General features: G+C 42.5%; 2 protein-coding genes across 7 annotated transcripts; both read right to left on the minus strand.

Annotated features, from left to right (window-relative positions):
• Positions 1–2,253: 2,253 nt before the first annotated feature.
• LOC131192559 (zinc-binding protein A33-like) lies at positions 2,254–19,147 on the minus strand. 3 transcript variants are annotated; one of them, XM_058171788.1, is made up of 7 exons: positions 18,970–19,147; positions 15,978–16,458; positions 12,314–12,409; positions 10,684–10,917; positions 6,400–6,419; positions 4,829–5,130; positions 2,254–4,322 (listed from the first exon to the last, which is right to left on the minus strand). In XM_058171788.1, the coding sequence occupies exons 2-7, from the start codon at positions 16,395–16,397 to the stop codon at positions 3,793–3,795; spliced, it is 1,602 nt and encodes a 533-aa protein (XP_058027771.1). In that variant the 5' UTR covers positions 16,398–16,458; positions 18,970–19,147; the 3' UTR covers positions 2,254–3,792. The 3 variants fall into 3 exon arrangements, with proteins under 3 accessions (XP_058027771.1, XP_058027770.1, XP_058027772.1); XM_058171787.1 differs by having other exon boundaries at positions 18,989–19,146; XM_058171789.1 differs by having other exon boundaries at positions 15,978–16,454; positions 18,847–18,977.
• Positions 19,148–30,350: 11,203 nt separating this feature from the next.
• LOC131191435 (E3 ubiquitin-protein ligase TRIM39-like) lies at positions 30,351–50,731 on the minus strand. Of its 4 annotated transcripts, XM_058169566.1 has the most exons (9): positions 50,670–50,731; positions 44,023–44,071; positions 42,490–42,964; positions 38,907–39,002; positions 35,476–35,709; positions 34,643–34,665; positions 32,191–32,459; positions 31,756–32,040; positions 30,351–31,210 (listed from the first exon to the last, which is right to left on the minus strand). In XM_058169566.1, exons 3-9 carry the CDS (start codon positions 42,907–42,909, stop codon positions 30,681–30,683), a joined length of 1,857 nt encoding a protein of 618 aa, XP_058025549.1. In that variant the 5' UTR covers positions 42,910–42,964; positions 44,023–44,071; positions 50,670–50,731; the 3' UTR covers positions 30,351–30,680. The 4 variants fall into 4 exon arrangements, with proteins under 4 accessions (XP_058025549.1, XP_058025550.1, XP_058025547.1 ...); XM_058169567.1 differs by lacking the exon at positions 44,023–44,071 and having other exon boundaries at positions 31,756–32,025; positions 50,670–50,711; XM_058169564.1 differs by lacking the exon at positions 44,023–44,071 and having other exon boundaries at positions 50,670–50,711.
• Between the last annotated feature and the right edge of the window lie 4,841 nt (positions 50,732–55,572).

The following is a 55,572-nucleotide window of genomic DNA, read 5'->3' on the forward strand; positions in this document are numbered from 1 at the left end:
CCAAATAACCACATCCAAAGCTTTTCGTCTCCCAACCCCCTCCCCATTACATAAAATAACTTTCTAATTATTCAAAGGCAATCTGATATTTCTTAATCTGATATCTATTTTGTAGATAATCAATCCATTTTCCATTCAATTAAATATCTTTCCTGTATTGTCTTTTAAAACGCTGAGATTTTAGCCATCTCAGCCAAATTAATAACTTTCAATATCCATTCTTCTATTGTAGGTATCTCTTCTTTCTTCCAGTATTGTCCAATCAACAGTCTTGCTGCTGTTATTAAGTTCAAAATCAATTTAGTCTCAATCCCTATCAGTTGTGTTTTCATTAATATACAGTATAGTGATTAAAGCGATAAGAACATTACTGGACTTTTTGTGAGAAACCAAAATTAAAAGTTGATCTGGGCTTTGATGTTTGAATAAGGGATTATGGAAATAATGTAGACCAATGTTAATCTTAGAGTAAGAGTTTGATATATTTCTTTAGTTATATCTGTACCAAAGAAGGTTGGAAGTCATTCTTTTTCAGTTTTCCTTCTTCTCCTTTCTTTCTTTCTTACACTTTCCCTCTTTTTCTTTTCTGAGCCTTTTCTTTTTTCAGATCTGTTTTTTTTATTTCTTTATCCCTTTGCTTTGTATTTTTTTTTTGATGTATGGAGGATCAAATACTCAGCCATTATAATTCTACATTCCTTATTTGCAGAAATCATATCAAAATTTAGAATGCAATCCACTGGGAGCCGTCTCATATAAGCCAGGCTCCGAGTCCCTCTAACCAAAAAGTGTTTATCGATAGAAGAGAATATTTGTAGCTCAGGGTTGAACTGTGGGGTCCTTGATGATCTCTGACCTTGATGGTTTTCCTGCAGATGTTTCATTACCAAACTAGGTAACATCATCAGTACTAGAAGGAACTACAATCCATGGGACACTTATCGATCAGTCTTACAAACAGTAATCCGATTGTTGTAGACAAATTATATAAGTACAAAAAGACAGAAAAAGGATTTGTAAAAAAAACCAACGACCAACCCCTATGAGGCTTGTTGTTAGTTGCGAAGTCGTGTCCGAACCATCGTGACCCCATGGACAACGTTCCTCTAGGCCTTCCTGTCCTCTACCATCCTCTGGAGTCCATTTAAATTCATGCCTACTGCTTCAATGACTTCATCTAGCCACCTCATTCTCCGTTGTCCCTTTCTTCTTTTGCCCTCAATCTTTTCCAGCATTAGGGTCTTTTCCAGTGAGTCCTTCCTTCTCATTAGGTGGCAAAAGTATTTGAGTTTCATCTTCAGGATCTGGCCTTCTAAAGAGCAGTCAGGGTTGATCTCCTCTAGGACTGACCGGTTTGATCAATGGAGTCTTCTCCAGCACCAGAGTTCAAAGACCTCAGTTCTTTGGCGCTCACCCTTCCTTATGGTCCAACTTTCACAGCCATACATTGCAACTGGGAAAATCATAGCCTTGACTATAAGCACTTTTGTTGGCAGGGTGATGTCTCTGCTTTTTAGTAAGCTGTCTAGATTTGCCTATGAGGCTATAAAGCTTATATTGAGTGTCATACTTGCTAAAGCCCTGCTAGGGTTTGTTAGATTATGACAATTATGTGTTAAAAAGAAATTGGGGGGGGAAGGGGAAAAAAAAAGAAGCAAAAGATTACAGAATATACCGTGTTATGGACACCTATACAATTATTGATTGCAACTAACGTTAAACAAAGAAGCATGATCCATTAATGGGATGGAGAGCTGTGATGGACATATAAAATCATGATTGACAGGCTTAGCTGTAAGGCATCTTTAATACTGATAGACCTGAACACATGATGCTAAAGCCGATAAAGCTCCTAGGACACCTCACTTTTTTTTTTTATCCAGACAAATAAAAATATTGATCAGATTATTCCTTTATAGACTGATTGACTCATCAGGGTGGCATCCAACACTGAAGGAAGGTGTAGTAGCAAAAAGCTAAGGAACCTCTGTTTTAAAGGCTTACAGAGATCCCTGTTTGGCAAATAGGGATTTTTCCCCCCCCAAAGTTTTGGTTATCCCTTCTTTTAGGAGAGTGTCATGCAGGCGCCCTCGCACAAAAAGAAAGAAGGGCATCCCCCCCAAGGATGCGTCCGAGAATGTATGGAGCAGAATTGCTGTCACTTGCCCCGCTTCGCGCTTGAGAGAGATACGGATTCTCGTGGGCTCCTCAGTCACAAACAGGTCAAAGCATGCTGGCGGAGAGATGGCTCTGTATATTTTATTTATTTATTTATTTCGTCAAGCATGTATTTTATGGCAGATACAAGTGTAAACATAATTACAAACACATGTAAAGCGTATGAATAAAAGAAAACACTAGGACAGGGACAGTAGGCACGCCGGTGCACTTATGCACGCCCCTTACAGACCTCTTAGGAATGGGGTGAGGTCTATAGTAGACAGTCTAAGGCGGGGTCACCAATCTTTTGGACCTCAGAGACCACTAAATACATAATTTTAAATCCTGCGGACCACTAATATGATCTGCCTAATGACCGGCTGGGTGGGCGTGGCTAGGAGCTCATGTGACTGGGTGGGTGTGGCCAACTCAATGTCATTCACATGGAGGGTTGCCTCGCCAGCCTCTACTCGCCCCTCCCCTTCCAGCCACTCCTTGCCTCCCTGCCCAGGCTCCTTAGGGCCCCAATAGGAAGCAGTTGTTGGAGCTAAGCAGCCATCACAAGAAAGAGTTGGCAAAACAGCTGGCTCAGTTCAAATTGGATCTGACCAAGAAAAAGGCTCAACAGAAGCACTTCACTGAGGGCAGAGGGAAGACCTGCGGGAGTACAAAGCAAAGTACCAGCGCCTGCAGGCTCAGCGGGCTGAGATGGTCAGCCAGTTGCAGGCCATGAGGCAGCCCCACTGGAACAAGGCCCTCCGGCTCATTGTCACCAGTGGCAATTTCCTCCAGCCTTCACCCAAAGCCCCACACCAGGAGGCTGAAGCAGACCCTGAGTCGGAATTTCTGCCCCCCTCCAACCCACACAAAAAGACCCCGAAGGGGAAGACTCTCTGCAGCAACAAAAATGTTCATTACACGTATCCAGCCCAGGGGCCATAGTTTGAGGATCCCTGATTCAGTGCAATATAAAAAATGCAAATAATTTTTCTGCGGACCACCAAAATATTCTCGTGGACCATCAGCGGTCCACGGACCACAAATTTGTGACCACTGGTCTAAGGTAAAAGTTTTGGAGATTTGGGGAAGAAACCACAGAGTCAGATAGTGCATTCCAGGCATTGACAACTCTATTACTGAAGTCGTAATATTAATATTACTAATTACGTAATATTAATGAATATCTCCCTGAATTTCAAAAATTCCCAGTGCCTGGTCTCATCAACATCTGTTAAGTTCATTGGCTTTCGGGCAACCCCTAAAGCCCATATTGCTGTACCTCCTGGCTCCCAGTTGAGAACCTCTGACAACCAAGGACATAAGAATATTTTTTAAATGCTGAACTTGAGCTAAGATCTCAAAGCGCCAGGTCCCACATCAAAGATTTTGTATATTAAAAAACCCCTAAATCTAACATTAACGATAAAGATCAGATTGAAAGCTACACTTACAGAACTCTCTGCGCCTAGAACAACAATCATGGACCACAATAGTCAGGTGAGACCCTTTTCAAATCTTTGAGTGATTGTTTGTAAAGAGGGATTAGCATGGACTTTCTTTTAAAATAGCCATCTCAATGTTTTCAATTTTCAGTAGGCTGTTCTTTGCAATGCTACACCTTGAGCTAAGATCTCAAAGCTCCAGACCGCACACCCAGAGGGGGTAGTTGCTTCGAGGGCTGAGAAAGGGCAGCATGGAAATACGCTTGGAAAGGGCAGTTTGGAAGGTGTAGAGGTGGGACCTGCTGCTGCTGTTGTAAAAAGAGAGCTGCCCCCCTTCAAAGTCCAGGTAGACCCCAACTTTTTCCATCTGCCCGCAGACCGAGAGGGGCGTACGGGGCTCACTCAGAGCTTGGTACTGTCCCGCCTTCAGCTCAATAGCCCACACCCCTTCCTTGGGCAGAAAGTTCAGCTGCTTCTTGCGCTCCACAGACTTTTTGGCCATCCCCACTATCCAACTGGGGCTGTCCCCAACATCGATCTCCCAGTAGAAGCGCCCAGTGGTAATGCCCTTCCGTCCCACCACACACCGGGTGGAAGTGAAGCGCTCCGGCTTTTCTTGCCAGAACGGTCGTTCAGGACTGAACTTGACCCCGGTGCCTTCTTCCACAAGGACCAAGCTGGGATGAGCTGAGTTGCAATCCAAAGTGATCCTTTTAGGGACTGGAGAGGAAAGATGGAAAGAATTCAGAATGAATAAGAGCGGACTTGTGCAGCGGGGTATTGCAGGAATATAAAGAAGTCCAGGGAAAAATTAGATACAAATGAATGTAATATTAGCCAGCTGTTACTAAAGCTACTGCCATCCTCAACATGTCTGAAGCTTCCTTTTTTTCTTTTAGCCCAAACTACCTTACGGTGTAATTCTATATAATAGGATTAAAAGGAGGCCATCAAAGAACACAGTGGGTTGACACCATCAAAACTGACACCAGCCAGAGCATAGAAGAACTCAAAGAAGCAGTGCAAGATTGGAAGATGTGGAGAGACCTGGCCCACAGAACCACCAAGAGTTGGGACATGACTGAATGGATAATATCATCATCATCATCATCATCACATTACAGGGTTATTGCTGTGGAGTACATAGCCTTGAACTTCCACAAAAAAATAGGGGATAAAAGTAATAAACCAATAACCAATACATTTGGTCTAAAACCTCAACTCACCTGGATGTAGCCCATCCAGGAGCTCTTTCCAGGCGTAGAATTGCAGAGGTCCTTTAAACACGCCCAGGTTCAAGTCTACAGCCACCACTTCATCTTCCTCCTCTTCCTCTTCTGTCTCTTGTTCTTCCTCATCTTCTTCTTCTTCTTCCTCCTCCTCCTCCTCTTCTTCTTCCTCCTCAACTTCTTCACCAGTCTCATTCTCAGACTCATCTGTGTCTTCACCGCTGGCCCCCAGCCCATCTTCTCCTATCTGTTCATCATCTAGTTTGGGTTTGTTCAGAGCTCCTTGTTCTTTACAGATCCTGAAGGAGAAGAGCATCCCAAGGATCAGCCATTTTAGAGTAAGCTGCCCCAACAGCAATAGCACATAGATTTATATACCACTTCACAGCACTTTACAGTGGTTTTACAGAGTCAGCACATTGACCCCAATAATTTGGGTCCTCATTTTACTCACTTCAGAAGGATGGAAGGCTGAGTCACCCTTGAGCCTGGTGAGATTCGAACTGCCAAATTGCAGTCAGTTGGCAGTCAGCAGAAGTAGCCTGCAATATTGCATTCTAACCACTGCGCCACCATGGCTCTATTTATCTATCTAGGGCTTCCTGTAGGCAGGGGTGAAATGTAAAATTTGTTACTACCGGTTTTGTAAGCGTAGCTTGATGGGGAGTAATGTGACTGGGTAGGCGTGGCCAACTTTTCTTTTTAACTTTTAAAATCATTTTTTTACAGCCTCTTCGACAGAAGAGGTTATAGAAAAAAATGTTTTTAAAGGATTCTGACAATCCCAGCTGAGTTGCCTGATCACCAGAACCCTTTAAAAGCATTTTTTTACAACTTTTTCGGCTGAAGAGGTTGAGAAAAAATGCTTTTAAAAGGTTCAGACGATCCCAGCTGAGCTGCGCGATCATCAGAGACGTTTTCTTTACTTTAAAAGCATTTTTTGGCCGAAAAAAATGCTTTTAAGTTAAAAAAAACACAAAACTCTGATGATCGCATGGCTCAACTTGGCATGGGGGGTAGGCAGCGATTTTTGCTACCGGTTCTCTGAACCACCCGCTGCCATCGCTACCGGATCAGGCAATCCGGTCCGAACCAGGAGCATTTCCCCCCCTGCCTATAGGGTCAAGCCTTCCTTGTTGGTTCCCGCTTTTCTTCCTTTCATATATTTATTATATAGGTAGTCTTGGACTTAACAACCATTCATGGAGAGACCTAAGTTACAATACTGAAAAGAGTGGTTGACAACCAGTCCTCACAATTACAGCTATTGGTCGTGATCAGGATGCAGGTGCTTGACAACCAGACTGTGAGAGTTGCCGTGTTGTGGGGGGGAGGGTCACGTGATGGCCATTTGCAACTTTCCAAGCTGGCTTGGAGCAAGCAAAGTCAATAGGGAAAGCTGGATTCGTTTAACGACTGCAGGGATTCACTTAACGGTGGCAAAAAAAAGGTTGGGGGCAACATTTAACAACCACCTTGTTTATCAAAGGAAATGTTGATCCTAACTTTGGCTGTAATTCGATGTATAAGAAAAGAGAAACACTACTTACCTCTCTAACACTACTTACCTCTCTAACTCTTTTGCCTCCTGTGGGAGGAGAGGAGGGAGAGAAGGAAGGAAGGAAGGAAGGAAGGAAGGAAGGAAGGAAGGAAGGAAGGAAGGAAGGAAGGAAGGAAGGAAGGAAAGAAAGAAAGAAAGAAAGAAAGAAAGAAAGAAAGAAAGAAAGAAAGAAAATGTGAGATAACAGTGAAAATAATTATTTTCTTTTCACCCACTTTCCTGCCAAAGCTTTCTGCATTTTAATGGTGCACAACAGATTCTGATCTCTGTGGACTTCTGGCTTGGCTCCGCTTCGTTGAAAAAGCAGTCTTGTTTAGACTGCTAACCTCGTAGTCTGTAGAGCTGTCAGGACATCGTAAATCACGTCCGACAGCTCAGGCAAAGAGGAAGAGATGAGCATTCAGGCTGAAGTTGAGACACCCAAAAAAGCCACAGGCTTGAGGGGAGAGCTCCTTCCATAGCCTGAAAAGCTCCGGACTTGGGGGGCCCCTGCCTTGGCAGGAAAAAAACATCGCGTCCAGTCTCCACGGCACAAATTGATTTATGACGGATTGTAACATGGACGGAGCAGAAACTGGAGTTCTAGCATTTGTTTGTAAGAAGACTGTAAGCACCTGAGGATATATTTGTTGCGAAGATAGGAGAGAAGAAAGCAAATGGCGTTTTGTGGAATGTGTGTACTGGAAACGAAAGTTAAAGAAATGCTTACTAACAGCTAGTGTGGAACTAGAAGATATATAGGAAGATACTGACTAAATGGAAGAAATGAAAATTTTATGATTTATATTTTTTTCTTCTTCTTTGGGATTATAGTGATTTAGAAGAAAAGTTTTTTGAATTTTTCTTTTTTAACTCTTTTTGGTCCGTTATTAGGTTATATTTTTAAAAAATGGCTTTTAAGCAAATAGTACCAAAAGTCACTAAAAATTTTGAAATTTCTTCAGTTTCAAAAATTAGAATAGAATAGAATAGAATTTTTATTGGCCAAGTGTGATTGGACACACAAGGAATTTGTCTTGGTGCATATGCTCTCAGTGTACATAAAAGAAAAGATACGTTCATCAAGGTACAACATTTACAACACAATTGATGGTCAATATATCAATATAAATCATAAGGATTGCCAGCAACAAGTTATAGTCATACAGTCTTAAATGGAAAGAGATTGATGATGGGAACTATGAGAAGATTAATTAAAAGAAGAAATCAAAAAGGAATTAAGAAATTCTTTACAGGAGTTTTTGGAGAGTCGCTTTTTAGAAATAGATCAAAAATTTGATGAAATAGAGAAAGAGATGTTGGATTTTAAGGAAGTGGTGGAAGAGCAGAAGAGGGAAATGAAAATGGTAAAGGATGCAATTGCGCAAATATTAAGCTCTTGTATTCAGATGGAAGATAATTTTGAAGAAATTAATAAAGCTAATTTAGAGTTGCAAAGGAAAATAGAGGAAATTCAAAAAAATCAAAACAATTGGAACTTAGATAATAAGATGGAAGATATACAGGCAAAGGTAGATAGGGCAGATGAAGAAAGAGTAATATTACAATATAGATTAATGGAATATGCTATAAGGGTGAGGGGGTTGAAGCAAAGTAGGAAAGAAAATTTAAAAGAGATTTTTACGAAAGCCTTTGCTCAGATAAAGGGTGTGGAGCCAGAAGATTTTGAGATTAATATTGAAAGAATTTATCGTGTTAATTCTTGGTGGACAAGACAAAATAGAGTACCGAGGGATGTGGTTATTTATTTTACAACTAAAAAGATTAGGTATGAAATTTTGCAAGCCTTTTATAAAAATAAATTTCAAATATTGGGACAAGATATAAAAATGATGAAGGAAATTCCTCCTAAAATGTTAAGAAAGAGAAGAGAATTTGCTTTTTTAGTGGATGAGTTTAAGAAACATCAGATATATTTTAGATGGGAAGTTCCAATGGGTTTGTCAGTGAATTTTAGAGGCAGAAAGTATTTTCTTAATTCAGTTATGAAAGCAAGACATTTTTATATTAATGTTTTAAAGAGTGGGAATCCTTTGTTGTTAGATGCTAAGTTAACTGGTTTGGAAATGATGGAAAATAGAATAGGAGAGGGGAGGAATGTTTAAGATGTGAATATGATGATTATGGTTAATTTTTGGAATTGATTTGTTTAGGATATAAATTATAGGATTTTTGTTATTTGCTATTTGTATGGTATAAATCTATGGGATGATATTATTTAATTGTGAAGGATGGAAAGTAAAATTTATGAATTTAGATAATGTTGTGGATGTAATGATTTTAATTGTTTACTGTTATATTGTGGATGTAGTTTAAATGATTATTTGTTTTAATTGACACGTTTATAGACAGTAAAAGTTATGAAGTTAAGCTGGAAATATTGTATTTGAGAGATTTTATTCGAAATGATATTTGATTGATGGAGTAGTATTGGAAGATTGGACATTAATATTATGACAATTGAAGAAATATATAAGTGATGAGAATTTGAATTTGAGAAGTTGGATTGTAATTTAAGAAATGGACTTATGAAATTTGAAGGAATATACAAGTGGGGGGAAAAATTGAATTTTAGAAGAGGGACTAATTTTTAAAATGGACTGTAAGAAGAACGGACATTAAATGTTATGGCAATTGAAGAAATATATAAGTGATGAAAATTTGAATTCAAGAAGATAGACTGTAATTTAAGAAATGGACTTATGAAATTTGAAGGAATATATAAGTGGAAAAAATTTGAAATGGAGAAGATGGATTAATTTTAAAAATGGATTGTAAGAAGAAGTAATATGTGAAGTTGGTACTGCTTCTTTTCTTTTTTCCTTTTTATTATTCTTTCCTATCTCTTTATTTTTATTGTGAGGGGATTTAAAGTTTTAAATTTTTGAAGGAGGGAAGTTATGTATATTTTGTATACTTTAGCTTGTGATTGTTGGTCATAATACCCGGTATTTGCTCTGGGAAGTCCGGGGGGGGGGAGGGGGGGAAAGTGGGGGGGGAAATGATACATGGATTGATTATTAATGTACAGTAATGTTTGAAGATATGAAATTAAAATTTAAAATGATACTGGGGCTGCCCGACTGCCATTTCAGAAAGAAAAGGAGAGAGGAGTAGAAGGAGGGAAGAAAGTAGGTAGGAAAGAGTTGAGAAGGAGGAGGGGAATAAGAAGGTTAGATAGGGCGGAAGAAGGGAGGAGTGAAGAAGGAAGAGAGGAAGTAGTAAAGTGAAGGAGATGAAGGATGTGAAAGTAGTAGAGGGTAGAGAGGGAGGTTGTGAAGAAAGGAAGTGGCAGTCGGGCAGGCCTGAATCAGTAATAAATAAAAATTAATGATTAATGATGGATAATAGTTTGTACATAAATATGATGTTGGAAAATAGAAATAAAAATTATTTTAAAAAAAAAGATTCTGATCTCTGTGGATCATGTCCTAGTTTATTATCAGAAAAAAAATCCTGGTGAAATACTATCACAACAAATATAGAAGAAACTAAAACTGAGGACTGTAGAGTCAGAGTGCTTAATATGCCACTGAAAACTCAAGGTGATGAAAGCACACGTACTGATCAATCTCTCTTTTATATGAACAAACCCTATGGAATCTAGCAATTGTTACAGGAAATTAGTTCTTACTTATTTGCTTAAGAAAATCGATTTGGCCACCCAACTGACTCTCAGTGATTCTGGGTAGTTTACAAAGATTTTTTTTAAAAACCCACAGAGATTTTGTCAGTCGTGACAAACCCTAACTGAACAAATCACAGTGTGAGAAGTTTTATATCCAAATATATTTTATTCATTATACTGTTTCCATCTTCCCTTAAAATATTAACAGAATCCACAATGGTCTGAGAATCAGTGTCTCCAACTTAATTAAATTAGCAAAGTTCCTAAAACCCCAAAATAAGTTACCCAAGCCTAATCCATCTATCAAAGGATAAGGTCTGTAAGCACAAATAGAGATAATTAAATTAAGTCTCCCAGCAGAACTGTATGTTCACAAAAACACACACACACACACCCCTCAGCATGTAAACACTTCTAAATCCCGGACAAACTCCTTATATAAAAGTTTGCTGTACCCCAGTTCTCTACAGCCTGCCCCTAAAAGCAAATCACTTTGTTTTTAGGAATAAGTATTTCTTCTTTCCTCATTTTTATTTATTCTTGTGCAACCCCCAACTCAAGTTGGAAGCCTGAATTATTCTTCTGACAATGGTTTGGTGCAATCTATGCGCCCAGAAATTTTCTTCTTCTCAAGAAAACCCCACAGCCCACGATCCCCCTTACCTTAAGGAAACTAAAATGGTCTTTGCATTCAAGGCTGGCCTGTACACGACACAGAATTTCTGAACCTGAAGCCATCTTGCAGTCCAGTTCCTTTAACTTGGTTTCCATCTGAGCCAAGTTCTTTTCTGTCTGGTTCTCTAAGGCCTGTTTTATAGCCAGCTCTCTGTCATTCAGCAGCTGGTGCATCTTCATAAACTCTTCAGAGATATGATCAGACAAGGATTTGGAGCAGGTCTGGAAAAACAGAGAGGGGGCACAGCAAAAGGTTGTGGTTTGGTCAAACACAAAATGATCACCTGTCCACACTGGGGTTGGTTTTGGGGTAGACTCCTGAGAATACCTTGGATAGCCATGAAAAAATAAATCAATGAACCATCAAACAAATCAACTTATTTGAGTTCTTATTTGAAGCACTAATGATTCAAAACTTCCTACTTTGGGCATGTGATGCAGAGTCCTAACCTTCTGAAGGAGACTCTTAATACTAGGAAAGATGGAAAGAAAAAGAAGATGAGGAAGAACAAAAGCAAAGATAGTTGACATATCAACTATGGGGGCACCATTAGAAGATCTGAAAATCCAGGTTAGGGATAAATCGTCATGGAGAAACTCCATTTTGCAAAGAGTTGTAAACTACTTGATAGCATCTAATTTATTTTATGTATTTATTAAACTTATATGCCAGCCATTTCACTGTCAGGTAACTCAATCAATCAATGCCACTATGATGATTACCTAAGCAACACCAGCCCTAAACCCCCAAAAGTTTAAGCTTAAACTGTCTACTGTTGACGTCACCCCATTCCTAAGAGGTCTGTAAGGGACGTGCATAAGGGCACCTGTGTGCCTACCGTCCCTGTCCTAATATTCCTTTTTACTTACTCTTTTCATGAATCCAAATTATGTCTGTACTTTTACCTATTATCTTATATATGATTGACAAATAAATAAATAAAAATTATAATGTAGTGACAGCACACATATATGCACAGTTGTACATACATACACACACACAAAGAGAATTCTGTGGGGTCCCTGCTGTTCTCTGAGCCTGATAGTTTTTCTTTTAGACATTTCATTACCAAACTAGATAATATCATCAGTGTTACAACGGAGTGTAAACCACATTCCGTTCCAGAACTGAGGATGTTACCTAGTTAAGTAGCGAAACATCTGCAAGAAAACAACCAAGCTCAGAAAGCACCAAAGACCCCACCATTCAACCCTGAGCTACAAATATTCCCTTCTATCCATACACAAAGTTCTAATTGTAAGTGTCTTTTGTGGTAGCTTAGAGCACCACATTGCTTCTACATGATTAAAATTAAGTTGAGAATCCCAGGGGAAGAGGGAACAGAATGGAATATCCTGAAAAATGCATGGTTGGCAACTTTGGCAACTTGAATGCCACACTATACCATATTTATTTATTTATTGTTGAGCTGAATGTGAATCAAACAAGCAGGTAGCTTTTCTTTTCCTTAGACTGAATTGCAGGAGCTTGGATTAAATGCTGACTGTGAAACACCTGATATTAAATCAATGAGCCCCAAATAATAGCATTGACAGAAATAGTTGCTGAAGAGAGAAAAGATACACTCAGTTTAGCATTAAACATCCCCAGCTGCACCTTTAACTCGATAATGTTCTTCTGCTGGTGGCACTGGCTACTTTTCAACCGCCTGAGACCTTCCTCAAGAGGTTCCAGAGATGCCTTCAGCTGGTCCTAAAAGGAAGAGAAAATTCAGATCCACTTAAAATGAACACCAGCATTTTATTGATCCCAGGACAATTTTATACCTCCAGCCAGATTCCGTCAAACCTCTGTCCCCCAACCAGCCCTAATTAGCATTTAACTTGTTTGTTAAGAGCAATGATCTACCCCAATACATTAGACATTGGTAAAATGGTAAAATACAATGAAATTTTGGATAACGGAGGAAGATTAAAATCCAACCAAGAACTAAAGGAACAGGGAATAATTGTAGATTGGTGGCCGTATCTCCAACTACAATCGAGATACAAAAAAGATTTAGAGGAATTTGAATTTGAACCGAATTTAACGCAATTAGATAAATTATTAACAGGCCCGGAAGAGAAATTACTATCTAAAATATATAATTATTTATAACATTTTGATTTGGAAGAAGAAATTGTAAAGGGACCAATGATAGCATGGGCTAAAAATATTGGACACAACATTGAGTTAGAAGATTGGGAAAAAATTTGGGAGAAAAATTATATATTAACAAAATCCGCCGCGTAAGGAAAATCAGTATAAAATGTTCTATCGGTGGCACCTAGTCCCAACAAGACTTGCAAAAATGTACCCCAACCTAAAACCTAATTGCTGGAAATGTAAACAAGCACAAGGTACCTATTTCCCTGTATGGTAGCTTTGCCCATAAGTCAAAAAATACTGGATTAAAATAGAAAAATGACTAAAAGAAATCACACGTAGTCAAATAGAATTGAAACCTGAATTGCTTCTTCTGGGGAATCATTAAAGGAAAATATTCCAAAAGGATTAAATATCTGATTATTCATATTACTATAGCAGCAAGAATCGTACTCGCACAAACCTGGAAAATGTCCACTATACCAACAGACTGTGTAATAATCCAGAATATTTTTGAATGTGCAGAATGGACAAATTTATTGTAAAAATAAATAATAAGGAAGACTCGGAATGTTACTCAACTTGGGAAAATTGGTAACAATGGATAGAAATTAAAAATAGGAAATGTATAGAACAAAATAAGATATAAATTGTGTTTACATATTTCTGATTAAATAAGAATATTTGGGAATATATGAACAAAGTTAAGAATTGTTTATTGTCAGAATGACGTTGAATTGTACAATTATTACAGATGTATTTTTTGTCATAGATGTATTTTTATTTGTATTTTAATATTTTAAACGTTAATAAAAGATTTTTTGAAAATTAAAAAAAGAGTGTTTTAAACTGTGATAGATTTAGTTAGCAATATATTAATTTTTTTGTTCCCCTGTATTTATTTAATGTTTTTCTTTTTCCTTATGGAATTTTTGTAGAGTCAGTCTCCCTCTCCCTCTCTCTCGCTAAGTGAGAAATTAGTAAAATTTTATCCCATTTTACCTTTCTTGCTTTCATTTTACCTTTCATTTTACCTTTCTTGCTACAGCTGTTAAGTGAATCACTGCAGTTGTTAAATTAGTAACACAGTTGTTAAGTGAATCTTGCTTCCCCATTGACTTTGCTTGTCAGAAGATCACAAAAGTAGATCACATGACCCTGGGGCACTGCAGCTATTCATTAATATGGACCACTTACCAAGCACGTAAATCACTTGACCACAGGGATGCTGCGAAGGTCATAACTGTGAAAAATGGTCATAAGTCACTTTTCTCAGTGCTGTTGTAATTTAGAAGAGTCACTAAGCAAACTGTTGCAAGTGTGTGTGTATGTGCCTGTATATATGTATATATGTATGTATGTATGTATGTATAAATCTATCATTTCATCCACCCACAATCTTCCAGGGGTCGCCTAAGACCATCGGAAATATGGGAAGTATACTTGCGAGTCGAAGAATCGCGAATTTGGCTTCAGGCATGTTGAATTAAAAAGAGAGAAATCTTTGCTCTGATGTCTCCCTCTCAAGCCAGCTGCAATCACTCCCAATCGCTAGCCTAATCTGGCTTCAGGCGCGATAAACTTAATAGGGGAGGAGTCTCCACTTTAATGCCTCCGTCTCAAGGCAATCGCAAGCAATTCAGATCGCTAACCAATACGGCTTCAGGCGCGATAAATTCAAAAAAACAGTTTGCCGCTTTTCCCCCCCTTCTGTGGCTGCTGAGGCGCGCTGAGATCGCAGCCTAAAAAAAAATAATTTTACGGTTGGGATCGCCACATCGTGGGGAATTGTATTAAAGGGGTCACAGCACTATAAAGGTTGAGAACCACTGTTCCAGAAGGACTCTGCAGGCCAAAATTATTGGCCTTACCTTTCAGTTTCAATCTGTGGGGCTCGCGAAGGTAAGCCCTGCGCTCGGTCGAAGGGTGGGCTGGGCAACGTGGGCCGGGCAGCCTCATGGTCCTGCGTGGGCTAGATTAAGGTTTTGCGAGCCGTAGTTTGAGGACCCATGATGTAGACAGTGCCTTGAAACTGACCAGTCCATAATGCAGGGTGGATAAAAATCAATGATTTTAAAAAAAATAAAAATAAAATAAATCAGATTTTTAAAATTTAAATTGGGTTTTTTTATTTAAATCGGGCTTTTTTTATTTGTATCAAATTTATTTTAATAAAATGCTTTTGGAGTAAAAATCTATCTAAATATAGTTTTCTATTTAAGATACATGCTTCAAAAATTTTAGCAAGGGATTCTCTGCCTGGTTGCTGGTTGCATGGCCATGGTGGGTGTGGCCTAGTTGGCCTCCTGTAGCACAGCAGGTGGGTGGGCGATTTTGGCCCCCCCCCGGGCTCCGGAGGCTTTCCTCGAGCCTCTGGGAGGGCAAAAAGAGCCTCCCTAGGCTCCAGAGGCCCTCTGGAGGCCGGAAACAAGTCCGTTTCCAGTCTTCCCAAACTTCTGGTAGGCCGATGCACGCACCCTGCATCCAAAACGGGCTGCGTGGGGACTCCTGGAAGGGGAGGGGCAGGAGCGGGATTTGGGGATTCTCCAAACTGCACAGAATCTTAGCTACAGGTTCTCTCGAACCCCTGTGAACCCCAGCAGCCCACCCTTGCCTTCCTCCAATAGAAGTCATCCAACAGGTAAACAAATCCAGATGACAGAAGAGACCAGCAGCAGATCCCAAAACTCTTGCCCCTTTCCAGCCACCTTCATAGATCAAATAGTGAATCTTCAGGAAGTGGAAAATGAATTGCATATATGCGAGATACAGATTCAGTATAATATTAGTGTTTCTCCACGTGTTTCAGACTGGAAATCTAGCTTACATTTACTGGTAAATATTTGGGAGGCTTCAAAAGCTTCGTTTCAGTGTCCTTGTTTATTATAATACTTATTATGATTCATATATGATATGAACCCTACTTGTATTTTATCTTGGCTTGCAAAATAAGCTGCCTCAAGTAGCCCCACGGTGAGGTAAGTGGCAAATATATTTCACAAATCGAGAGAGAGATGAGAGAAAAAGAGACAGAGAGAGGGGGAGAGGGAGAGAGAGAGAGGGAAAAAAAGAGAGATGAGCGAGAGTGAGAGAGACAGAGACACACACACAGAGAGAGAGAGTGTCTTGTTCAACCAGAAGCCACCTTCTTTCTCCTCCCAGGTTCAGTTCTCACCTGACAGTTCTGAGCCGCGTTTTTCAGGGGCAGGAAGTCATGTCCCCGGTGCTGAGGCAAGTCCCGGCAGATGACGCAAATGGGCTCCTCATCTTGGCTGCAGAAGAGCTTGAGAGGCTCCTCGTGTTCCTCACAGAAGTGCCAGCCTCCGGTGCCGCTCAGCTGAGCCCTTTCATCCAGCTTCACAAGCCGGGCCTTCTTGGCCAAGCTGCAGAGGGCTCGGTTCATGTGGCGCAAAGTGAAGGGTTGCCGGCATTCGGGGCAGAGCCCGCTACTTTCCCCTGTGGGGATGCAGGGCTCCAGGCAGGGAGCGCAGAAGCTGTGGCCGCACTCCAGTATGTGGGGCTCCTGAAAGAGGCAGCGGCAAATGGGGCACAGCAGGTCTTTGGTGAAACTGGGTACTTTCCGTACTGAAGCCATGTTGGTCAATTCAAAGAGAGCCTGAACAGGTTTCCCAAGTTAGAACAGCTTCTATTTCTGCCTGTTAAGTGAACATTGAATAATAGGGTTGGAAGGGACCTTGGAGGTCTTCTAGTCCAACCCCCTGCCCAAGCAGAAGACCCTATACCATTTCAGACAAATGGTTGTCCAATTTCTTCTTTAAAACCACTAACGATGGAGCACCCACAACTTTTGGAAAGGCAAGCATTTCATTGATTAATTGTTCTCACTGTCAGGAATTTTCTCCTTAATTCAAGGTTGGATCTCTCCTCGACAAGTTTCCATCCGTTACTTTTTGTCCTGCTCTGGAAAATAAGTCAACCCTCTCTTGTCTGTGACAGCCCCTCAAGTACTGGAAGATTGAGGCGAAGGGGTGTTTGCCAGTTGTGGGTTGTCCCCGGTTCAGTCCGGTTCTATAGAGCTGATAGTAATACTGATGGGAGGTTCTGCCCACCTGCCACGACATCATCACGGGTGATCTGCACATGTGCAAAAGGGTGCGTGTGCTCTCATTGCTAATCGGTAGTAAAAGTAAGTAGAACCCACCCCTGGTGTCTGCCATCCCAGACAGATCAGCCTTGGACACCAAAGTCACGAAGCCTAAAACTGCTTTTCTTACAGGGTTATAGAAACAGAGTCTGAAGGCATTTCCTGCCTTTATCCTAAAGTGAACCAGGAAGGATAAACCTGAGACGTTTTCTCAAATTGCATGCCTATTTTGCACACAGAAATTTCTTATCTCACCACTGCCTGGGCTGCGTCTCTTCCTACTCTTTCTCGAAGTGATTCTGACAGCCTGCTGCAGGGCAGGGAAACCCCTCAATGTGTCAGACCTGCCGCCACTTAAACCTCTACATAAAAAACATCCTCGGCTCCATCTGCTGAGAAAGGCAGGGTTTTTATTAAAAGTGTGTTCCAGTAATGTGTAGTCAGAACTGATCGTTTGCATGCCAAAAGTCCAAAGTTTAACCTTCTCCTCCCATCGCCCACCCTGGGCAACCAATCAAATTCAGGCAGAATGTTTTTGTAATGGCCAGTTGTGTACAGGAAGGTACACAGCTGATATGCCAGATGACTTTGAAATAGAAACTCCAAGAGATGCGGAACTTAAGTTTTCCTGCTTTCCTCCCTGCTTCTGAAACTCCTTTTTTGAAACTTTTTTCAACTCCTACCCTCAAAACGACGCTATAGAGCACTGCACACCAGAACAACTAGACACAAGAACAGTTTTTTCCCGAAGGCCATCACTCTGCTAAACAAATAATTCCCTCAACACTGTCAGACTATTTACTGAATCTGCACTACTATTAATCGTTTCATAGTTCCCATCACTAATCTCTTTCCACTTATGACTGTATGACTATAACTTGTTGCTGGCAATCCTTATGATTTATATTGATATACTGATCATCAATTGTGTTGTAAATGTCGTACCTTGATGAACGTATCTTTTCTTTTATGTACACTGAGAGCATATGCACCAAGACAAATTCCTTGTGTGTCCAATCACACTTGGCCAATAAAAATTCTACTCTATTCTATTCTATTCTATTCTAAACTTAACTTTCTTAACTGCTGAAACTTTGTTTTCATTTTCCACTTTGCCTTCCTCCCTCCTCCCTACCCACAATTCATGGCAGTCTGAGGAAGCATAAGCAACTATAATGTGGCAGCTGACACCATCTTTTTCTGGATCTTCAGGAAAGCTTTTTTTTTAATGATTATTATTTCAGCCTTCTCCATTTGGAGAAAACTTCAGTGGCCATGAAGTCTTTTAAAAAACACACACCATTTTTTACTTCGAAATAAGAAAGGAATAAAATTAGATACAAATGAATAATTTTGAATTAAATTGTTCAAATTATTGTGCGTCCCCAGTTCTTTTCTAAACAACCACAGAACTCAGGTTTCTGGTCTGGTGTGGATTTCTTGCAACAATCGACAGATGATTGAAGATAATTGGAAAAATAATTCCATAGCCCTAAGGGTTGTAAGGAAAACAAATTCTTGGACATTTTAGCAAGACAGAAGCTTAGAAGGAATGTGTGTTAATTAAAGTCCTTGCTTCTCGGTATCCTGATCAAAACTTCTATGACAACTGATATTTTTCTTTTCATTATTAAGACAACTCTTTCTTGAGAACAGTAAGACCCATGTATATATAATTATCATTTCTCCTTTCCTGAAATGGATACAGGTAGTCTTCAACTTACGACCACAACTGAGACGAAGATTTCTGTTGCTAAGCGAGACATTTTTAAAGTGAATTTTGCTCCATTTTACGATTTTTCTTGCCATAATAATTAAATGAATCACTGCAGGTGTTACGTTAGTAACAAGTGTAGGAAGAAAAATAGGAAAACGCCCCACCCCAACCCCCAAAGCGAAGAAATTCCCAACTCTCCCTCCTTCCCTCTCCGAGCCATACTTGCATTTTCCACTTTGCGTGGAAGGAATTTTCCGCTCCTTTAAAGCCACGCACACAAAACCCTCCGGAGGCTCAGCCACCTTTGCAAAAAACGACGACAAGCGACATAAACACCCCACCCACTGCCTAAGGAGATGCTCACGTCGGCGGGTTGCTTGCTTTGAAAATTCAGACGCCGCGGGAGCCAAATCTTCGCTCGGCCGGTGTTATATTTGATGCTTGTGGAAGCTCAAGAGGACTGCCGTCCTTCCTAAGAGGAAGCCCCTTTTTGAGTTTCGGTTTTCCAGCGATTCCTGCAAATCAGGCGCTTTCCCGGATCGAGGCGGGGTCTGTGAAAAATCGGGAACTTTTTCTGCCAAAAGCTGTCCTGGGTGAATTGATTAAAGGGAGGGGCAGCAAAGCAGAGAAGCCGGAAGCTCCCCGGATGCTTTAGGGAGCTCCTGAGGGCATCTATGGGAATTCTCTCCCAAAATCAAAGCAGTTTTTGGTTTGTTTTTTATTTTTTTATTTATTTATTTTGTCACAACAATATATATAAGTATCATACAAAAAGATTTTATAGTATATAAACATATATATGAGTAAATAGTATAAGCATATATATATATAGGAAGAAGAAAAGAAAAACAATAGGACAGGAACGGTAGGCACGTTTGTGCTCTTATGCACGCCCCTTATGGTCCTCTTAGGAATGGAGTGAGGTCAATAGTAGAAAGTTTTTGGTTAAAGTTTTTAGGATTATGGGAAGAGACCACAGAGTCAGGTAAAGTGTTCCAAGCACTGAAGATTCTGTTACAGAAGTCATATTTTCTGCAATCTAGATTAAAGCGGTTAACATTAAGTTTAAATCTATTGGTTGCTCTTGTATTATTTCAATTAAAGCTTAATTAAATTTAATTAATTAATTTAATTTAATTAATTTAATTAAATAAATTTATTAATTAAATAAATTAAATAAATTTAATTAATTAATTTAATTAAGTAATTAAATCGTTTGGGCGAAGAATGGAGTCGAAGCCGGTAAAAGGAACTATTTGTCTTTATTGATCCGTTACTAGCGAAAGGCAAAAAGGCTTCAGGCTGGCAGCGCTCTTTTATAGAGGGCTGGCAGTCTTTAGCCAATAGGTTTAAAGTATTTTCCCGCAGTTAGTGGGGACCGGAGTCTGCGCACACACAACAGGTTTTATGAATGAGCCTCTGGATCTCTGGATAGGGAGACCTTTCAGGCTTTCAGCGGTCCTTTCTTGCCTCAAATCCCCATCCATTTCTGCATGAACCGAGGGAAAGAATCAAGATCACTTGAAGTGTTAATACCACTTTATAATGCCTTGGAATATTGCATTCAGTTTTGGTCGTCACGATGTAAAAAAGATGTTGAGACTCTAGAAAGAGTGCAGAAAAGAGCAACAAAGATGAGTAGGGGACTGGAGGCTAAAACATATGAAGAACGGTTGCAGGAACTCGGTATACCTAGTTTAATAAAAAGAAGGACTAGGGGAGACATGATAGCAGTGTTCCAAATATCTCAGGGGCTGCCACAAAGAAGAGGAAGTCAAGCTATTCTCTATAGCACCTGAGGGTAGAACAAAAAGCAATGGGTGGAAACTGATCAAGGAGAGAATCAACTTAGAACTAAGGAGAAATTTCCTGACAGTTAGAACAATTAATCAGTGGAACAACTTGCCTCCAGAAGTTGTGAATGCTCCAACACTGGAAGATTTAAGATGTTGGACAACCATTTTATCAGAAATGGTATATGGGTTTCCTGCCTGAGCAGGGGGTTGGATTAGAAGACCCACCAAGGTCCCTTCCAATTCTGTTATTCTATTATTTCTGGCAGGGGACAAGTCAGTTTCCTGCACCTTTTTTACTCCCAGTGCTTGGAAATGTACAGCATGCCGCAATACTCAATTCAAGTCCTCTGCCTTGTATTTTTTCTTTTAAAAAAATAATGACTTGGAAAAAATGGAGTGTTGAGCTTTCCTTTTTTTCTGGAGTGTTGGGAGAGATGAGCCTCTTCTTCCCTTTCTCTTACATGTCTCCGCACCCCCTAGGATCACATGGCTTGAAGATCTTGGGCAAAGAAAAAGGGGAGAGATGCTGAGAGTGCCTGGGTTTTATGCCCTCTCTGGGCTTTTGAATTTGAGCTTGTATTCTGACTTCCATGGGGCCATGCAGGGGTAACTCTGTAGGTTGTCTTTTGAGTCCCAGGCTTGGTTGAGCCTTCCTGGGTGATGTAATCTTCCCAGGTGTCAGGTGGTGAGTTCTGTTGCTAGATGTGTAGAGGGCTAATCCTACCTTTGTTGGATCTTGGGTGAGGGCATTTAAAATAACAACAGATTGGAAGGGACCTTGGAGGCCTTCTAGTCCAACCCCCTGCCCAGGCAGGAAACCCTACACCATCTCAGTCAGATGGTTATCCAACATTTTCTTAAAAATTTCCAGTGTTGGAGCATTCACAACTTCTGCAGGCAAGTCATTCCACTTATTAATTGTTCTAACTGTCAGGAAATTTCTCCTTAGTTCTAAGTTGCTTCTTTCATTGATCAGTTTCATTTGCTTATGAATAGACGTAGCTATCTCTTTATCTCTTAAGTGCTGACATCTGCTGTGGGCTATTGAGGAGGGTGGGGGCTATTAAGAGTGAGTCTGCTTCCTGCCCCCCAAAAAACATGTTTCTCCATTTCTCATCCAGGGAGGTATAATATTCTGCCTTTTTAATATTTCCTAGAATATTTCATTTTTCTGGGAGAGGGATGGATGCTAACTTCCTACAGCTCCAAATATTCAAAGAAGGAGAAAGCCTTTTCTTCTTTGTAGCGGCAAAACTGAAATCTCACACTTTCTCCAAAATGGCGGCATTTAGCACTGCTAGAAGGGGGAACCTCAGTTGGTGAAAAGTTTGATGACATTTGATGAAAAGTGTGATTGCGTGCAACCATAGTTGGTTGGTTGGAGAAATCTGTGTAGAAATACGACGTACAAAAGGAAGGAGTTTATGCAGTTGGGAAGTTGACTAATTCCGTATTGTTTCCTGAGCCTTTCCAGTGGGCCAGTAGAAAATTGAAAACAAAGAAGCTAAAGTGCCCTGAGATGCCAGGCTAGAAACAGATGGGCACCTGCTGCATAACAGCCCAGACTTAAGAATTGTCTCTAAGAAAGACAAAAATAACCCCCAAAAGTCTGGATAGTGGATGTGGCAGAAGAGAAGGAACTGGAAAAGATAACAAAATAAAAAGACCTGCAAATAAAAACAGAATGACTGTGGCAAAAGAAATCAAAGATACTACCTCTAGTAATAGCGGCCTTGGGTGCAATCCCCCCAAAATTGGAGCACCACTTGAACACCATTGGCATGAACAAAATTGACATCCCAATTGTGGTTGTAAGGTGTACAAACACTGAACGTGAAGTCTCATCCCCCCCTTATCCGTGTCTCACTATTTGCCCTTGGGGGTCAAATAGCTGCAAAGAGATGATGCAATCTCCAGCATTTAGGCTGCTTGGAACCCAGGTTTAACACTGTTTCCGAATAGCCATGTGAAAAATAAGAGCTTGACTTTTAGCTGATATTGGTTGACAGGCTCCATTTGAATAGTCTCCTGCTTGGGCAGCGGGTTGCCAACTCTGTTAATCTGTAATCTGTAAACACTATAGATCAACAGATGAAGTCTGGGTCATTTGATGAACGTATCTTTTCTTTTATGTACACTGAGAGCATATGCACCAAGACAAATTCCTTGTGTGTCCAATCACACTTGGCCAATAAAAATTCTATTCTATTCTATTCTATTCTATTATATATAATTGCTTCCAAAATTCTGTGGGGTCAGAAAGTATAATAAAAGAGAAGGCAAGATAGCAAATTGTGGCCCAGATCTTATAGGGCTACGTAGGGACATGAGGAACGCTAATTCATGAGAGTTGCAATAATCGTGGTTGTGATGATTATGATATACAGATTAACAGAGTTGGAAGGGACATTGTAGATCATCTAATCCAACCCCCTCCCCAAACAGGAGACCCTACACCATTTCTGACAAATGGCAATCCAATCTCTTCTTGAAAGTCTCAAGTGATGAAGCTCCCACAACTTCCGAAGGCAACATCTGTTCCACTGGTTGATTGTTCTCACTGTCAGAAATTTTCCTTTTCCAGGTTAAACCTCTCCTTGTTCAGTTTCCATCCATTATTCCTTGTCTGGCCTTCAGGTGCTTTGGAAAATAGCTTGACCCCTTCCTCTCTGTGGCAGCCCCTGAAATATTGGAACACTGCTATCATGTTTCCCCTGGTCCTTCTCTTCACTTAACTTGCCAGGCCCAGTTCCTGCAAGCGTTCTTCATATGTTTTAGTCTCCAGTCCCCTAATCACCGTGGTTGCTCTTCTCTGCACTTTTTCTAGAGTCTCAATATCTTTTTTATAGCGTGGTGACCAAAACTACTCTAGGTGTGGTTTTACTAAGGTTTATAGAATGGTATTAGCACCTCACTTGTTCTTGATTGTATCCCTCTGTTAATTGAATTTAGGATTGCATTGGCTTTTTTGGCTGCCGCTACACAGAGCTGGCTTATATTTAACTGGTTGTTCACTAAGACTCCAAGATCCCTCTCAGTTATTGCTATTAAGCCTGGTTTCACCCAGTTCATATGTGTACTTTTGGTTTTGGTTTTGCCTAAGTGTAGGACTTTACTTTTCTCTACGTTGAATTTCATTTTGTTAGATAGGGCCCAGTGTTCAAGTCTGTCAAGAGCCATCTGGATCTTGAGCCTATCTTCTACGGTGTTAGCTATTCCTGCCAGCTTAGTATCATCTGTAAATATGGTGAGCTCCCCTTCTATTCCCTCATCTGAGTCGTTTATGTAGATATTGAAGAGTACTGGGCCTAAAAAGACGGAACCTTGTGGCACCCCACTGCTTACTTCCCTCCATGTAGACTTAGACCCATTAAAGACTACTTGTTGAGTACGGTTTGTCAGCCAGTTGCGAATCCATTTGGTGGTGACGCCTTCTATCCCACTTTTTCCTAGCTTACCAACAAGTAGCTTGTGGTCTACTTTGTCGAATGCCTTGCTGAAGTCTAAGTATATTATGTCCACAGTATTTCACTGATCTACTAATTTAGTCACTGTTGAAGAATGAAATAAGATTGGTTTGGCATGATCTGTTTTTAACAAGCCCATGCTGACTGCTAGTTATTACTTTACTTGTTTCTAGATGTTGGCAGATCTGGGTTTTTTTATTATCTTTTCCAGTATCTTCCTGAGTATTGATGTTAGGCTGATTGCTTTGTAGTGTCCTGGGTCTGTTTTTTCCTCCTTTTTTGAAGATGGGAACCACATTAGCTCTTTTCCAGTCCTCTGGTAATTCCCCGGTGCTCCAGGATTTTTGAAAGATGATGATCCCTTAAGCCATGGAAGCCTGCAAGGGAACAACCAGCACCTTGAATTGGAGTGGAAGCAAACCAACAACCAATGCAGCTTGCAAAATACACTGTAATAAGTCCATTACTGCTCAAGCCACTGCATTCTGGATGAGTTGAAGCTTCTGGCTGGTCTCCAAGGGCAGCCCCATGGAGAGTGTTCTGCAGTAGTCAACTTTCCTCAGACATTCTGTTGGGTCTGTTGTTGTTTGACCATGACCTAACTAACAATGGCTCATTATTAAGTCTTAGTTTGTCCTGATTAAAGGAGGTGGCAATTCAGTCAACCTAGAGACCAGGGTGGTCACAGCTGGTTGAGACTGCTGAAGCCTCAGGCCTCTACTACAAGTACCATCATGTCCTGCACTGCCAGGATGAGCTGGGTGGCTAAATGGATACATTTGTTAATTGTGGATTGGAAATGTGGACTATAGAATGACATCTAAAGGTGGAAGAGAAACTACAAGCACATGGTCAATGCTGAAAAGTTGAAAAGCTCCTGTAACTGTGATAAGAATAGTGAGAACTTTAAGGGAGGTTTTTACTAACAAGCTGTTTGACCTTCATAAGAATAAGCACTACAACTTCAAAGAATGAAGCAGAGAACAACCAAAAACAAGAGAAGCACACAAATGATCTACAACAGGGGTGTCCAATTATTGAGGCCAACTAGCCATGGTCAGTTTTATTGGCCCGCAGCAAATTCTCGGTGGACAGTGGGTGCGGCCCCGTCCTGGCCCCAAGGAAGCCGCCGCCGCCCGTTGCAGATGCGGGAGGCTCGCTGAGGCTACCCGCCCACCCGGGGCTGCGGGCGGCCATTCAGCCACTGGGCTGTAGGCGCCAGGGCGCCACGGCTCCAGCCCGGCCCACCAGACAGAGGAGGAGGCGGGCGGCAGAGCTTCCGGCGCTGCTCCGGGCGCCCTCGGCTCGCGGCGCCGCGCAGGTAGGCTCTCCGGGCGGGTCGGCAGAGCAGGGCTGGATGGGCGGGGAGCGGAGCGGAGGAGGATGGGAGGTTGAGCTGCTGAGTGGGCCCGCTGCCGGGCTGCCGAGGTCCCGCGGGAACGGGACGCTTCTGCTCCCCGGAGAACCTCTGGGTGGGGGGCGGCGGAGGCGGGTTGTCCCTCTCCAGCCACCGCCTCCCAGCGATGCAGCTCAGTTGGTGGGAATCTCGACGCCTGGTGAGGGGGCGAGCTCAGTTGGGGCCTGGCCGGGGAAGCTGGGAGACCAAGGAGGCCCGGGGAGAGAGCCGAGGAGACCCACCCCACCCTGCCCCCCGCGGTGTTGCCACAGCTGGGGAAGATGGCAACGTCCTGGGATGCCGGGATGCCTAAGGGGGATGAAGCCCTTCCTCGCAAAGAGTCTTTGGGGCCCAAGGCAGCTTGGCTGGCCGGTGGCCCCTGTGCCCCATGGGGCATTGCCAGGTCGTTTCTCCAAGGGGCCAAAGCCTCCTGGCTGACCCACAAGGCCCTCGGAGGGGGAGAACAGCCGGCCTTCCTAGCACAGCGCTGCCTCTTCCCAAAAGGGAAGTTTGTTTGTTTGTTTGCCTTTGAAGGTGTCTCTCACCCACTTGGCTTGTTTCTGTTTCATTTTGTCTGCCTCTGAGAAGGACTGGCTGGCTGCAAAACTCTTGTGGCTTGAGGCTATTGTGTGCACTCTGTACATGGGCCCCAGCTGCCTCGAGCAGCTTCAAAGCCCTTTGGGGCTCTGCTCCCAAACCTGTGCCCAAACCGAGGGACCCTTGGGGCTTCTTTGCATGCTGCAGGATCTCCCAGTGTGACAGTTTTGCACCCTGCAGACTGATAGAAAGCAGCTGGGACTCCTGGCGGAAAAGAAGAAGACCGCATCGAGAAACAGGTGAGGCGGCGAGGGGCGAACAGCGTTGGTGGGGGAAGTGTGCAGAATGTCTCCAGACAAAAACTATATCGCACTTTTGACCAGTCCGCACACTTATGACCGGTCATCATTTATGCCTGTTGCAGCATTTTGTGCATAGGGACTACTCAGAGGGCTGAAAAAGTTATTTTTGACCTGTCCTCACACTTTTGACTGGTCCTCACACCTACAACTATCTTTACATTTTGCACCCTATCTTGTAACCGTGGTGAAGAGAAGCACTTGTGAAATGAGTGATATGGTTGTTAAAAATGCTGCAATGGGCATAAATGTGAGGATGGTCATAAGTGTGAGGACTGGTCAAAAATTACTTTTTTTAGCCCTCTGAGTAGTTTCTATGCCCATAGCCACATCCACTCAGTCACATGAGCAGTTAGCCACGCCCACCAGTCACATGACCACCAAGCCACACCCCAAAATAAGCCACGCCCATTCCCCCCCCCCCCCGGGTGGCCCGGGCCTTTGCTTATTTTTCTGTATTTGGCCCTCACTCAAAAAAGTTTGGACACCCCTGGCATAGAACTTTAAGCGAATAACATTTGAATTGAAATAGTTTAAGTTTAAAACTTCTGAAAGATGAGAATACATAAGCATGAAATTTATTGAAATAAGGGAAATGTTTGCTCCTTTTTACAATTGTTTTTTATTAAGAATAAATAAATTTAAAATTGTTAACGATAAAGAAATTGATATTGAAGCTATAGAAATGAGCAGAATTTACTGAAATATAAGATATATTGTTTTAAAGCAAGAATTTCAAAGGAAAACAGGAAGGGAATTAATATCTATACACCAATGCACATTGGTGTCTATACACTAATGCACAGAGTATGAGGAATAAACAGGGTGAATTAGAAATTCAAGTAAATGAGGGCAGATATGATATTGTTGCCATTACGGAAACTTGGTGGGATGAAACTGACAAATGGAACATACAGCTAGAGGGATATAAATTATTTAAAAGAAATAGACCAAATAAAAGAGGAGGTGGAGTTGCACTATATATAAAAAATAACTACATCTCTACAGAAATAGAGCACAACAATGATGAAAATCATCTTGAATGTATTTGGGTCAATATAAAAGGGGTGAAAAACGATATTGCCATAGGTCTATACTATAGGCCACACAACCAAACAGACGAAGTAGATGAACTTTTTGCTAGTCAGCTAACTAAGGTATGTAGGAAGCACATCACAGTAGTAATGGGGGATTTTAACTACCCTGACATCAACTGGGAAACAAACTCTGCATCAAGTGGAAGATCCAACAGGTTCCTAACAAACCTAGCAGACAACTTTGTTTCCCAAAAAATAGAGAAGGCGACAAGGGGATCAGCCATACTGGATTTAATTCTCACTAACAGAGATGAAATGATAGAAGGTGTTGAAGCTACAGGAACCTTGGGGGCAAGTGACCACGCAATATTGGAATTCGACATTAAGCAAATACAAGTAGTAGAACAAAGTCAAACTAGAGTCTTGGACTTTAAGAGAGCTAATTTCAATAAACTTAGAGAGAGCTTGAGGAGGATTCAATGGATGAGAATCCTCAAGGGGAAAACGACTCAAGAAGCTTGGGAAATTTTGAAAAGGGAGATTATAAAAGCGCAGTCTAACACAATACCAATGAAGAAGAAAAATAATAGATCTCAAAAGAAACCAGCATGGATGCATAAAGAACTATCTGACAAATTGAAAGACAAAAAGGACAAATATAAAAAGTGGAAAGAGGGGCAAATAACTAAGGCAGAATATCAGCAAATAGCCCGAGCCTGTAAAGATGAAGTGAGGAAAGCTAAGGCTCACAACGAACAAAGGCTAGCAACAAAAGTAAAAAATAACAAAAAAAGCTTCTTCCAACATGTTAAAAACAAGAAAAAGTCAAGGAAACAATTGGCCCATTGCTGGGAGAAAGTGGCAAGAAGATGACAAGCAACAGGAGAAAGCAGATCTACTTAACTCATATTTTGCATCTGTCTTTACACAAAAGGAAAAACAATCCAACCTATCAAAACAGCACTACAAAAACAGATTAGAAACACAAGTTAAAATAGGGAAGAAAATGGTAAGTGAACACCTGTCTACCCTAGACGAGTTCAAATCACCAGGACCGGATGGATTACACCCCAAGGTTCTGAAGGAACTGGCAGGCGTGATCTCAGAACCACTGAACTATATCTTTCAAAGATCCTGGAGCACAGGGAGCTGCCAGAGGACTGGAAAAGAGCTGATGTAGTTCCCATCTTCAAAAAGGAAAAACAGATCCAGGAAACTACAGACCTATCAGTCTGACCTCAATACCGGGAAGATTCTGGAAAAGATAATCAAGCAACGAATCACCGAACACCTAGAAGCAAACAAAGTAATAACCAAAAGCCAACATGGGTTTGTCAAAACAGATCATGCCAGACTAATCTTATCGCATTCTTTGACAAAATGACAAAATTAGTAGACCAGAGGAATGCTGTTGATATAATTTACTTGGACTTCAGTAAAGCATTTGATAAAGTAGACCATAACCTACTACTAGATAAAGTAGAAAATGTGGGTTAGACAGCACCACCACCAGATGGATTCGTAACTGGCTGACCAACCGCACTCAACGTGTAGTCCTCAACGGAACTACATCCACATGGAGGAAGTATGCAGTGGAGTACCCCAAGGCTCTGTTTTAGGCCCAGTACTCTTCAACATCTTCATCAATGACTTGGACGAGGGATAGATGGGGAACTCATCAAATTTGCAGATGACACCAAGCTGGCAGGAATAGCCAACACTCCAGAAGATAGGCTCAAGTTACAGAAAGATCTTGACAGACTTGAACATTGGGCGCTATCTAACAAAATGAAATTCAACAGTGAAAAAGTAAGGTTCTACATTTAGGCCAAAAACAAAATGCACCAGTACCGTATATGTGGTACCTTGCTCAATAGTAGTACCTGTGAGAGGGATCTTGGAGTCCTAGTGGATAACCATTTAGATATGAGCCAGCAGTGTGCAGCAGCTGTTAAAAAGCCAACACAGTTCTGGGCTGCATAAACAGAGGATAGAATCAAGATCACGTGAAGTGTTAGTACCACTTTATAATGCCTTGGTAAGGCCACACTTGGAATATTGCATCCAGTTTTGGTACGATGTAAAAAGATGTTGAGACTCTAGAAAGAGTGCAGAGAAGAGCAACGAAGATGATTAGGGGATTGGAGGCTAAAACATATGAAGAACGGTTGCAGGAACTCAGTATGCCTAGTTTAATGAAAAGAAGGACTAGGGGAGACATGATAGCAGTGTTCCAATATCTCAGGGGTTGCCACAAAGAAGAGGGAGTCGGGCTGTTCTCCAAAGCACCTAAGGGTAGAACAAGAAGCAATGGGTGGAAACTGATCAAAGAAAGAAGCAACTTAGAACTGAGGAGAAATTTCCTGACAGTTAGAACAATTAATAAGTGGAACGACTTGCCTGCAGAAGTTGTGAATGCCCCAACACTGGAAATTTTTAAGAAAATGTTGGATAACCATCTGACTGAGATGGTGTAGTGTTTCCTGCCTGGGCAGGGGGTTGGACTAGAAGGCCTCCAAGGTCCCTTCCAACTCTGTTGTTATGTTATGTTATGTTAATATAGATCAAGATTGAAATAACCAAGAGATGAGAATTAACTGCATAAGAGATTTTTTGAAATAATTAATGTTAATTAGTATTATTTTTTTTTATTATTGTTTTTCTTTTAATAAAATTAAGAATGATTTTTTTAAAAAATGTGTTTAGTGAAATGTAATGATTATTGATGTTGACATAAAGATTGAAAAGAAAGAAATTTGTAATTGGGAATATAGGGTTTTAATGTAGAAGGGAGAGAGAAGAAGGGGGGCAAAAAGGGAGGGGGCTGGACTTGATTTAAAAGTTAAATTCAGGACAGAGGGTTAGATTGAATCTTATATTAGAGATATGCAAATAATAAAAGTAAAAAGTGGGGAAGGCAAATATATTTGATAAAATATACAATGAGGGTGGTGGAAAATTGAATTGGGTTTGACTATGTGCCTGGTATTTTTTTCAAAAAATATGCTGTACGTGGTTTGTTTCAAAAAATTAAAAAAAATAAAATAAACTGCATTGTAGCTTAGTGTGCTGGCAGAGTTCATATAATGGGCAAGGATGCTGAACACAAAGAATCACAATCTAGTTATGTTTTTTAAGGTATTTATTTTCTTTTATCAACAAAGATAAAATACAAAACAGAAAAGAGAAGAAAACAACATCAAAAATTTTGTATATTAAAAAAACCCTAAATCTAACATTAAAGATAAAGATCAGGTTGAAAGCTACACTTATAGAACTCTCTGCGCCTAGAACAACAACCATGGACCACAATAGTCAGGTGAGACCCTTTTCGAATCTTTGAGCAATTGTTTGTAAAGAGGGATTAGCATGGACTTTCTCTTAAAATAGCCATCCTAACACATCCCAATGTTTTCAACTTTCACTAGGCTGTTCTTTGCAATGCTACACTTTGAGCTAAGATCTCAAAGCTGCAGACCGCACACCCAGAGGGGGTAGTTGCTTTGAGTGCTGAGAAAGGGGAGCATGGAAGTATGCTTGGAAAGGGCAGTTTGGAAGGTGTAGAGGTGGGACCTGCTGCTGCTGTTGTAAAAAGAGAGCTGCCCCCCTTCAAAGTCCAGGTAGACCCCAACTTTTTCCATCTGCCCGCAGACCGAGAGGGGCGTACGGGGCTCACTCAGAGCTTGGTACTCTTCTGCCTTCAGCTCAATAGCCCACACCCCTTCCTTGGGCAGAAAGTTCAGCTGCTTCTTGCGCTCCACAGACTTTTTGGCCATCCCCACTATCCAACTGGGGCTGTCCCCAACATCGATCTCCCAGTAGAAGCGCCCAGTGGTAATGCCCTTCCGTCCCACCACACACGGGGTGGAAGTGAAGCTCTCTGGCTTTTCTTGCCAGAACGGTCGTTCAGGACTGAACTTGACCCCGGTGGCTTCTTCCACAAGGACCAAGCTGGGATGAGCTGAGTTGCAATCCAAAGTGATGCTTGCAGGGACTAGAGAGGGAAGATGGAAAGAATTCAGAATGAACAAGAGCGGACTTGTGCAGCAGGGTATTGCAGGAGTATAAAGAGGTCCACGAAAAAATTAGAAACAAATGAATGTAATATTAGCCAGCTGTTACTAAAGCTACTGTCTGAAGCTTCCTTTCTTTCTTTTAGCCCAAACTACATTACGGTGTAATTCTATATAATAGGATAATTAGAGCAATTAAGCAATTATATTTGGAAGAGTTAGTGGTAAATGGAAAGGAGGCCATCAAAGAACACTGTGGGTTGACACCATCAAAACTGACACCAGCCAGAGCATAGAAGAACTCAAAGAAGCAGTGCAAGATTGGAAGATGTGGAGAGACCTGGCCCACAGAATCACCAAGAGTTGGGACATGACTGAATGGATAACATCATCATCATCATCATCATCACCACCACCACATTACAGGGTTATTGCTGTGGAATACATAGCCTTGAACTTCGAGATAAAAACGAGATAAAAGTAATAAACCAATAACCAACATATTTGATCTAAAACCTCAACTCACCGGGATATAGCCCATCCAGGAGCTCCTTCCAGACGTAGAATTGCAGAGGTCCTTTAAACTCTCCCAGGTTCAAGTCTACAGCCACCACTCCATCTTCTGCCTCTTCCTTCTCCTCCTCTTCTTCCTCTGCTGTCTCTTGTTCTTCCTCTTCTTCCTCCTCCTCCTCCTTTTCCTCTTCTCTCCCCTCTTCCTCCTTGTCAACGACTTCATCAATCTCATTCTCACACTCATCTTTGTCTTCGAGCCCATCTTCTCCTACCAGTTCAGCATCTAGTTTGGGTTTGTCTGGTGGATATTATCATCATCATCATCATCATCATCATCACATTACATGGTTATTGCTGTGGAGTACATAGACTTGAACTTCCACAAAAAAATAGGGTATAAAAGCAATAAACCAATAACCTGTATACTTGGTCTAAAAACTCAACTCACCTGGATGTAGCCCATTCAGGAGCTGCTTCCAGGCGTAGAATTGTTCTTTAAACTTGCCCAGGTTCAAGTCTACAGGCACCACTCCATCTTCCGCCTCTTCCTTCTCCTCTTCTTCCTCTTCTTCCTCTTCTTCCTCCTCCTTTTCTTTTTCTTCCTCCTCATCAACATCTTCATCAGTCTCATTCTCACACTCATCTTTGAGCCCATCTTCTCCAACCAGTTCAGCATTTAGTTCAGGTTCATCTAGAGCTCCTTGTTCCTTACGGAGCCTGAAGGAAAAGAGCATCCCAAGGATCAGCCATTTTAGAATAAGCTGCCCCAATTCTATCAAAACTAGAGGAATCAGATCGGGGTCCTTCTACAGAGAGATATCTGAGTACTTCTGATCAAAAAAGAATGATGCATTATTATTATTATTATTATTATTATTATTATTATTATTATTATTATTATTATTATTATTATTATTATTATTATTATGCCTCTTTAATGGATTTTGTGCACTAAGAGGGAAAAAACTTGGAAAATACTGGGGAAAAGTGGAAGGATTTAGAACTGGAAGACAATTACACCTGGGACTGTCCCCTGCTCCATAAATCAGGTTTTATTAGAAGCACCCATGCATTTTTAAAAAATAATCACAGCAGAGAACAGCACAAGACCAACAGATGATTTTTTGACTCCCAAAACAGTTAAGTAGGTTCAGATCTGATGAAACTTCCCAGGGAAGCTGGAAAAACCAAGAGAAAGTGATGGCCATGCTGTGGCCAAGAAAATGCCCACGTCATCACCAGAACGGAAGACTCACTCAAGAGAATCTCCACTTCTTTCTTTTTGCAGTTTTACAGAGATTTGGGTAGGAGCCAAAGGGCCAGAAGAACATTCTCCCTCCCAATCAAACTCTTTTCATGGCCAAATCAACCTTGCTTTGTCTCTACTCCCCAAAAAGAAGAGGAGCCAACTTTATAACTGTAGCAGAATTTTTTAATGGAAGTAAACAAGTAGCCATCTTCATATGTGGAGGAGCTTCACCTACTCATCCAGCAGCTTCTGAAAGGTGAAAGAGGAAGTCATGGCTGCAGTGAGGAAGCAAACCAATATACCCTGAATTAGTGGTGTCAAATTCAAGGCCCGCGGGCTGGATGCAGCCCACAGGGTGTCTAGACCTGGCCTGTGGGGCCACCCTGGAAACAGTAAAGGACTGCCCCGCGGTGCCTCTGCCAGCGAAAGCAGAGCTTTGGAAGACCACAGGAGAGCTCAACAGCCCATTTTTGCTGCTCGACCACTCGGGCCACCACAGGTGTCCCCAACACGAGTGACATCAAGCTGGCTACGCCCCCCCTTGCCACCACCACCCCCGTGGTCAAACACAACTGTTCCACGGCCCTCAATGAATTTGAGTTTGACACACTTGTCCTGTAGGGTCAGCCCTCCCTGTTGGTTCATGCTTTTCTTCCTTTCATATATTTATTATATAGGTGTTGTTATGGTCCGCCAGCAGCCTGCTGAGCTGGCAACGGAGTCGAACAGCGATCAGGCTGAGGAAGAACATGGGCCAGTCCTGGAGACTGGGGAAGGCCCGGATGAGGGCTCTGCATCAGAGGCAGAGGGGCCAGGGCCATCTGGGAGTGATGTGCAGACTCCGGAGCCTCCAGAGGCTGACAGTAATGAGGCAGAGGAACAGGAGGAGCCTGTTCCTAATACACACATGAGAAGAGCTGCCAGAAGGCAAGAGCAGCTCAAGCAAAGAGGACAACTCGGGAGTAGGGCCAAGAGATGATTGGCCCCTCCCATAAGGCTTAAAAGACCAGCAATGCCGTTTGGGCTCTTTGCCGGAAAACAATGTTGACAGCCTTGTCTTGCTGCATTTATTTCTTGCTTTGAAGTTTTGCCAAGAAAAGCCTTTGGCAATTTGCCTAATTAGGTTGGTGATAAGACTGAAGAATTGTGTTAGGAAGTACTTGCTTTGATTTAGTTTGGACTGTGCTGAGAATGAGTTAATTCTCAGCTGTTCTAATAAAGTCTGTTTGTTTTTAAACTGATTTGAGTGTACTACTATCTATTTGGGCCTGTGTCACAACAGATATTCTTGGACTTAACAACCATTCATTGAGAGACCAAACTTACAATGCTGAAAAGAGTGATTTACAACCGATCCTCACATTTACAGCTGTTGGTCGTGATCAAGATACAGGTGCTTGACAACCAGGCTGTGAGAGTTGCCATGTTGGGGGTCATGTGACTGCCATTTGTGACCTTCCAAGCTGGCTTGGAATAAGCAAAGTCAAAGGGGGAAGCTGGATTCGCTTAATGACTGCAGCGATTCACTTAAGAACAGTGGCAAAAAAAAAGGTTGGAGGCGATATTTAACAACCACCTTGCTTATCAAAGGAAACGTTGATCCTAACTTTGGCTGTAATTTGGTGTATAAGAAAAGAGAAACACTACTTACCTCTCTAGCAACTCTTTTGCCTCCTGTGGGAGGGAAGGAGAGAGAGAGAGAAGGGAGGGAGGGAGGGAAAGAGGGAAAGAGGGAGAGAGAGAGAGAGAGAGAAAAGTGAGATAACAGTCAAAATAATTCTTTCTGTGGGTTATCACCCACTTTCCTGTCAGAGCGTTCTGCATTTTAATGGTGCACAACAGATTTTTGCTCTCAGTCGATCAGGGGTGTCAAACTCAAGGCCTGCGGGCCACATCTGGGCCACGGGGTGCTTAGATCTGGCCTGTGGGGTTGCCCTGGAAGCAAAGGACCAACTGCAGTGCCTCTGCCAGCGAAAATGGAGCTCGGAAGGGGTTCACACCACCCTCCTGAGCTTTTTTTCTGCTGGCAGAGTGCTGGAGGAGGCTGTCGCAGCCAAAACCGGAGCCCGGGTGCCTCCGACCATAGGGGGTATTGAGCTGGCCACGCCCACCCCGGCCACACCCAGCAATCAAACACAACCCTGATGTGGCCCTCAATGAAATTGCGTTTGACACCCCTGCCAAGTTTCTTGGCCAAGTTTATTATCAGAAAAAAAATCCCAGGGGAATACTATCACAACATATAAAGGATAAACAAAAATTGAGGACCATAGAGTCAAAGTGTTTGATATGCCATTGCAAAATGGAGGCCATGAAAGCGCATGTACTGATCGATTTCTCTTTTACATGAACAAACACTGTGGAATCAGTCCTACTTATTTTATTTGTTTTAAGAAAATCGATTTGGCCACCCAACTGGCTCTCAGTTATTTCAGGTGCCTTACAAAGATTAAAAAAAAGCACAGAGCCCAAGATCCCCCTTACCTTAAGGAAACTAAAGTGGTCTTTGCATTCAAGGCCGGCCTGTACACGACACAGCGTTTCCGAACGTGTGGCTATCTTGCAGTCCAGTTTCTTTAACTTGGTTTCCATCTGCGCCAACTTCTTTTCCGTCTGGTTTTCTAAGGCCTGTTTTATAGCCAACTCTCTGTCATTCAGCAGCTGGTGCATCTTCACAAACTCTTCAGAGATATGCTCAGACAAGGATTTGGAGCAGGTCTGGAAAAACAGAGAGGGGGCACAGCAAAAGGTTGTGGTTTGGTCAAAGAGAAATAATCACCTGTCCACACTGGTGTTGGTTTTGGGGTAGACTCCTGATAATACTTTGGATAGCCATGAAAAGATAAATCAATGGACCATCAAACAAATCAACTTGCCTTATACACTGTAAGCCGCCCTGAGTCTTCGGAGAAGGGCGGGATATAAATGTAAACAAAAAACAAAACAAAAAAAAACCTCATTTGTTGATGAGTTTGTTGTGAGACCCCTCCTCAAGAAGCCTTCCCTGGACCCAGCTGTTTTAGGAAATTATCGTCCGGTCTCCAACCTTCGCTTCACGGCGAAGGTTGTAGAGAGTGCAGTGGCACGTCAATTACCCCAGTACCTGGATGAAACTGTCTATCTAGACCCATTCCAGTCCGGCTTTCGACCTGGATACAGTACGGAGACGGCTTTGGTCGCGTTGGTTGATGATCTCTGGAGGGCCAGGGACACGGGTTACTCCTCTGCCCTGGTCCTATTAGACCTCTCAGTGGCTTTCGATACCATCGACCATGGTATCCTGCTGCGCCGGCTGGGGAGTTTGGGAGTGGAAGGCACCGTTTGTCGGTGGTTCTCCTCCTATCTCTCTGACCGGACGCAGATGGTGTTGGCAGGGGGGCAGAGATCGACCCCGAGGCGCCTCATGTGTGGGGTGCCGCAGGGATCGATTCTCTCGCCTCTCCTGTTCAACATCTATATGAAGCCGCTGGGTGAGAACATCAGTGGTTTTGGGGTGAGGTACCAACTGTACGCTGATGATACGCAGCTGTACTTTTCCACCCCAGGCCACCCCAACGAAGCTATCGAAGTACTGTCCCGGTGTCTAGAAGCTGTACGGGTCTGGATGGGGAGGAACAGGCTCAAGCTTCATCCCTCCAAGACGGAGTGGCTGTGGATGCCGGCACCCCGGTACAGTCAGTTGCAGCCGCGGCTGACTGTTGGGGGCGAATCATTGGCCCCGATGGAAAGGGTGCGCAACTTGGGCGTTCTCCTGGATGGGCGGTTGTCTTTTGAAGATCACTTGACGACCGTCTCCAGGAGAGCTTTTTATCAGGTCCGCCTGATTCACCAGTTGCGCCCCTTCCTGGACCGGGATGCCTTATGCACGGTCACTCATGCTCTTTTTACCTCTCACTTGGACTACTGCAATGCTCTCTACATGGGGCTCCCCTTGAAGAGCACCCGGAGGCTCCAGTTAGTCCAGAATGCAGCCGCGCGGGTGATAGAGGGAGCGGTTCGGAGCTCCCATGTAACACCTATCCTGCGCAGACTGCACTGGCTACCTGTTGTCTTCCGGATGCGCTTCAAGGTATTGGTTACCACCTTTAAAGCGCTCTATGGCTTAGGACTGGGATACTTACAGGACCGTCTACTGCCATCTTGTACCTCCCAGCGACCTGTGCGTTCTCACAGAGAGGGACTCCTCAGGGTGCCGTCAGCCAAGTAATGTCGACTGGCGGCTCCCAGGGGAAGGGCCTTCTCTGTGGGGGCTCCTACCCTGTAGAACGAACTTCCCCCTGGACTCCGACAACTACCTGACCTTCGGACCTTTCGCCACGAACTTTAGACTTATTTATTCCATCTTGCAGGACTGGCTTGAATTTTTAAATCCTTTAGCTGATTTTATGGGTTTTAAATTTTTATCAATTTTATAGGGTTTGATTGTATTTTAAAATGGAGCCAAATTTAATAAGTTTTTTAATGTCTGTTTTTAGTATTGTATGGGTATTTTATCTTGGCTGTAAACGGCCCTGAGTCCTTCGGGAGAAGGGCGGTATACAAATTAAAATATTATTATTAATATTATTATTATTATTATTTGAGTTCTTATTTGAAGCACTAATGATTCAAAACATCCTACTTTGGGCATATAATGCAAAATCCTAACATTTTTAAGGAAACTCTAATACTAGGAAAGGTGGAAAGAACGAGAAGATGAAGAACAAAAGCAAAGATGGTGGACATAGTTACAGTGGCAATGGGGGCACCATTGGATGAACTGAAAAACCAGGTTAGGAATAAATCGTCATGGAGAAACTGCATTTTGCTCGGAGTTGAAAACTACTTGATACCATCTAATTTATTTTATGAATTTATTAAATTTATATGCCAGCCATTTCACTGTCGGGTAACTTATAATCAATCAATCAATGCCACTATACCGATTACACTAAGCAATACTGGCAATTTAAATATTTGCCTTTATTATAATGTAGTGACAGCACACATATACACACAGATGTACATACACACACACAACGATGTATGTAGTTGAGTAGTGAAACATCTGCAAGAAAACAACCAAGCTGGAAAGCACCAAAGACCTCACCATTCAACCCTGAGCTACAAATATTCCCTTCTGACACAAAGTTCTAATTGTGTGTCTTTTTTATTTATTTTTATTTTGTCACACAGTATATATAATCATAAGCATGAAATAATTATACAATATATAAGCATATACATGAGTATGAGTATGTAATAACTATATTAATTTGATATAATAAAAGGAAACAATAGGACAGGAACGGTAGGCACGCTTGTGCTCTTATGCACGCCCCTTACAGACCTCTTAGAAATGGGGTGAGGTCAATAGTAGACAGTTTTTGGTTAAAGCTTTGGGGATTTTGAGAAGAGACCACAGAGTCAGGTAGTATTCCAAGCATTAACAACTCTGTTACTGAAGTCATATTTTCTGCAATCAAGATTGGAGCGGTTAACATTAAGCTTAAATCTATTGTGTGCACGTGTATTGTTGCAACTGAAGCTGAAGTAGTCTTTTGTGGTGGCTTAGAGCACCACAGTGCTTCTAAATGTTTAAAATTAAATTGAGAATTCTAGGGGAAGAGGGAACAGAATGGACTATCCTGAAAAATGCATGGTTGACAACTTTGGCAACTTGAATGCCACACTACACCATATTTATTTATTTATTGTTGATCTGAATGTGAATCAAACAAGCAGGTAGCTTTTCTTTTCCGTAGACTGAATTGCAGGAGCCTGGATTAAATGCTGACTATGAAACACCTAATATTAAATTAATGAGTTGCAAATGGTAGCATTGACAGCAATAGTTGCTGGGCTGAAGAGAGAAAAGATACACTCAGTTTAACCTTAAACAGAAAATCCCAATCATCCCCACTTCCCAGCTGCACCTTTAATTCAATAATGTTCTCCTGCTGGTGGCACTGGCTCCTTTTCAACAGCTTGAGACCTTCCTCAAGAGGCTCCAGAGATGCCTTCAGCTGGTCCTAAAAGGAAGAGAAAGTTGAGCTCTCACTTAAAAGGAACACCAGCATTTGACTGATACCAGGACAATTTTTTATTTCCAGCCAGGTTCTGTCAGACTTCTGTCCCCCAATCAGCCCTAATTAGAATTTAACTTGTTAGTTAAAAGTGTTTTATATGATGATAGATTTAGTTAGCAATATATTAAGTTTTTCGTTCTCCTGCATTTATTTAAGGTATTTCTTTTTCCTTATGGAATTTTTGTAGAGTCAGTCTCTCTCTCTCTCTCTCCCTCTCTCTCTCTCCAGGTAGTCCTCAATTTATGACCACAATTGAGCCCAAAATTCCTAAGTGAGAAACTTGTTAAATAAATTTTGTCCCAATTTACGACCTTTCTTGCTACAGCTGTTAAGTGAATCACTGCAGTTGTTAAATTAGTAACACTGTTGTTAGGTGAACATGGCTTCCCCATTGACTTTGCTTGTCAGAAGATCACATGACCCTGGGACACTGCAGCTATTCATTAATATGGACCACTTACCAAGCATCCGAATGTAAATCACATGACCATAGGGATGATGCGATGGCCATAACTGTGAAAATGGTCATAAGTCACCTTTTTCAATGCCGTTGTAACTTAGGACAGTCACTAAGCAAACTGTTGTGTGAGTGTATGTGCCTGAATGTATGTATGTATGTATGTATGTACCGTGTTTCCCTGAAAATAAGACCATCTTATATTTTTTTGAACCCCGAAATAAGCGCTTAGCCTTATTTTTAGGGAGGTCTGGTTATTTTGGGGCGTGTGGAGGAAACCAGAGAAAATGGTGGGGACCGGCTGTGCATGCGTTTAAATATTTTCAGGGAGAGCTTATTTTCCGAGAGGCAGGTTATTTTAGCGCATGCACTCAAAAACTCGATTGGGCTTATTATCAGGGAAACAGGGTATGTATATCATTTCATCCACCCACAATCTTCTTTTGACTTCAAGGAAATCAGAATACAGGTAGACGTCAATTTATGGAGCACAACATTCCTGTTGCTAAGCGAGACAGTTGTTAAATGAATTTTTCTCCATTTTATGACTTTTCTTGCTACACTGCAGTTGTTCAGTTAGTAACACCGTTTGTTTTGTTTGTTTGTTTTACATTTATATCCCACCCTTCTCTGAAGACTCAGGGCGGCTTACAGTGTGTAAGGCAATAGTCTCATTCTATTTGTATATTTACAAAGTCAACTTATTGCCCCCCCAACAATCTGGGTCCTCATTTTACCTACCTTATAAAGGATGGAAGGCTGAGTCAACCTTGGACCTGGTGGGACTAGAACCTGCAGTAATTGCAGGCAGCTGTGTTTAATAACAGGCTTCTTACAGCCTGAGCCACACCGCGGCCCATTGTTAAGTGAAGCCGGTTTCCCCATTGACTTTGCTTGTCAGAAGATCGCAAAAGGTGACCACGTGACCCCGGGACACTGCGACCTTCATAAATATGAGCCAGTCTGAATTTTGATCGCGTGACCATGGGGATGCTGCCATGGTCATAAGTGTGAAAACCAGTCATAAGTCACTTTTTTCAGTGACGTTGTAACTTTGAACACTCATTAAACCAATGTTGTAAGTTGAGAACTACCTGTCCTGGCTTCCACAGCCACTTTCTGTTAAGGGTTTGGTCATGCTTAGATGTCTATGTGGTCAACAGGACTGAAAATGACCTGATGGCACATAATCAACCAGTTGATCAACCTGGACCACTCTTTCTCAACTTTAGCAATAGCAATAGCACTTAGACTTATATACCACTTCATAATGCTTTTTACAGCCCTCTCTAAGCGGTTTACAGAGTCAGCCTATTGCCCCCAACAATCTGGGTCCTCGTTTTACCCATCTCGGAAGGATGGAAGGCTGAGTCAACCTTGAGCCGGTGAGATTTGAACTGCCGAACTGTAGCTAGCAGTCAGCTGAAGTACTGCACTCTAACCACTGCGCCACCTCGGCTCTTTTTACCAACTTTAATTTTGCTGGCTGAGGAATTCTGGGAGTTGAAGTCCACAAGTCTTAAAGTTGTCAAGGTTGGAGACTCTTGATCTAAACTGTGCCTTGAAACTGACAAGCCCATAACGGCTTAGCTCAGTGGTGTCAAACTCTATTTCATTAAGGGCCACATCAGGGTTGTATTTGACCTGGGGGGGGGAGGGGGGGCGTGGCCAGCTCAACATCACTCATGTCAGGCGCGCAAGTGGTGGCCCAAACCCTCTGCCAGCAAAAACAGGCTCCCAAGCTCTGTTTTCAGCTGCGACGGTGTCCTGCAACCCTCTGCCAGCAAAAACAGACCTCGGGAAGGTCAGCCGCAACCCTCCCTAGCTCCGTTCTCGCTGGCAGAGGTACCACAGGCCAGTCCTTTGCCGTTCCCAGGGCGGCCTCATGGGCTAGATCTAAGCATCCCACAGGCTGTATCCAGCCCCCGGGCCTTGAGTTTGATACCCCTGGCTTAGCTAATGCAACTGAAAGTGTAATTGGAAAGTATGTGTTTCTTGTAAGCCTGTAGCCTGCATGGAGAGAAATTCCTTTCCCAATGATGTTGCTCCTCATAGAATGTCCTCAAGCGAATGTATCCCTCCCAAATAATTCTCAGAACTAAACCTTCCTCCAATTAGAAGGTAAACAAATCCGTATGATAGGAGAGGCCAGCAGCAGGTTCCCAAAACTCTTGCCCTTTCCAGCCACCTCCATAGATCAAATAGTGAATCTTCAGGAAGAGGGAAATGAATTGCAGACTGTATTTTTCAGACTGTAAGACACACTTTTTTGTCTCCCAAAAGGGGGCAAAAATGTTTGTGTGTCTTATAGACTAAATATTGACAAAGCCTCGCTCACCCGCCACCCATTTTTTTGCCTCTGCACGCCCTGTCATGGAGCCTTTTTTTGGGGCCATTTTCAGGTCTTTCTTCAGGCCATTTTTTAATGCTTTTTTGGCCTGTTTTTTTCCAGCCTGTTTTTGAGGCTTTTTCCAGCCTGTTTTTGAGGCTTTTTTCAGCCCGTTTTCAAGGCTTTTTCTGGCCCATTTTTGAGGCTTTTTTTTGGCCAATCTTTTTTGGAAAAAATGGCCTGAAAAAAGCCTCAAAACAGGGCAAAACCCCCTCAAAAACGGGCTAAAAAAAGCCTCAAACACAGGCTGAAAAAAGCCTTGAAAATGAGGCACATGGAGGCCAAAAGCTTTTTTTGTTGATTTCCTCTTCTAAATTTAGGGGTGTATTATAGTCAGGTGCATCTTATAGTCCGAAAAATAGGTTAAATGCGAGATACAGATTCAGTATAATATTAGAAAAGTGGGAAATAAATTTTACAAAGCAAGAGAGATATGAGAGAAAAAGAGACAGACAGAGGAGGGAGAGGGGGAGAGAGAAAAAGAGAGTGAGAGAGAGGGAGGGAGAGAGGGAGAGAGAGAGAGTGTGTGTGTGTCTTGTTCAACCAGAGGCCACCTTCCTTCTCCTCCCAGGTCCCGTTCTTACCTGATAGTTCTGAACCGCGTTTTTCAGGGGCAGGAAGTCATGTCCCCGATGCTGAGGCAAGTCCCGGCAGATGACGCAAATGGGCTCCTCATCTTGGCTGCAGAAGAGCTTGAGAGGCTCCTCGTGTTCCTCACAGAAGTGCCAGCCTCCGGTGCCGCTCAGCTGAGCCCTTTCATCCAGCTTCAGAAGCCGGGCCTTCTTGGCCAAGCTACAGAGGGCTCGGTTCATGTGGCGCAAAGTGAAGGGTTGCCGGCATTCGGGGCAGAGCCCGCTACTTTCCCCTGTGGGGATGCAGGGCTCCAGGCAGGGAGCGCAGAAGCTGTGGCCGCACTCCAGTATGTGGGGCTCCTGAAAGAGGCAGAGGCAAATGGGGCACAGCAGGTCTTCAGTGAAACTGGACACTTCCCGTACTGAAGCCATGTTGGTCAAGAGAGCCCGAACAGGTTTCCCAAGTTAGAACAGCTTCTATTTCTGCCTGTTAAGTGAACATAGAATAATAGGATTGGAAGGGACCTTGGAGGTCTTCTAGTCCAACCCCCTGCCCAAGCAGAAGACTCTATACCATTCCAGACAAATGTTTGTCCAATTTCTCCTTTAAAACCTCTAATGATGGAGCACCCACAACTTTTGAAAAGGCAAGCATTTCACTGGTTAATTGTTCTCACTGTCAGGAATTTTCTCCTTAATTCTAAGTTGGATCTCTCCTTTGACAAGTTTCCATCCATTACTTTTTGTCCTGCTCTCAGGTGCTTTAGAAAATAAGTCAACCCTCTCTTGTCTGTGACAGTCCCTCAAGTACTGGAAGACTGAGGCGAAGGGCTGTCTGCCATCCCAGACAGATCAGACTTAAACACCAAGACACACAGTCATGAATCCTAAAACTATTTTTCTTACAGGGTTACAGAAACAGAGTCTGGAGGTGCTTCCTGTCTTTATTCTAACGTGACCCAAGAAGGATAAACCCTGAGACATTTTCTCAAATTGCATGCCTATTTTGGACACAGAAATTTCTTATCTCACCACTGCCTGGGCTGCGTCTCTTCCTCCTCTTTCTCGAAGTGATTCTGACAGCCCATTGCAGGGAGGGGAAACCCTTCAATGTATCAGACCTGCTGCCACCTAGGGAGATCTAAACAAGGCGAACTTAAGGAAAGAGCTACCAAAATACTTTCAGCATGTCAATTGTCCCACTAGAGGCAAGAATACTTTAGGCCATTGCTACACAACACTAAGATGCTTATCGGTCCTTACCACCAACAGCTGTGGGACACTCCGATCATTGCATGATTCACCTTGTACTTGCTTACAGGAAAAGACTTAAACCCACAAAACCAACAATTAAATCAGGGAAGACCTGGACTTAGGAGGCAAAGTTAAAGCTACAGGCCTGCCTTGACTGCACTGATTGGAATGTTTTTGAAAGTACCTCTGCAGACTTAGATAAACTCACAGAGACTGTAACATCATATGTCAGCTTCTGTGAAGACCTATGTGTACCCACCAGGAATTTGCAAATATTGAATAACAACAAACCTTGGTTCACAGCTAAACGTAAGCAGCTACATCGTTCCAAAGAGGAAACCTACAGAAAAGGTGATAAAATGCTGTACAATCAGGCCAGAAATGTATTAACAAGGGAGAACAGAGCAGCAAAAAGAAGCTACTCTGAAAAGCTAAAGAATCAGTTCTCAACAAATGAACCCGCAAATATGTGGAAAACTCTTAAAAATATCACCGGCTATGGCAAACCTTCCCAGGCTGAAGGAAATTAGCAACTGGCAGATGATCTGAATGTGTTTTACTGCAGGTTTGAAAGGAAACTACAGCCACCTATCTCCACAACCCCCATCTTAGACACACCAACAACAACCAAGCCTCCTACAACTGACCCCCTCCCATTGGGTTCACAACCCCTAGTGATCACAGAAAAGAAAGTGCAAGACCTATTTCACAGACAAAAGCCAGGAAAAGCTCCAGGCCCAGATAAGATAACTCCTTCTTGCTTAGAAGTCTATGCTGACCAATTAGCCCCCATCTTCACCCGTATCTTCAATAAATCACTAGAGATTTGCTATGTTCCTTTTTGCTTCAAACACTCTACTATTATCCCAGTGCTAAAGAAGCCCACCATTAAGGAACTGAATGTCTACAGACCAATTGTTCTAACATCTGTAGCATGAAAACCTTTGAAAGGCTAGTGCTGTCCCAGTTGAAAACCATCACGGATCCACTGTTAGACCCCTTGCAATTTGCACACCCAGCAAACAGATCAACAGATGATGCTGTTAATATGGCTCTGCACTACATCTACAACATCTTGACTCTCCAAAGACCTACACAAGGGTCCTCTTTGCAGACTTTAGTTCAGTATTCAATACTATCATTCCAGACATTCTTCTAACTAAGCTAAACCAGCTACAGGTACCTGAACACACTTGTAAGTGGATCATAAGCTTCCAACAAACAGGAAGCAGCAGGTGAAGCTAAGCAGAATCACATCAGATACCTGTACAATTAGCACAGGGGCCCCCCAAGGCTGTGTGCTCTCCCCACTTCTCTCTGTATACCAATGACTGCATCTCTAATGATCCATCTGTTAAACTACTGAAGTTCGCAGATGACACAACAGTGATCGGTCTCATTCGAGACAATGATGAATCCTCATACAGACAGGAGGTTGAACGACTAGCCTCGTGGTGCAACCAAAACAATCTGGAACTGAACACACTCAAAACCGTAGAAATGGTGGTAGACTTTAGGAGAAACCCTTCCATACTTCCACCTCTCACAATACTTGACAACACAGTATCAACAGTAGAAACCTTCAAATTTCTAGGTTCTATCATATTGCAAGATCTAAACTGGACAGCTAACATCAAAAATGTCATCAAAAAAGGACAACAAAGAATGTTCTTTCTGCGCCAACTCAGAAAGCTCAAACTGCCCAAGGAGCTGCTGATCCAGTTCTATAGAGGAATTATTGAGTCTGTCATTTGCACCTCTATAACTGTCTGGTTTGGTTCTGCAACCTAACAAGAAAGACACAGACTTCAGAGGATCACTAGAACTGCAGAAAAAACAATTGCTATCAACCTGCCTTCCATTGAGGACCTGTATATTTCATGAGTCCAAAGAGGGCTGTGAAAATATTTACAGACCCCTCACATCCTGGTCATAAACTGTTTCAACTCCTACCCCCAAAACAACACTACAGAGCACTGCACACCAGAACAACTAGACACAGAACAGTTTTTTCCTGAATGCCATCATTCTGCTAAACAAATAATTCCTTCAATACTGTCAAACTATTTACTAAATCTGCACTACTATTAATCTTCTCATTGTTCCTATCACTTGTCTCCTTGCACTTATGACTGTATAACTTTTTGCTTGTATCCTTACAATTTATATTGTAAGATGGCGCCGACGAAGGCTGCCTCGGTGAAATGCTCTCTAATTGTTTCTTTATTTCTAATTGTTCTCTGTGACTCACTACGGATTTCCTACTCACGAGACCATCTGCTAAAAATTAAGGAACATTTCTTTAAGGAGCAGCTTTCTTTAATCTCACCCCCGCCTGTCTTTACAAACACGGAGGAGATTCTAACACAGGAGGAGGCAATTCCCACGGAGCCATGGATTACTAAAAAAACCAAACGACGGAAACGAAGGAAACGAGGTAAACGATCTGGGATCTTAATCAAGCTAAGAACTCGCACTAAAACTCCTCTGCCTTCAATTTTCCTAACAAATATACGCTCACTTGCAAATAAGATGGATGAAATACTCCTCTTAAACAAATGCTATTCTGATTTTCGCAATTCAGCAGTCCTATGCTTCTCTGAAACCTGGTTAAATGAATCAATTGAAAATAGCAGCCTGAACATTCCAGGATTTCAAATTGAACGATCAGACAGGATTCCAGAAACATCTGGTAAAAGAAAGGAGGAGGCTTATGCCTATATATTAATTCAACCTGGTGTCAAGATTTTAACATAATTTACAAATTCTGTGACAACAATTTAGAGACTCTAATTATCAACTGCAAACCTTACTATTCGCCTCGTGAATTTTCCTCATTTCTTCTAATTGCTGTTTATGTCCCACCACAAGCCTGTGTAAACGAGGCATTACGAACTCTAGCTGACCAAATCATGGAGGCTGAAGCCAAACACCCTGATTCACTGGCCATTGTTTTGGGAGATCTAAACAAGGCAAACTTAAGGAAAGAACTACCAAAATACTTTCAGCATGTCAATTGTCCCACCAGAGGCAAGAATACTCTAGACCACTGCTACACAACACTAAAAGATGCCTATCGGTCTTTACCACGTGCAGCTGTAGGACACTCTGATCATTGCATGATTCACCTTGTACCTGCTTACAGGCAAAGACTTAAAGCCATAAAACCAATAATTAAATCAGTGAAAACCTGGACGGAGGAATCAGAATTAAAGCTACAGGCATGTTTTGACTGCACTGATTGGAATATTTTTAAAGATACCTCTGCAGACCTGGATGAACTCACAGATACTGTAACATAATATGTCAGCTTCTGTGAAGACCTATGTGTACCTACAAGGAACTTACGAATACACAGTAACAATAAACCTTGGTTTACACCTAAACTTAAGCAGCTACGACATTCCAAAGAGGAAGCCTACAGAAAAGGTGATAAAATGCTGTACAATCAGGCCAGAAATGCACTAACAAGGGAGATAAGAGCAGCAAAAAGAAGCTACTCTGAAAAGCTAAAGAATCAATTCTCAGCAAATGAACCAGCAAACATGTGGAAAACTCTTAAAAATATCACCGGCTATGGCAAACCTTCTTCCCAGGCTGAAGGTAATCAACAACTGGCAGATGACCTGAATGAGTTTTACTGCAGGTTTGAAAGGAAACTACAGCCACCTATCTCCACAACCCCCATCTCAGACACACCAACAACAGCCAAGCCTCCTACAACTGACCCCATTTCATTGGGTTCACAACCCCTAGTGATCACAGAAAAGGAAGTGCAGGACCTATTTCACAGACAAAAGCCAGGAAAAGCTCCAGGCCCAGACAAGATAACTCCTTCTTGCTTAAAAGTCTGTGCTGACCAATTGGCCCCCATCTTCACCCATATTTTCAATAAATCACTAGAGATGTGCTATGTTCCTTCTTGCTTCAAACGCCTACCATCATCCCAGTGCCAAGAAGCCCACCATCAAGGAACTGAATGACTACAGACCAGTTGCTCTAACATCTGTAGTCATGAAAACCTTTGAAAGGCTAGTGCTTTCCTACCTGAAAACCATCACGAATCCGCTCTTAGACCCCTTGCAATTTGCATACCGAGCAAATAGATCAACAGATGATGCTGTTAATATGGCTCTGCACTACATCCTACAACATCTTGAGTCTCCAAAGACCTATGCAAGGGTCCTTTTGTAGACTTTAGTTCAGCATTCAATACCATCATTCCAGACATTCTTCTAACTAAGCTAAACCAGCTACAGGTACGGAACAGACTTGTAAGTGGATCACAAGCTTCCTAACAAACAGGAAGCAGCAGGTGAAGCTAAGCAAGATCACATCAAATACCTGTACAATTAGCACAGGGCCCCCAAGGCTGTGTGCTCTCCCACTTCTCTTCTCTCTGTATACCAATGACTGCATCTCCAATGATCCATTTGTTAAGCTACTGAAGTTCGCAGATGACACAACAGTGATTGGTCTCATTCGAGACAATGACGAATCCGCATATAGGCGAGAGGTCGAGCGACTAGCCTTGTGGTGCAACCAAAACAATCTGGAACTGAACACACTCAAAACCGTAGAAATGGTGGTAGACTTTAGGAAAAACCCTTCCATACTTCCACCTCTCACAATACTTGACAACACAGTATCAACAGTAGAAACCTTCAAATTTCTGGGTTCTATCATATCGCAAGATCTCAAATGGACAGCTAACATGAAAAACATCATTAAAAAAGGACAACAAAGAATGTTCTTTCTGCGCCAACTCAGTAAGCTCAAACTGCCCAAGGAGCTGCTGATCCAATTCTACAGAGGAATTATTGAGTCTGTCATTTGCACCTCTATAACTGTCTGGTTCGGTTCTGCAACCCAACAAGAAAAACACAGACTTCAGAGGATAATTAGAACTGCAGAAAAAATAATTGCTACCAACTTGTCTTCCATTGAGGACCTGTATACTGCACGAATCAAGAAGAGGGCCGTGAAAATATTTGCAGATCCCTCACATCCTGGACATAAACTGTTTTAACTCCTACCCTCAAACGATGCTATAGAGCACTGCACACCAGAACAACTAGACACAAGAACAGTTTTTTCCCGAAGGCCATCACTCTGCTAAACAAATAATTCCCTCAACACTGTCAGACTATTTACTGAATCTGCACTACTATTAATCGTTTCATAGTTCCCATCACCAATCTCTTTCCACTTATGACTGTATGACTATAACTTGTTGCTGGCAATCCTTATGATTTATATTGATATATTGATCATCAATTGTGTTGTAAATGTTGTACCTTGATGAACGTATCTTTTCTTTTATGTACACTGAGAGCATATGCACCAAGACAAATTCCTTGTGTGTCCAATCACACTTGGCCAATAAAATTCTATTCTATTCTATTCTATTGATTGTTTCCTGATTGCTTATTTGTACCCTATGACTATCATTAAGTGTTGTACCTTAGAATTCTTGAACGTATCTTTTCTTTTATGTACACTGAGAGCATATGCACTAAAGACAAATTCTTTATGTGTCCAATCACACTTAGCCAACAAAATATATATATATATATATATTCTATTCCATTCACTTAAACCACTAAATAAAAAACATCCTCGGCTCCATCTGCTGAGAAAGGCAGGGTTTTTATTAGAAGTGTGTTGCAGTGATGCATAGCCAGAACTGAGCATTGCATGCCAAAAGCCCAAAGTTTAACCTTCCCCTCCCTTAGCTACCTCCCATCACCCACCCCATGCAACCAATCAAGTTCAGGTAGGATGTTTTTGTAATGGCCAGTTTTGCATAGGAAGGTATGCAGCTGATATGCCAGGTAACCTTGAAACAGCAACTCCAATAGATGCAGAAGTTTTCCTGCTTTCCTCCCTGCTGCAAAACTTAACTTTCATTTTTCCCCTTGCCTTCCTCCCTCCTCCCTTCCCATAATTTGTGGAAGTCTGTGGAAGCACAAGCAACTATATGGTGGCAGCTGACACCATGTTTCTCTGGATCTTCAGGAAAGCTTATTTTTATTATTATTATTTCAGCCGTCTTCAATTAAAGAAAACTTCAGCGGCTGTGAAGCCCTTTTTTAAAAAAAACAAGCAAACAAACAAACTTTTACTTTGAAATAAGAAAGGAATAATTCTGAATTCAATCATTCAAATTATTGTGCATTTCCGGATCTTTCCTAAGCAACCACAAAACTCAGGTTTCTGGTCTGGTGTGGATCTCTTGCGAGAATCGACAGATGAATGAAAAGATAATCAGAGGAATAATTCAACAGTCCTAAGGGTTGTGAGGAAAACAAATTCTTGGACATCTTAACAAGACAGAGGCTTAGAAGGAATGTGTGTTAATTGAAGTCCTTGCTTCTCGATATCCTTATCAAAACTTCTATGACAACTGATATGTTTCTTTTCATTATTAAGACAACTCTTTCTTGAGAACAGTAAGAGTGGATGAATGGGAAAGTAATTTGAGGTTTGCTAATTGTGAATATCCATGTGTACATTATCTATTACCTATGTATATATAATTATCATTTCTCCTTTCCTGAAATATGTATAGGTAGTCTTCAATTTACTACCACAACTGAGACCAAGATTTCTGTTGCTAAGCGAGAGATTTTTGAAGTGAGTTTTGCTCCATTTTACAGTTTTTCTTTTTCTTTACAATTCAGCATTTATTGATGAGCAGAACCAAAACATAGCATGCAGTCCTAGGACAGCTGACAAATTGGTTGAAGGAGTGGATGGATCTTCATAGGTTTCTGTGACTTTGTATCTTTTGCTATGTCAGAGTTTAGGCAGCGTAACTAGTAATATGAGATAAACCCAGGAGCAAAACACAGCACACAGAACACACAGCCTTTTATATAAATAACAGTGGTTTTATCTACAGTGAAATATTTATAAACTTATGCGTGGTTAAATACCTTTACAGCTACTGATACACGGAGAACAATGATACACACGAGGAGAAAGCTTGAGAAGGAACGCCCTCTAATGGCTTCCTTTATATAAGCAGTTTAAGACCCACCTTCTTAGTGACAGTAACTCTGCTGCCTCATTCTATTGCATCAGCTTCCGGTTGCTTACAACTTCTCATCAGCTTACAGTTATTAACTCTTTATACCCTGACACTCCTCCCAGTTAAGGCTGTACAGTTGATACTCCAGAACCTTTAATAAATCAGGTTTTCTACCTTTACAATATTTCTACATGGTTACAATGCCTACATGCTTCCTTCTATTCCTAATGCAATCTCCTGTCGCCATTGTCATACATGCAGCATTGTTTACATTTACACTCAGTAACATATTTCGTTAACAACATTACATGGTAGCTTTGAGTTTCATAATTACCACTGTATGCCCCGACTCCATTCGCAGTAAACCTTTCAGGAAGTACACCCTTTTTACTCCTCTCTGATCTCCTAGGAATTACATGTTCCTGTGTTATTGTTTCAGGCCTCTCCTCTTCTATACCTATGTCACCTGTGCTTTCAATCTTTATCATAACTCTATCAGCCCCGGCTTCCGATAGCTCTGAGCTCTGTATTGGCATGAACATTATTACTGTGTATCCTGTTCCAGTTCTGCTCTGCGAAACTAGCAGACCTTGAGATTACAACTCCTTTAGAACCATCTGTGAATCTGATCCCTTCGTTCCTGGCTCATAACCAACAAAACAAAGCTGTCTGGCCTTTTTCTGGTCTTTTCTTCTAGTAGCTTTCAGAACATGCACCCAGGCATAACTACTGAATGTTCTAACATGCCATAGACAGCTGACATGCTATTTCAATGGGGTAAGGTTAATCCTATTATCACGACCTGTCCTTAGAGTTTGGGTGGGGGAATGCAAATTCTTAATCCCATCAACTAGGCTGAAGGCGTTTTGTTTGTGAATAGATTGGCCCAGTCTTCTTGAATGGGCAGAAAATATCCATCTCTAAAGAATTTAGGCATCTGCTGGGGACTGTTTTATTATGCAGGAAACTGGGGCTGCTTTCTGCCTTTAAGAGCATGTTTCTCTATTTCTCCTTGGGGAAATATAATATTCTGCCTCTTTAGATATTCCCCAAAATATTTCATTCTCGGGGGGGGGGGGGAGGTGCGTAATTACTTCTTACACAAGGTAAGGGGTCTTTGAGCGGTTGGCAGCATCCCAAGCTGTAACCCCATCTCCCGCTAAGCTGAGCCTTCTGAAATAGCAATAGCACCTATATACCGCTTCACAGTGCTTTTACAGCCCTCTAGCAGTGTACAGAGCCAGCATATTCCCCCCAACAATCTGGGTCCTCACTTTACCAACCTCGGAAGGATGGAAGGCTGAGTCAACCTTGAGCCTGGTGAGATTCGATCTGCCAAATTGCAGTCAGCAGAATTAGCCTGCAGTACTGCACTCTAACCACTGTGCCAACGCAGCTTACTCCAATGCTCCAGAACCCACCCTTTTTCAAATTCCATCTTTATTATTCTGGTTTCACTCTCCTTTTTATTTTGATTTTCAGAGCATTTAAGAGCTGTGGTGGCGCAGTGGTTGGAATGCAGTATTGCAGGCTAATTCAGCTCACTACCAATAGTTTGACTATGGCTGGCTCAAGGTTGATTCAGCCTTCCATCTTTCTGAGGTCAGTAAAATGAGGACCCAGATTTTATGCCCTCTGTTGGGCTTTTGAATTTGAGCTTGTATTCTGATTGGTTGTCAGACTCCCATGGAGCCATGCAGGGTAACTTTGTACGTTGCAAGTCTGTCAAGAGCCATCTGGATCTTGAGCCTATCTTCTAGAGTGTTAGCTATTCCTGCCAGCTTAGTATCATCTGCAAATATGGTGAGCTCCCCTTCTATCCCTCATCTGAGTCGTTTATGTAGATATTGAAGAGTACTGGGCCTAAAAAGATGGAATCTTGTGGCACCCCACTGCTTACTTCCTCCATGTAGACTTAGACCCATTAAAGACTACTTGTTGAGTACGGTTTGTCAGCCAGTTGCGAATCCATCTGGTGGTGACGCCTTCTATCCCACTTTTTCCTAGCTTACCAACAAGTAGCTTGTGGTCTACTTTGTCGAATGCCTTGCTAAAGTCTAAGTATATTATGTCCACAGTATATTTCACTGATCTAATTTAGTCACTATGTTGAAGAATGAAATAAGACTGGTTTGGCATGATCTGTTTTTAACAAGCCTGTACTGACTGCTAGTTATTACTTTACTTGTTTCTAGATGTTGGCAGATCTGGGTTTTTTATTATCTTTTCCAGTATCTTCCTGAGTATTGATGTTAGGCTGATTGCTCTGTAGTGTCCTGGGTCTGTTTTTTCCTCCTTTTTTGAAGATGGGAACCACATTAGCTCTTTTCCAGTCCTCTGGTAATTCCCCGGTGCTCCAGGATTTTTGAAAGATGATGATCCCTTAAGCCAGTGGTAGTCAATCTGGTCCCTACCGCTCACTAGTGGGCGTTCCAGCTTTCATGGTGGGCGGTAGGGGTTTTGTCCAATACTGAAGCACTTTCCTTTTTTTTAAATTTAATTGACTTTTTAAAAAAAATTCATAGCATTATTTAAAAACATTTTCATTAGGTTTTCATAAAATTCCCCGTGACAATTTAAATTTCTGAAAATATACTATTTGTATTGCCCATGCATAAGTTTAGTTCATGTTACTTAAGTGAAACTAAATGGCGCTATAGTGCAACCGAAAACAAAAGAGCCTCATCCCAGAATAGCTTGCGCATCTCCCCCCCACACCACCCAGCTGTAACAATCAAGCAGAGCTGGTAGCCAGCGGGCCCTCCCAAACCCAATCCACGATGCGCGAGAGGCATGTGCAGACGACGATACACGGCGCATTACTATGGAACCGGTGGGCGGTTAGAAAATTTTACTAACAGAGATACAAAAGTGGGTGGTAGGTATAAAAAGGTTGACTACCCCTGACTTAAGCCATGGAGGCCTGCAAGGGAAGAAACCGCACCTTGGAGTAGAAGCAAACCAACAGCCAATGCAGCTTGCAAAATACATTGAAATAAGTCCATTACTGCTCAAGCCACTGCATTCTGGATCAGTTGAAGCTTCTGGCTGGTCTCCAATAGCAGCCCCATGGAGAGGGCTCTGCAGTAGTCAACTTTCCTCACATGTTCTACTGGGTCTGTTGTTGTTTGACCATGACCTAACAATGGCTTATTAAGTCTTAGTTTGGCCTGATTAAAGGAGGTGGCAACTGAGTCAACCTAGAGACTAGGGTGGTCACAGCTGGCTGAGACTGCTGAAGGCCTCAGGCCTCTACTTCAAGTTCAGTGTGGTACTCCTGCTGTCACGTCCTGCACTGCCAGGTTGAGCTGTGATGGTTTTGGCTTTGCACTACACTACAATACCCCACCAGCCACAAATGGACAGGTTGCTGGGGAGGTTGAATGCCACCACATGTTTACTGGACCCGTGCCCCTCCTGGTTGGTGCTGGCCACACAGGAGGTGACACGAGGCTGGCTCCGGGGGATTATAAATGCTTCTTTGTTGGAGGGGGTCGTCCCTGCCGCCTTGAAAGAGGCGGTGGTGAGACCCCTCCTCAAGAAGCCTTCCCTGGATCCGGCTGTTTTAGGAAATTATCGTCCAGTCTTCAACCTTCGCTTTGTGGCGAAGGTTGTAGAGAGTGTGGTGGCATGTCAATTACCCCGGTACCTGGATGAAACTGTCTATCTAGACCCGTCCCAGTCCGGCTTTCGACCTGGTTATAGCACGGAGACGGCTTTGGTCGCGTTGGTGGATGATCTCTAGAGGGCCAGGGATAGGGGTTATTCCTCTGCCCTGGTCCTATTAGACCTCTCAGCAGCTTTTGATACCATCGACCATGGTATCCTGCTGCACCGATTGGAGGGATTGGGAGTGGGAGGCACCGTTTATCGGTGGTTCTCCTCCTATCTCTCTGATCGGTCGCAGATGGTGTTGATGGGAGGGCAGAGGTCGACCCCGAAGCACCTCACTTGTGGGGCGCCGCAGGTCGATTCTCTCACCCCTCCTGTTCAACATCTATATGAAGCCGCTGGGTGAGATCATCAGTGGCTTTGGGGTGAGGTACCATCTGTACGCTGTACGCTGATGATACTCAGCTGTACTTTTCCACCCCGGGCCACCCCAACGAAGCTATCAAAGTGCTGTCCCGGTGTTTGGAAGCCATACGGGTCTGGATGGGGAGAAACAGGCTCAAACTCAATCCCTCCAAGACGGAGTGGCTGTGGATACCGGCACCCCGGTACAGTCAGTTGCAGCCGTGGCTGACTGTTGGGGGCGAGTTACTGGCCCCGATGGAAAGGATGCGCAACTTGGGCGTTCTCCTGGATGGACGGCTGTCCTTTGAAGATCATTTGACGGCCGTCTCCAGGAGAGCTTTTTACCAGGTTCGCCTGGTTCGCCAGTTGCGGCCCTTCCTAGACCGGGGTGCCCTATGTACGGTCACTCATGCGCTCGTCACATCTCGCCTGGATTACTGCAATGCTCTCTACATGGGGCTCCCCTTGAAGAGCATCCGGAGGCTTCAGTTGATTCGGAATGCAGCTGCGCAAGTGATAGAGGGAGCCCCTCGTGGCTCCCATGTGACACCTCTCCTGCGCAGACTGCACTGGCTACCTGTGGCCTTTCGGGTGCGCTTCAAGGTTTTGGTTACCATCTTTAAAGCGCTCCATGGCATAGGGCCGGGTTATTTACGGGACCGCCTACTGCCACCGACTGCCTCCCACTGACCCGTACGCTCTCACAGAGAGGGACTCCTTAGGGTGCCGTCCGCCAGGCAGTGCCAACTGGCGACACCCAGGGGAAGGGCTTTCTCTGTGGGGGCTCCCCC

Source organism: Ahaetulla prasina, chromosome 2, assembly GCF_028640845.1.
Source record: "Ahaetulla prasina isolate Xishuangbanna chromosome 2, ASM2864084v1, whole genome shotgun sequence".
NCBI lineage: Eukaryota > Metazoa > Chordata > Lepidosauria > Squamata > Colubridae > Ahaetulla > Ahaetulla prasina.

What these genes read in the sequence shown, in the direction of transcription:
- LOC131192559 (XM_058171788.1), bottom strand. Translation starts at nt 16,397, where the DNA reads ATGGCTTCAGTACGGAAAGTACCCAGTTTCACCAAAGACCTGCTGTGC. An exon ending in ACGCGGCTCAGAACTGTCAG is followed by an intron (nt 12,410 to 15,977) that starts GTGAGAACTGAA and finishes TCTTCCTTTTAG; the next exon opens with GACCAGCTGAAGGCATCTCT. An exon ending in CCTGGATGGGCTACATCCAG is followed by an intron (nt 4,323 to 4,828) that starts GTGAGTTGAGGT and finishes TTTCCTCTCCAG; the next exon opens with TCCCTAAAAGGATCACTTTG.
- LOC131191435 (XM_058169566.1), bottom strand. Translation starts at nt 42,909, where the DNA reads ATGGCTTCAGTACGGGAAGTGTCCAGTTTCACTGAAGACCTGCTGTGC. An exon ending in ACGCGGTTCAGAACTATCAG is followed by an intron (nt 39,003 to 42,489) that starts GTAAGAACGGGA and finishes TCTTCCTTTTAG; the next exon opens with GACCAGCTGAAGGCATCTCT. An exon ending in CCTGGATGGGCTATATCCCG is followed by an intron (nt 31,211 to 31,755) that starts GTGAGTTGAGGT and finishes TTCCCTCTCTAG; the next exon opens with TCCCTGCAAGCATCACTTTG.